Here is a 72,089-nt window from a genome sequence, read left to right as displayed (position 1 = left end):
GTGGAGAGATCCACTCAAGTAGAGAAGAAGCAGACTCAGAAATTTGTGGAGCAACCACAATTGGAGAAGAAGATAGGAGACCGAGTGGAAACATCCACTCAAGCAGAGACCTCTAGTAGGGGGGAATTTTGAGCCAAGTGGGTAGAGGCAGCACATGCAGCCATACCTCCAGGTGAGAGGTGGGCTGATGTGAAGTATTAGTCCCAAGAGTGTAGAAATTTGGGTAGGGTCCATTGAGAGGCTTTGTCTCATGGACCATTACCTTGCTAAGGGATACCACAGTACATAGTAGCAGGATGGATTGGTGGCAATTGATGCAGTCATATACTAGGGAGCATAGAGAAAAGTTGACAGTAGTGCACATGGCACAAAGGCAGAGTCAGCAGAATCACATAGTTTTCAGTCAACATAGGAAGAGCTAGTAGTAGTCAAAGACTCTGGTGAGAGATGCATCATATTGATTCAGTTTGGATGCTTTTTCAGTTTCCTAAGTTGCAGAAGCAACAACACTAGAGAGAAGTGTTGCATGTAGAACATTCCAAAGGTACTAGATCGAGATAGAGTTGAATTCCTTTGTTTTTGAGGGAGAGTGTTGAAAATAACAACAAGAAAAGTTAAAAATAGAATCTAGAAACTCCAATTTATTTTTTCCTTGAATTAAATTGTGAATTAAATCAAAATTTTATTCTCATAGCAACTTGTAATAGTTAATTAAATTAAATTGACTTAATTGACTTAGGAAATTTGAGTTACAAGTCTATCTAGATTCATGTAGGGTGATCCCTAAATTTTAGGGGCCAAGTATGAGTTCTTTTGAGTTGTAATTAAATAACTCAATCTAACTGAGTTATAGTCAGTTAAACTAGTTCTAACTGTTGGAGGAACTAGTAGAGGTCTAGTAGTGGAGTAGCGCACCAATGCATCACCATTACCACACCAGTTAACTAAAGATTCACTCATAAATAACTCATGCATGGAAATTCATAGGAATACCCATTTTAGATTAGAATTTAGGGATAGTGTACTATCAGTTGTATATTTTTCCAAGTTGTACATATGGTGCATGTAATCATTTGAGGACTTATGTTTGGATTGCACAGTTATGGAGAGGGAATTTCCACATTAAATAGAGGCTAATTCCCTTAGGGATTGCGCAAGGAAGTAGGGACTTGGAAGGCTAGTAAATTGGCTAAGTGTTGGCCAGAGTCAGCCTATGAAGTAGAGAGATAGATTGTACTAGTGCAGGAATTGTTCGGGTTGAACAAGAATTGTATTTTCTTCTCAGATCTTCTGGTTAATGCAACATAGATAGTCAGGATTTTGAGAAGTTTCTTTCCCCAAAAAATATTGTGTTATGTGCGATTGATATTTTTCCTTTTATGCTTATTTTTTTCATCGATCAATTTTGGTTTTTGTTGAAGAGTAGAGTATATTCTTGTCTTGTGTTTTAGCATATCACATAACTTGTTGAATCTATAGTAAAAATATACAAAACCACCAAAGCTTGATTTTTTTATTGATGTAAAATATTAGCACCTACTCTATTACATCAATCTATTTTATGAGCCACCACTCACAGGAAGCACCAACCCCCTTTGATTTTTTGCTAGCACCCACTAGCAAGAAGCACCAATTCCCTCCTTTTGTAGACACTAGTACAGCTTACCAGAAGCACTATGTGAAGCACCAACTTCATAGATTTTTTGCAAGCATTGACTTCCAGCTCCTTGGATTTATGCAAGCACCAACTTGCAGGAGGAACCAACCCCCAAGAATTCTCAATCACCCACTAGATATGGAAGCACCAACTTCCTGTATGCAAGCTCCAACCCACACTCAATAGTGAACTCAATTTTCTTTGTGATTGGTATCCACTCTACCTGATATCAACTTTTCTCTCTTCACAACCCTATTGTTATCGGGAAAACTAGTGCCTATTCAGAGCTGCTAGTCCCACTAAGACGGGTAGCTATCTTAGAAACAAACAAACTAAATTCACTTGTGTCTTCCTTTACGAGAGATAGATGAGAAAGAAGCAGAGAGTACCAACCTCAGTCTTTCGCTTGGCTCCTTGCTTGTTTCCTTTCCCCTTTGACAGAACCTTGCCACTCCTTCCTTACTTGTCCCGCTTCAAAGAGCACTTGTAGAGTCAAAGCAGCATAATACCATCAAATCATAGAGACCTATCACTGTAAAAAATATAGGATCAGATATATATTGACCATACAAATGCATATATCAACACAATATTCAGAGATACACAAGAATATGAAGGAAAACTCAAATAGCTTTATTGATAGAAGTAGTAGAAGAGAGAATTACAACCACTTGGTCTGACCCAGCACCATCCTCCTAGCATGAAAGCCCTCTTCACCTCATACAAAGCAAGATCACCCAAAAATGTCTTCAAAGAGAAACCAACAGCACTTCCTTGCAAATTACAAAATTCTAGCCTCTGGATCTCTGGGATGAGGGATCCATATATAGATGTTTGTAGGGGGGTGAGTCAACTTCTGGGATTTTTATTAGTGTCATATCTCTGATATTTCTTGGTTCCACTTGGAGATTTCATGATCTCTTACTCATCCTTGGGCGAATTCAGAGAGGCAAGTTTCAAATGAGCAGCTTCTAGAAGATTCTCAGGGTCTCCACCTAGCAAACTTCTTGTGCCATTTGTCTGCTCTCGCTCATCACACCCTACAGAAGGGATGTCTAGTATGCATCGCACCCTTAGCACTGGGCAGTCTGTATGGTCCTGCTTTGACCAGTTCTGAGTAGTTTTTCATGGAGAACTTCTGAGAGATAATGTAATCAGCTAACCTTGCTCCTTTAGGGTATGAAACAACACTTTTAGGGACTTAGAAGCCCTTAGTTTATGGACATATGTGATTGGGTTGCAGTGCCCAAATATGTCTATAACAGTTGCCCCCTAAAGCATGAGGTCGTAAATCTTTTTGATGTCGGGTGAAATGCTTTATAATGAGGATCCGAGGTTTTTCGAACTGGAAGGTGACCTGTAATAAGATACAATACAATACATTATCTTCATAATATTTTCATGATCTAGCTAAGGTGGGCATTCCCATGCTCAGCTTGATAAATTCATTTTCATGTACATAGGACAGACAACCGTCTGTGTGCAGACTGATGATTCTGGTAGAGCCATCATCCCTTAGTTTGGATGATTATCTATGCAGCAATGATGTACATTTGATGTCTTTATTTTCCTGAATATATCGTAGCCTGGATGGATGAAACTAGATCTGGGGTCTTCAAAACTCATTCAATCTTCACCTGAAAGTATAAGTCAGTCCATGTGAAAAGATGTTCTGATGTCGAACATGGAAAGGCATCGCCTGGTTACCAACCAATGACGTAAGTTGTTAACAGGCGTGATAGGAATCACCGATGATGATGATGACCCTTAAGTTACTGCAGTATAATTCACGTGGTGTGAATACATGAGTCGATGTCGAACACCACGCAAAATCTTTCAGTCGAAGGCCATTAATGTAAACATGTTGTCGGAAGTGAGAAACTTGCCATTGAGGCATGCAAGCTTCAAAGTACTGAAAGGGTTGTTCCTAGGTCGACTTCTTGGATAATGAGCTAATTTTGACAAGAAGTGACCCGTCATAGGAGGGCGTTAATGAATCCCACATCTACGACACGGAACGGATCAAATGATTTTGTGGAGGTGAAAACGATCTGATGATACAAGGTTCAGGGTGGAGGTCATGAAAGAATGAAGCGTGAAGGTATTGCAGTGGATGAGACACAAGCTGGGTAGGTGAATTCTCTGAGCGACTTCTCTTGAACATATCGGCGACACTGAAATGGATTGGTAGCATTAAGCCCAAAATTGGATGGTACGGTGGACCAATGGTGATATGACGGTGAACGGAATAACCCAACCCGACTCAATCATGGTGATGGAGTGAAAGTGTCATGTTCAAGAGCGACCTGCTACCAATAAAGTTTCTTCAAGTTTTCTTCCCAATTTTCCCCAGTCATTTCTGACCAGTACCTCTTTATTTTTTTCAAGCTTAAGGAGGATAACATATGCTTGTTCTATAATTTTCCCTTCGGGCAAACCCGTCACTATGTTTTAATGAGCCTAGCGATAGTGAGACTCGCTCTTGTCCGAATGGACAAGTTTGTCGCTATTTTTTTAACGAGTTTAACGACAAGGATAACTCAGTTCTTTTCAATTTTAGAGAGTCTGAAAAGAGACAGAAAGGAAACTCCAATATTCCTTTTTCGTAATATAATCCCTTAAGTCTGAAAAAGTATAAAACAATGCGAAAGGGATGACTTTTCGATAGTTTTAATGAGCCGAACAAGACAAACGCTCGGATTTTTGTGTAATAATCCTTCAGGTCGAAAAAGATTAAAATCTAGAGGGATGGGACTTCCAATCACTTTAACGAGCTGGAGGGGCCAATTGCTCGGCAATCTTTTCATATTTTATGAGTCAGATGAAAAGAGCTTAAAGGAGACTCGTTTTTTGAGGAACAAGTGATGTTTTCGGATAGCAGCTGATTCCAAGTAATTTTTGGAACTTTTCAATCACGGCAGTGTAAAGAAGATGGCTAATAGAATCACTCGTTGCATTTGTTCCTCAAAAGAGGTAAACAATCAAACGGAGGCATATGATCAGCTAAAAAAAAAGTGGAGGTGATGGTAAAAACACGACCAAGGCTCAAAAGCTAATGATAATGCATTCGCAATGGTTATTTACCAGAGGTGGGTTAATTTTTAATGAGCTTAAAGTTTGGTGGAACTTATGCTCATTGCTAGGTTTAATTTTTAACGAGCTTGAACTTTGTGTAAAACTGCTCGTGCCAGTCGTGTAATAAGGATGTCTCATCGATAGGTTCATTTTTTAGGGAGCTTGCACCATTCTAAATTTTTCTCCAACTCCTTTTATTATGTAAGCTAGGAACGACCAATCCTACAAGTTTAAAGGGTCAAGAATCTACAAACTGAGAAAATAAATGGTCACTTTTCACTTTCATGCAAAAATGTTTGCATGCCCCCAGGTATAGCGAAGTAGAGTTTCCAGGTTACCATTCAATTTGCAGACAAAACATTTGTTCTATCGGGAAAGGCATACCTTCTGATGGAGGTATCTTATTTTGTTCTAATCCCATTTTCCTAAATGGACGGGTGTGTCAGAATAGTCATATATCCTCCGCGGAAACCTACCCTATACCTGAAGTTTTCCTGCTGAAGCAGGCCAGGGTGCATGCCCCCTAGGTTTCAGTCACAACCACCGAATCACTCGCGCTCATCAAGTGGATGGACTGGAGATTGATGAGACATTCCTTGCACAAAAAGACCTGTTAGGGATGGCATTTGACTATTAGCTATGTGTGAACCAGGGAATGAAAGCTAGTCTACGAGCTGGACCACTCTGCCTTCATGCGGAAAACACATCACTCGAAAGAGTGAGAAAACAATAGCTCCCATGCTATAAATGTAGTCGCGCCCAAGGAGTAGATTGTAATATAAAGGTCCTTGGACTACCATTACGTTCAGATAAATGGTTTTCCTTCTCAAAGTTATAGGAAAATTTGGAAGGATCCCTAACGGTCAACTAGTTCCTTTGTTGAACCCTGTCAGATTTCGCATCTCAGGCAAAAGCGATGGTGAACCAAGCGCTTTCCAAGCAGTTGAGGAAAGGATAATCACAGAAGCCCCTTCATCTATGATGGTACCAACCATGACCATTCTATAAGTTTTCACTATGATTCGGAATGGTACATTAGATGGTAGACGGGGTTTACCGAGTAGATTCCAATCGAAGGAGATGACTAGGTTGCTTGGAGGTGGGACCGAAGAAACGGCCGGATACATCTCTGAAAAACTTCCTTCCTACGGTAAAGGAACGGGAAGATTTCCCCCATGTTCATCAGATTTTTTGTTTACGAAAAGAATTTGAATGGTTTCGTTCTCATTCTCTTTGGTGACTATATCATCTGAAGGTAAATCCTCTGAAGACAAGATGGGGTCGACTGTCGTCTCGACCTGTTGAATTTGGTCCGATGTGGACTCAGAGGGTTTATCTTCTGTTATATACCTAGGGGGGATAATATGGGGTACCAAGGGAGGTACCCAAGGTAATAATGTAATAATGGAATGGACCATAGTAATAAATAAGGTGGTTAACCCATATCATGTAAGGGACCACAAGTAGTTAGTAATAATGTAATGGGCACATGGTATTAGTTTGATGGTATGAGGGAACCATGGTAATGACCCATGGTATTGTATGTATGAGTCCTATATAGAGACTAGAGACTCCACATGGAGGGGAAGTGAAGGATTATTGTATGAACAGGCATATGGCTTGTGGAGTGTTCTCCTTCCTTAAGGAGTGAATGTATGGGGTTGCCCTACTTTAAGGGTTTGATCAATAAAGAAGAATTTTTATCTATTTCTATCTTGTTATTCTTGAGTTATTTCTATTATCATAATATCTTTGGGTTAGATCTACAACAAGTGGTATCAGAGCACTTTCTTGGGCACAAAAGTGGAGATTTTTTTTTTTGCAGGATTTCGGGGGCGGCGAGTTTGCAGATCAGATCTGTACATTTTGGTGCAATATCTGCTAAATCTAATTGTATATCTGGATTATTTATGAAAAAATAGCTGATTTCAAAAAAAATCGGTTGAATCGGAGTCCGGATGAAGGAGATATCGCTGATCTAAAAATAAGTGGGGTTGTAGACAATTTTTCAGGGCAGCAAGTTTGCAGCGCAAATCTGGACGTCCTGGTGCATGATCTGTAAAATCTAATTGTAGATCTGGAATCTTTGTGAAAAAATACCCAAATTCAAAAAAAAATCAGTCGAATCGGAGTCCGGATGAGGGAGATATCGCTGATTTAAAATCAGCTCTTTTTTGCAGAAATTTTGGTGACGGCGGGAGAGTTGCAGCACAGATCTGAAATTCTAGTGCCTGGATCAAGATTTCTACCACATGGGCAGATGCAGAATGATTGTTCCATTTCCAAAAACAGGTCATAATAGGGATTCTGAGCAATATTGACTAAACTGTGACAATTTCAAATTTTCGCCAAGTAAGTGATTTTTTTTCAAAACTCTCTTCATGGCTTCTAGCAAGGTTCTTTATTTTACAGGAAAAGATAGTGGTCCTACTATTGAAGAATACATAAAACAAAAGAAGTGGGTATGGAAAAACAAATGGAAATGGTGGGCAGTGGAGGATTTTAGAGATGAGGTGGCCACATGGTGGGGATTACTTAACCAAACAAAGTGTTACAACCTGCCTGATGAAGCATTTGAAAAATTCCTTTTAGACAGATGGTCTCATGCTAGAAAACAAGATAAGGAGAAACATATGGGGTTATTTCCTACTGGTATATCTTTATTGCAGGTTCATGGATTGATTCAGAAAGAGAAAATCGTTGTGTCTATAAATCCTAGTTGCAAGCAAAATCTTAAGTGTTAATTTGGCAAAAAGATTGCAAGTTCCAGCACAACACATTGAAACAGCACAGATTGATAATGAGGATGTTCAAGTGTATAAGGATTTGAAGATTTCTATGGATAAGTATGTGTTGCATGGTGATTTTTATGCTTAAGAGATAGATAATATGGATGTTGTTTTGGGATACCCGTGGATGGAATTAGTGGGTACTATAAATATTAATGTGCAGAAGAAATTCCTGAAGCTCTGGTATAAAAAGAAGAAAATTACATTACAGGATATTTCCATTAATAAACAGGTAGAGTCCAAAGAGGCTGAAGCAGAAGATGTTCCCGAGTCTGACATATCAGTAAGGGTCTTGATATCAATAAAGTGAATCATTTCTATCTATGTCTATCTTATTATTTCTTGGTTTATTTGCATTATCTTATATTTTCATATCAGATCTATAATATTTCCGGGTCAGATCTACAACAAGTGGTATCATAGCACTTTCTTGGGCAAACAAGTGGAGAAATTTTTTTTTTAATTTTTTGCAGGATTTCAGGGGCGGCGAGTTTGCAGATCAGATCTATATGTTTTGGTACAATATCTGTGAAATATAATTGCAGATCTGTATTCTTTGTGAAAAAATAGCCGATTTCAAAAAAAAATCGGTTGAATCGGAGTCCAGATGAAGGAGATATCGCTGATCTAAAAATCAGTGGTGTTGTAGACAATTTTTCGGGGCAGCGAATTTGTGGCACAGATCTAGACATCTTGGTGTAAGATCTGCAAAATCTAATTGTAGATATGAAATCTTTGCGAAAAAATACCTAATTTCAAAAAAAAAATCAGTCGAATCGGAATCCAGATGAGGGAGATATCGCTGATTTAAAATCAGCTCTTTTTGTAGAAATTTTGGTGACGGCGGGAGAGTTGCAACGCAGATCTGGAATTCTAGTGCCTAGATCAGGATTTCTATCACATGGGCAGATGCAGAATGATTGTTCCATTTCTGAAAACAGGTCATAATAAGGATTCTGAGCAATATTGACGAACCTGTGACAATTTCAAATTTTCGCCAAGTAAGTGAATTTTTCTCAAACCCTCTTCATAGTGATTCTATATTTTACAGGAAAAGATGATGGTCCTACTATTGAAGAATTCATACAAAGATACAAGTCCACACATGGGACATATTGGAAGATTCCAATGATGATTAATATGAGAGATGAGGCTCAAAAGTGGAATTTATCACTTGACTTAAAGCAGCTGCTCAAACTTTCAGATGCAGAATTTGAAAAAGTCTTTTTGGACAAATGGTCTCGGGCTAGAAAAAAGGAGAATGAGACACATAAGGGGTTAATTGCTACGGGTGTCTCCTTATTGCATGTTCATGGATTGATTCAGAAGGAGAAGATCGTTGTATCTATAAATCCTAGTTGCAAGCAAAATCTTATAAGTGTTAATTTGGCAAAAAGATTGCAAGTTCCAGCAAAACACATTGAAACTGCATAAGTTGATAATGAGGATGTTCAAGTGTACAAGGATTTGAATATTTCTATGGATAAATATGTGTTGCATGGTGATTTTTATGCTTCAGAGATGGATAATATGGATGTTGTTTTGGGATATCCTTGGATGGAATCTGTGGGTACTATCAATATTAATGTGCAGAAGAAATTGCTGAAGCTCTGGTATAAAAAGAAGAAAATTACATTTCAGGATATTTCCATTAATAAACAGGTAGAGTCCAAGGAGGCTGAGGCAGAAGATGTTCCTGAGTCTGACATATCAGATGATAAGCAGTTGATGGTCGACAATCAAACACAAACAGAGGCTGAAGCCGAAAAGGTAACAGGTGCTGACACATCTGATGAGGGTTCAGTGGTTGAAGTCATATTGGAAAAGAAGACACGACAACAGACACCACAGCAGGGTGAATTAAAGAAAAAGACACTGTGGGTTAAGAATTCAACATATCATCACCCACATCACCCTGCAAGAAAACAACCAACAAGATGGCAACCAACTAGCCACAATGACAACAACCCCGTATCATGGATAGCAAGGAGCCTAGATCCACCTACTACACATCAACACAGAAGAGCTACCACGGTCAACTTCCATCTCAAGCGAGCAAGGCACCAGCGAGATCGAGGGTTCACCTTTCTTTTGGATGGCTAGATGCACGTGCATGGTACCAGTGGACTACTCTTTTGAGTAGATCTTATTATTTGTGTTCTTCCCATGTTTCGGGGACGAAACATGCTTAGGGGGGTGGAATGTTATATACCTAGGGGGGATAATATGGGGTACCAAGGGAGGTACCCAAGGTAATAATGTAATAATGGGATGGGCCATAGTAATAAATAAGGTGGTTAACCCATATCATGTAAGGGACCACAAGTAGTTAGTAATAATGTAATGGGCCCATGGTATTAGTTTGATGGTATGAGGGAACCATGGTAATGAGCCATGGTATTGTATGTATGAGGCCTATATAGAGGCTAGAGACACCACATGGAGGGGGAGTGAAGGATTATTGTATGAACAGGCATATGGCTTGTAGAGTGTTCTCCTTCCTTAAGGAGTGAATGTATGGTGTTGCCCTACCTTAAGGGTTTGATCAATAAAGAAGAATTTCTATCTATTTCTATCTTGTTATTCTTGGGTTATTTCTATTATCATAATATCTTTGGGTTAGATCTACAACATCTTCCATGATAGGTGTTTCGACCGACAACAAAGGTGTGTCAGTCAGATTTTCAACTAGCAATGGACTCGAGAAGAGTTTCTTGTATCCAGGAGGAAGTCACTGCAGTGATGCAGGATGGTTATCCAAGACTCTTTTAGCTTCATCTAGGAAGGGACAACAGTGGAGGGCATGATCGCCTTCACACAGTCTACAAGGAAATTTAGATTTTCCTTTTTGTCCGGTGACTTCGTTTTCACTAGTTGACGGTGTACTCTCAACATGATCGTCAGAGGTTGACGACACCGGATTGTGCAAGCGGGGAGACCAGTCCCTTAAGATCCATGGGATGCAAGGACAATATCGATGATAATGGTCTCCTTTGCAGATGACACATGGAGATTTAGGTTTGGATGGTGCAGTGTGTGGATTTTCACTAGACGATGTACGGTTTCCCCTTTTTGCCGTTGGCTCCTTCTTCTTCTTCTCCTTCCCTTTCTTCTTCTTCTCAGTTACTTAGTTTTTAGTTTTACTATCTTCACCAAGCAAAGAGGAAGAAGGAGAGGGAGAAACAAACGAAGTAGAAAGTTGGTGGGAAACTCTAGTATCACCTAGTTGTTTATTTGATTACTCAGGAATCACAGTGCTTTGAACGACAGAGGTCGAGAAAAGCCATATACGCAGGCCAATTGTCAATCCTGGAAGGGACAATGTGGCCATATGAGGTGCACCAACATCTCCCCAAGAGGAGAAAGGGCTAGGATTTCCCCCGAGGGGAAATCCTTGATTGGTGGACTCCATTTTCTCAATCTAAGATCAACGATGGAACAGTGACGTTATTCTGTTTAAAATAAATTTTAGACGCTTTGACACAACTTGCTTTTTCAATTTTTAAGAGTCGAGAAAAAGTTAAAGATGATGTCAGGCCAGGGTAACTCCACATTGAACAAGAGACAAAACTGATTGATATTATTCATTAGGTAACTCATGTTTATATGCAAAAATAAAAACGGATCAGTTCATCTTCTAGATGACTGTCCAGTTCACCCATCCGTTTCAGATTAGGTGTCAACATTCCCCCCTTAATCTGAAGGGATGTTGGTGAGTCCAAGCATCGTTCTGAATCTTTCAAGCTTTTCTCTTCCAAGCGCTTTGGTGAAGATGTCTGCAATTTGCTCGTTTGTGGAACAATGACGGAGATGGATTGTTTTGGCCTCAACATGATGTCGGATCAGATGATATTTAGTATTGATGTGCTTAGTACGATCATGGAACTTTGGATTCTTGGCCAACTTTATTGCAGATGTGTTATCAATCATGAGTGGAGTTGATTGTATTTGTTTTACCTGCAAATCTTCAAGTATTTTCCTGAGCCACACAATTTCTTTCGTTGCTTCAGCTGCTGCCACATATTCTGCTTCTGTTGTGGAATCTGCTGGTACTGATTGTTTGCGTGATCTCCAGGAGATAGCTCCTGATCCAAGACTCATAGCATATCCTGAAGTAGATACCCCAGTTTCTTTGTCTCCATCGAAGTCTGAATCAGAGTATCCAATCAAGTTGAAGTCGTCCACCTGTGTATACTTGATTCCAAGGTCTTGAGTTCCCTTCAAGTACCTTAGAACTCTTTTTGCAGCAGACCAATGTCCCTCACAAGGCTTTTGCATAAACCTGGAGAGGATTCCAACAGCAAATGAAATGTCTGGTCTGGTAGTAGTGAGGTAGATGAGACTTCCTACAAGCTGTCTATACTTTGTTGCATCCTCAAATTCCTTTCCTTCAATAGATGTGAGCTTCAAGTTTTGTTCCATTGGAGTAGAAAGGGGATTGCACTCTGTCATGCCAAATCTGTTTAACAAATCTCCAATGTATTTCTTTTGAGAAAGAAATATGGACTTTGGATGTTGGGTTACTTCAATGCCAAGATAGTAATGAACATAACCCAAATCAGTCATTTCAAAAAAATTTCCTAATTCTTTCTTTATGGATGCAATATAGCTTTCATTGTTCCCTGTCATTAAAAGATCATCTACATATACCACAAGATATACAACTGTTTTGCCAACTTTCTTGACAAATAAAGTTGCATCATCAAGATCAAAATGTTTGAAGTTGAGTTTCAGAAGATGCTCAGTTAGTTTTTCATACCAGGCTCGTGGTGCTTGTTTGAGGCCATACAAGGACTTCACAAGTTTGCATACTTTGTGTTCATGTCCTTTCACAGCAAATCCTTCAGGCTGGGACATAAAAACATTCTCTTTTAGATCTCCATTCAAGAATGCAGTTTTTACATCCATTTGATGGACTTTCCAACTGTTCTGAGCAGCTAGTGCAAAGAGTGTCCGGATGGTGGCCCATTTTGCTGTGGGAGCAAAAGTTTCCTCATAATCGACCCCTTCCTTCTGTGCAAAACCTTTTGCCACAAGCCTAGCTTTGTGCTTGTCAAGTGAGCCATCAGCTTTGTACTTGTTCTTGTAGACCCACTTGCAGCCAATTGGTTTGGTTCCAAATGGAGGATCAACCAGCTTCCAAGTTCCATTCTTTATGAGGGCATCATACTACTTCTGCATCGCTTCTTTCCATTCATCATGAGAAGCAGCTTCTTTGAAGGAAGTTGGTTCAAAATCTGTAGACAAGTTCAATTCACAATCATAAGTAACATCCATATCAACAGGTGAATTAGAGTTATCCACATCACCTCCATCTTGTCGGTTTGTATTTCTGTTTCTTGTTTTTCCAATTTCATCAGGATGAACACTTTCAAGTGTCTTTGTTAGCCACTTTGGGGGACCTTTCTGAGATGGTCCAAGCTATTCTGTTGATTGAGTTGGGTCTGAATCAAGATTGAGTCTCCCAATTCTATCAATTACATCACTTAAAGCATCATCCGTTGTTGGAGTGTCATGCAGGGGATATTGTTCTTCAGAAGAAGATTCCACATGTTGATCTAGTATAGGAATCCCCCCTTCAAGATGTGGAATCTGATTATCAAACTCTTGGAATGATTTCAGTTTTGTGAATCTATCCAAGCGATCAAGTTGCCGCTCAACAACACTGTCAGATTTGGATGATTCAAGAAAAATGACATCTCTAGATAAAACAAAGTTTTTATTTACTTCATCATAAAGGCGGTATGCTTTAGATGTGTTTGAATACCCCAGGAAGATACACTTACGACTTCTAGCACCAAGTTTGTTTCTATGTACCTTTGGTATTAAAGCATAACAGGTGGAACCAAATATCCTGAGATGTTTTACCGAAGGAACATGTCCATACAACAATTCATAAGGAGTCTTGTTTCTTATAGCACTAGATGGACATCTATTCTTTATATATGCAGCACATAGAACAGCATCAGCCCAAAACATTGTCTTTACATTTTTGAAGAAAAGCATGGATCGTACCATATTCAAAATTGTTCTGTTCATTCTTTCAGCTACACCATTCTGTTGAGGATTATAAGGCACAGTTGTTTGATGTTTAATCCCATGTTGGCGAAGATAGTGTTCAAATTCATTTGATGTATATTCTTTTCCATTATCAGTGCGAATAGACCCAATATGAGATTGTGCATCATTTTCAATCCATTTATGAAAATTCTTGAATGTTTGAAAAGCATCAGATTTGTTCTTCAATAAGTAAACCCAACACATTCTGGTGTAATCATCAATAAATGTCATGATATACTTATTTCCATTTGCAGAAGGAACAGGCATTGGACCACATAAATCTAAATGAATAAGTTCAAGCTTCCTATGTGCTCTTGAATGTGAATCACGAAAAGACTGTTTGCTATGCTTTCCTAGAATGCAAGCATCACATTGTTTATGTTTTCTAGGAATTGTAGGCAAACCAGCAACACCATTTTTCTTCAACAAGCGGAGACTATCATAGTTTAAATGTCCAAATCTAGCATGCCATAATAAACTTGATGGAAGTGTACCTTCATCATGATGAGAAATATATGAAAAATGCTGTGCATGAGCAGAGGTTCCTTGCAGTTTAAGAAGTCTTTCTTCTTCTATACCCCTCATGACAAGTGAATGGTCAGATGCCTTTCTTACCTCAAGCTTTCCATCAAACATATGAATGGAGTGACCTTGCTGGCGGATGTGGACCAGGGACAACAAGTTTCTCTTGAGTTGTGGGAGATATAGAACATGATCCAGAAGAAAGTCTGGAATACCAGGCAGTTTAAGCCTGACTGTGCCAAGCCCTGATGGCTTGATTTTTGACTGATCTGCAAAGTATACTGCTCCATCAACATTATCAGTGAAATCTTCAAAAAATCTTTCCTATGAGTCATATGACAGGTTGCTCCTGAATCAAGCAACCAGTCATTTTTCGAAGAAGTAAGTGAAGCATTAAAGAGATCTTCATTTACTCCAATGTTACATTGTGCCTCAATATAGTGAGCGGATTCAGGTTCTTTACCTTTGTCTGTGTCATCAGTTTTACCTTTCTGCTGATTTCTTCTCTGCTCAATCTTTTCCCATGGTAGCTTGCATGTAGAAGCATCATGAGATCCATTTTGTTTGTAGCGAATGCAATGTAAGTCTGCCTTTTCTTCTTGAGGGTGTCTGCCCCCCTGCCTCTGAAATATCTTCTTCTTTCTCTTGAATGCATACTGTAACAAAATATCTCTGCTGATAAAAAAAACTTTCCTTACGTTACAGCCTTCAAATCCCTTTAATGTGTGACAGAAGGCATCAGAATTTCATTGAAATATTATAACACTTTGTGCTTCAATACAGCATAAAAACAAACTGTGCAAATGTTCTGACTGATATGACTTTGAATGCTTTTGAAACTGCTTATATAACCCCTTTGAAAAACTGCTTACAATACAAAAACTGCCATCATAAATACATATCAACGGCACACATTATACTGCCATTAAAATCATCTCTCTTGTCATTCTCAAACTTTTTGAGATGAATCAGGTTTAAAGTCATATACATAGACAAACTGCGCAAGTCATTTGGTTATATGCATAGTCAAACTGCGCAAATCATTTACCATAATCAAACAGAGGTGCAAAAGGCTCTCATTTCCAAACACAATTTCAATTAAAATTTGGAAGTGTGATCCCGATGGCTTCGGCAGCTTGTAAAGGAATTTTCTGAGTCCCAATAACTTCATAAAACAACATATCACAAGCATACCATGTCATTCAAGCACAAGCAGCAGTTCAAATGGAACGCATCAGAGGAACGCATCAACGCTTCAACACTTGAATATACTTTCTGTCGTAGGAACGCATCAGAGGAACGAGGTCTTCAAAACGATTGCAAGAGCTCGGCTTCGTATGAGCAACGTCCAACGACCAAATCAGGGGAGTCCACAAATATTTCCCATCGAATATTTCCCGTCGCCCAAAAAACCAGTTTGATTCAGCATATACCAATTAAAATTGGGAGCGGATACCACCAATGTATGAGGGGACCGGTGCTGGAGCAGCGTATAACAATTAAAATTGGGAGCGGATACCACCAATGTATGAGGGGACCGGTGCTGGAGTGTATATGGGAGAGCAGCGTATAACCAGAAGCAACTGAGAAAAGAAAATGGTAAACCACGTATCACAGATTTGGTTGGGCAGCTAAATAACAAGAGAAGTCGGATATGCCATCATAAACAGTGGTCCAAAAGAAGATGCTACTCAAATTGGTTCAGCTGGTGTTGTTCGACGTCAAGTAGTTTATATATCTCCTTTGAGACGTGTAAATCAAGCAATCTTTCTGCTCACCACTGGTGCGCAAGACAGTGCATTCCGAAATATAAAAAATGATAGCTGAGTGCCTTGCAGATGAGCTTATCAATGGTGCAAAGGGGTCTTCAAACAGTTATGCAATCAGAAAACAAAGAAGGAATAAGGGTCGTATCATTATCCACAGAGGCGTGAACCCAGTTCTCCAGGAAGGAACCCTCATTCAGAGTGGCGAGAGGAAAAAAAAATTATTTGTCACAATAGTGCAAGGAAACCGAAGGTCACATTCAACAGCGTATTCCACGCTCACTGCACAATGTCAGGCATAACCGATACATTCAGGTATGCGCAGAGAGGGGCAAACGTTTATAAAAAACAATGCGCAGTCTCTGGCAGTCAGAGAGCACAGGGCATTCAATAAAAATCAGAAACGTATTGCAGTCAGGGGATCGCTCAGGATGATGCAGCGCTCAGCAGGAGTTACACTATTTTGGGACCTGTGCTCTGATACCATGTCAGGCCAGGGTAACTCCACATTGAACAAGAGACAAAACTGATTGATATTATTCATTAGGTAACTCATGTTTATATACAAAAATAAAAACGGATCAGTTCATCTTCTAGATGACTGTCCAGTTCACCCATCCGTTTCGGATTAGGTGTCAACAGATGACTCTAGTCGCCTTCGATTTTTAATGAGCCTGAAGTGACAAGTGCTCAGATGGACCTTTTCCTTTAAGGAATCTGAAAAGGAATGAAAGAGACTACTCCAAAAATCTAGATAGAGGGATTACCAAACCAATCAAAAAGTGGCAGAATACTTTTTACGGTACGGCAATCAATCCTCCCAAATGTTGTGTTCAGTGCATTGCGATCGATAGGGTGGCAGACACAGCTTCCTAAGGATAAAGGATATAGCCTATTGTGGTCTCCCAATATATACTCGATGGTACGTGGGAGCACAAGTCCATACTGGCACTTGTCATCTCAAAGAGGAGGAATCACCCAACCTATGATGAAAGTGACAGTTACCAGGCTTTACGACACCGGAATATGTCTCTAGCCTAGACTTCTAGATGTTGTGCGTTAGGTTCCAAAGTGTTTTTATGTTCATTGAATTTATTTTACAATTGATCTTTCTTAAGAAGTTTTCCTTTAAAGTTCACCGTGTGATGTAGATATACAACTCCTAAATATGCAATCTAAGATGATAAACAGTCGTTTACTCTTCTTTTTGCAATGAAAATCCTAGCTACTAAGGAAAGAGAAGCGAAATCCTTTCAACGTAGAGCAGAGAGCACACACTAGATGAACTATCCTAAATCAAAATCAACAAGCAGTCTAAATCCAAATGCACATGCATGTATTTGTTTTCTGCTTTCTTAATGTGTGAATGACAAAAAGAATGCTAAATAAAAATCTGAATTATTTCTTCTTTCAAAGCGACAGTACTAATGATTTTCTTTTCAAAAAACGAAAGGAAGACAAGATGACACTTTGCGATTTTGAATTGAAAACTGCTTTCAACACTTGAAATACTATTAATTTAGATCAAATACAAGAGTAACAGTTTAATCAACTATCAAAAAGAGGAGGATTCTTTTCTTTGACTGAAAACAACACTTGCGACACTTTCAAATCAAAAGACGACAGTTCGATTAAGCTACCGTTTTGTAAAGAAGAATTGTAAATGGTGAAAAATACATAAAAACATTCACAATTCTTTGTACAATGGAGGCTGAATGACGCAAAGGAAGGGGGTTTCAACAGTGGTCTACTGATCATAGACAGAAAAACTCCTAAATAAAGCTAAAGACAGTGAAGAAAAAACCAAAATCTGGAGGCAGAAATAGTCTTCACTGATCATCGCACCTGTAACACAGGGAAACAGGGATGCATCCCACCTACTGCGCATGGGAGATGCGATGCATCTAGTCTTCCAAAAGGAGATAGTGCGATGATCCAGGAATGAGACTTTAACTTGGTTTTTGGTCACAATTTGCAACTTAGTTCAGGGATTTAGGCTGAGCTAATGATAGTCAGTAACTACAAAGTATAGGGACTGATCTAATGAGGTTACTTGAGCTACCTCTAGGGCACTTAGAATGTTTGCAAGTCAATTGTTCAGTTCATAAACAAACCTGGAGATTAACTGAAGCGGCATTGATCTACTTTGCACTTGCATAGCAAATGCAGTTCGAAGGCTAGTTGGCTTAACTTCAGGCTCCATTTGTGGTTTATGAATCAAACAAATAGAGACAAGCAATCAAACTATTCGATCCCCAACAGTATCGCCATTTTGTTATCGGGAAAACTAGTGTTTATTCAGAGCTGCTAGTCCCACTAAGATAGGTAGCTATCTTAGAAACAAACAAACTAAAGTTACTTGTGTTTTCCTTTACAAGGGATAGATGAGAAAGAAGCAAAGAGTACCAACCTCAGTCTTTCGCTTGGCTCCTTGCTTGTTTCCTTTCCCCTTTGACAGAATCTCACCACTCCTTCCTTACTTGTCTCACTTCAAAGAGCACCTGTAGAGTCAAAGCAACATAATAACATCAAAGCATAGAGACCTATCACTGTAAACAATATAGGATTAGATATATATTGACCATACAAATGCATATATAAACACAATATTCAGAGATACACAAGAATATGGAGGAAAACGCAAATAGCTTTATTGATAGAAGTAGTAGAAGAGAGAATTACAACCACTTGGTCTGACCCAGCGCCATCCCCCCAGCATGAAAGCCCTCTTCACCTCATACAAAGCAAGATCACCCAACAATGTCTTCAAAGAGAAACCAACAGCACTTCCTTGCAAATTACAAAATTCCAACCTCTGGATCTCTAGGATGAGGGATCCATATATAGATGTTTGCAGGGGGTGAGTCAGCTTCTGGGATTTTGATTAGTGTCATATCTCTTATAGTTCTTGGTTCCACTTGGAGATTTCATGATCTCTTACTCATCCTTGGGTGAATTCAGAAAGGCAAGTGTCAAATGAGCAGCTTCTAGAAGATTCTCAGGGTCTCCACCTAGCAAACTGCTTGTTCCATTTGTCTGCTCTCGCTCATCGCACCCTACAGAAGGGCTTTCCATTATGCATCGCACTTTTTGCATGTGGTAGGTGAGATGCATCGCACCCTTAGCACTGGGCAGTCTGTATGGTCATGCTTTGACTAGTTCTGAGTAGTTTTTCATGGAGAACTTTTGGGAGATGATGTAATCAGTTGACCTTGCTCCTTTAGGGTATGAAACAACACTTCTAGGTACTTAGAAGCCCTTGGTTTATGGACATACGTGATTGGGGTTGCAATGCCCAAATATGTCTATAACACCTACTCACTCTGTAGTAGCCTACTTCTCTCCTCACTAGCAGTCATTCATCATAGCCCATCACAACACTCTATTGTTATCTACCCTCTGTTCTTCAACATCATACTTAGTTCTCAGCCCTATGATATCAACAGCATGCCTTCAGCACTTGACACCCTTCTATTCCATACGATCTCTCAGCCTCTCACGCATCATAGGTTCACCCAGACTTCTTCCTCTACATAGGCTCCTTCGGTCTTTCGCACAGCAGCACTCTCTCTCTCTCTCTTGGGTTATCTTCCTTCAACTTAGGTACTCTCAAAATTTCAATGCAAAACAGGCTCACTTAGCCTCACACATAGCATATATCTCTTCACACACCTATCTCACTGCAGTGTTTCTTCCCCAAAATGTTGAACTTGGCTCATCTATTTTGTTCCTTTATTGTGCATTGGTTGATTCTACCACAATTATCATGTATCCACACTGCTCGAGTGTACCTCAGCATGGCTCTTCCATTTTTTTGTTATGTTTGACTTGGTCTCTGCCACTACATTAAACATTATAATTGAAAACTAAGTGTTTCTCCATACTAAGAATTAATTCTCAGTCCACCTGCACACTTCAACCAGGCATTGTCCTTTCTGTGAAAAAATATTCTATCCCTGAGGTTCTCCATGCTTATCCGTGGCTTCACACAGATTGACTATACTTTAGCATGGCTTCTCTCATCTTCATTTAATTTAGTGAGGCATGCATCGAAGCACGGAGATGGCTTGTCTCACCTCAAGGCAGGCCCAACACTCTTTTCTGCAAAATTTTGGTCCTTGTTTCCTGGACCCTGTGATCTTTGATAGTCATTATTACTCCTGAGACCAACTCCTCTATGTGATCATGGTCCTTGTTGGCAACTCATTCATCTGCCATACACCTTTGTGCTTCCATTTCATAGCCCTTTAATTTTGTAACTTTTATTAAATGGAATGTTACGAAAACACGAGATCATGAGTTTCCTAAGCCCTTTCTGCTTTGCCTCTCTTGTTCTTCCACCATGGGGCTGGGAGCTATGACTAGAAACTTCATATACCACTGTAGTGTTATATTGGACCCCTACCATATCGTAACTTATATTGAAAGGCCCTTACAAAATCTCAAAGTCTCGATTTTCATTTATCTCCTTCTACTTAGCCCTCATTGGTTTTCACACCATAGGATCGCTACCTGTGACGTCAGGATTAGCACTTACGTGCCAAGCCTTTAGGCTCCTATCGGGGGCCTATCTCCCTGTGTTATGGATATCTCCCTTGGTTATTTTGAGCTTCTGCTACCAATTTATAGTATCATCAGATCCCCTTTCATTGTAAATTTCCTCATATAGCATTTACACTAGAGTTACGAGATGTAAAACCGTCGAAATAATTCATAGCGTTTAGGTGTTATCACTGCTCTACGCCCTTGGTTCTTTGGGTCTCCACATGACCATGTGCCAATTAATATCGGAGCCCCTTTTATCATAAATTTTTCAAATTCCATTTGCATAGGAGTTATGAGGTCCTCAACCTCCGACATGGTGACCTCTGAGATGACGTCATGCTTTTTTCTTTTCTCCATGTGGCGCCTCCTGAGCGATGACACATGTCACCCTTATTTACCCCATTGGGCCACTGAAAATGCCAAAACAAGTTGCCACATGTCCACCATATTGTCATGTCATGCTGACATCGGTTGCCATTGTAGCTTCCTAGATCTAATCGCATACCGCCATGTGTCCATCAGAGGAGAGAGAATGGGTCCCAACACACCTTGGTTTTACAACGAAAACCTTTGTTAATCCTGCTATGCATCCCTCGGTGATTTTAAGAATATCGGCAACTCCATATATCGTTACTTCTTAAAATTAAAGTGTTAAGATGTTCCAAGGTTCCGATGACTTCAACCTTCTGATATTTTGATATCCACTTGCTCAGACATCAGATATTCTGATGGCCTCCAAATTCCGATATCCTGATATGCTCTGACCTCCGATGTCCCGATGACCTCGAGGCTTCGATATCCTAATATGCTTTGAACTCCGATGTTATAATCCTGATATCCTAATATGCTCTACTCTACTTCGAGGTTTTTATCTTCTCCGAGGTTATGATATTCCAATCTTCAATATTCCTCCTTCCGCTCTGGTGACCTTCGATATTTCGGCCTCCTTAGGACTTCCGGACCTTGACTTAGGCAGTCCATAACTTTTGATCCAGGAGGCCATTTCTAGACTTCTACACACTGTCGGAAATCTCTTTCAGATCACTTTCCAATGGAGAAGGTCTAATGTGGGCTTTGATCCCATATTCTACCTATAAAATGGCTTAAAACTCTTTGACTCTCTGTTGCTCTTTGCTCCTTCTTGTGCCTGGAATCTTGAACTCCCAACCACCATAGTCATCATTTTATGGCTTCTTCAGTAATGATGATTCTTTACAGAGCACTATAGAAACCATGGGATTCCTCCTAGAATCCCAATCACTGTAGTCCTCATTTTATGGCTTCTCCAGTAATCCTGCTACTATGATGATTCTCTATAGAGCACTACAACAAGCATGGGATTCCTCCTGGACTCCCAATCACCATAGACATCGTTTTATGGCTTTTCCAGTAAGCATGCTACTATGATGATTCTCTACATGGAACTGTAGCAACCATGGGATTCCCCCCCGAGCTTGAAACATCAAGAATAGCAATGGTAACCCAATTACCATCACATCTAGGCCCGAGAACATCAAAGCCAACATCTGTTGTTACAAGCATCCATGATAGTCTAGTTGAAATCAATGCCAACACTCCTGCCAATAGTTAGATAATTCAAACTGACCAACACATCTCCCAACATGATTGTTGACATCAATGCCAACACTCTTACATCCACTAGCCATCTAGACAATTCCAACTATCCAAAAATCTCCCCATTTGGCATTGATGAAAACACTTCAACCTCATCTTCACTTTTATGGACACTCCACATGTTGCTTCCAAAATTATCCTAGTATAAGCCACCAATGAATTTCTGTCTTCTGCATGGGCCATCACAGCTTCTCCACAAATTCTCTCCCCCATTGACATCACTAGAAAAGGGCTACAAGATTCCTTTTTCTCTCCCATGCAATCAATAGTTGTCAAGACCAAGGTCTAACTGTTTAAGATGTGCATTTTTCTTTGCAGACATCTCTTCAAGGATTGTTGTTGTTGCTGCTCCATAAATTGGGCATATGTGATATGCTTCCCTTGAACATATATTGCCTCTTCTTTGACTTTATCCAGTTTTGAATGCCTTAGGTTGTTGGTTAAGTACTTTCTCCACTAATGCATCTTTTGTATCAATTAGAAAGAAATTGATACCAATTAAAATTGTTCATTGTATTGTTGTTACTGCAAATACCAATCATTAGTGATGCATCTGTACTTGATCTTCACCGTTGTTGTTGCTTCATCTTCTATGCTCACTTCTCCTAAGAATTTTTAAAGTCAACACTGCTCCCCCTGAGATCAAGCCTCAAAATATGGTTCGTTTCTTAAATAATATCAATTGTACAAAAAAATACAAATGGAAAAATGTACTAGGAAAACTCTAATACTTCCTTTCATAAAGAAATGTCCATTTTCACACAAGGTTACTCCACATGAGCCCAAACTATCAACTCCCATAGTGATACCAATTGAAAGCTTACACCAATTGTGTTTCATAAACACAAGACTTCTAGGCATAATCAAACTCACAACTTGAATGAAATAAGGGTATTTCACCCAAGATGCAAATCTTTCATTTTCTTAGCAATTTTTCTTTCTGAGGCTGACAATTGTTGCATGTTACTGCTTATCAAAGTAGATCCCCCTAAGCCAATTCTCTCTGATCCCCTGCAACTTCTTTCTTACCTCTATGTGGGGACTGATCCTGTGGACCTAACTTGACTGTGGGCTTCCTGTCATTCCACACTTCCGCTATAGCCCATCTTCTTCTCACAACATAAAATGTTGTTGTGTACTCTCCCTAAACTCATGTTGGATGCACTCCTCCTCTACTTTTCAATGCTTATACATTCAAAATAAACCAATTTATTTTTTTAATTAACAAGAGATCATGACCATACCTTCAACAATCAAATGCACCTCTCTGTTGATTCTTCCTAGATTCAAGCATTTGACTTATTCAGCCTCCCTTGAGGCCATTCTCGTCTTCTCAATAAAGAGAAATAGAGGATCTACTCCCCCTAAGAATATCATCCTTCTTCTTCTTCCATACCTTCAATGGTCGAGTCCTAACTTAAGCATTACTCGCCAGCTTCTTCTTAGCCCATGTTTGTGATTTCTCTCAATTGCAAATGGGTAGATGAACTTCTCTTTCAACTCCTCTTTCTTCACCCAAATCCTCTTGTTGCCCCCTTTCCTTACCTGAAGCCTACACTCATTATATCTTGTGATTACATAGGGTTCTTTTCCTCCTTTATTTTTCAATTCCTTTTGATACTAAGCGCTAAAGACACACTTGTATTCATTTTCTCTTTTCTTCCTTTTTGTCTTCAAATCTTGAGTTTCTACATATGTATGCATATGTTGAGAAGCATGCTTTTTATCTCCATATGTGCAGTGAGTTGTCGCATGACCAAAATTGCCACAGTTGTAGCATTTTATTTAGCTTAAGAATGGGGCATAGGAGTTACTCTTCTTGATAGAATTCTTGTCAAAACTCCTATCATGAACAACATGCCTTCTCCTAGCCTCTTTGCATATTCTTGGGTTGCTTCTACCCAACACATCTTGTTTTCTTGCATGTCATCTATAGTTTATGGCTTTATATCCAAAGTTTTTACAAGAAAAACAATACCCATAAAAAGGATTTTGATGATAGAGGTTACCTTTTCTTTGAGGGATTTTTCCTTGAGGAGGAAAGGACCTTTGTTAGTCCTTCATGTGCCTTCCATGACATTTTTCATTACTTCCTTACACTCTTTCTTTCAGCTACCTACTCGTGTATCTTATACTTTTGCTGCTGCCTTTTCTTCTTTTGTTGTTTTTTCTTTCCTTGTTGTTGTTGTTTTCCAACAACCCCTTTTCCTTTGTTACTATTGGAACCTCGGACTCCCTTTACCTGGAAATTTGACCCTTCATCCATTGCTTTATTGGAGCTAGATTCTTATTTGAGACCCAAACCAACCTTGATGAGTGGGGTTCTTTTCTTAGTAAGCATCTCATCCAAGGCCTTTGTGCTCCCATCAATATTATAATATTGAAAAAACTCTATATTTGACTTTTCTAAGTCATGTATCAATGAGACTACTTCAACTTGTAGTTTCTCACAATAAGCTTCCTTCTTACTCAGTTGATTGGTAAACATGCAACTCAGCCTACTAGCCTTCTCTTGTTGAGCATTAAGACTTACTATTGTTTTTCTCAACTTCTCATTCTCAAGCTCATAAATTTTTAGTTGCTCCTCTCACTTGATATTTTCCTCTGATAAGTCCTTGATCTCCTTTAGAGAAGAGATCAACTTCTTTATAAAGTAGATCCTTTCATTTAGATCCTTTTGTTCACTATCAGAGGTGCTAGCTGAGTCACCACATAGATCTAAACCCATCTTTGTGTCCATGGAGTCCTCCACGGGTTTAAGGGGTATTCCATATTCATCACTTTCAGTGATACCCCTATTCTCTTCACGGGATATACTCTCATTTCCTCCTGTGGATGAGCACATCAGGAATCTCTCTTCTTCCTATGGGGATCCCTCATTTATTATTTCTACTAAAGTGGGTATATCTTCATTATAGCTACTAGATGCATGGCTATCTCTATATTCAAGTGATTCACGTGAACATCTAGATAATGAATGACCTATCTATTTGCATGTATTACATAGCAATAACTTACCTTCTGAGAAGCATGATATCCCTTCTAAGTCTTCTTCATCATCAACACGAGTGTGATGAGCAGCAATTTATGCATGTTCTGATTCATTGCTAGAGCAGCAGGGCTCCTCGGCCTCTCTTTGAGCCACATGGCTATCTCCTCCATATAGACATTGTAGTATATCCAACATTTCCCTTGTTTTCTCACAATTCCCACTTTATCGGCATCTGGTTTAGACAACCCTTTCATGATCACCTTTTTGGATTCCTCATTCTACTCACTCTTTTCTCCATTCAATATGGAGTGCCATATATCAACATCCAAGGCCTTAAAATAGGCTACCATTCTAACCTTCTATAATACATATTTTGATCCATTTAAGAATGGAACTCTTTCTGGTGTAAGCTAAGCTTGATTATCCATTGTTTTCCTTTGATCTACCTTCTAGTGGTTAAGCTATTTCTGAAGGAACCTCGCTCTGATACCAATTGTTGGAAACAATGTTAATACTGAAAGGGGGTGAATCATTATTAAGGCTAATTTTTAACTTTTTATACCAATTTTCTTTTCTTATGTAAACTTGGAAAACATGCATATAACCAACTTCAACATATCAAGTGGTAGCAATATGAAATCAACATGCAAGCACACACCATGAGCATCGTACACATAAGACACAAGGTTTTACATGGAAACCCTTTCGAGAAAAAGCCACCAAAGCTTGTTGTTGTTATTGATGTAAAATATGAGCACCTACTCTATTACATCAATATGTTTTATGAGCGACCACTTGCAGGAAGCACCAACTCCCTTTGATTGTTTGCTAGCACCCACTAGCAAGAAGAACCAACTCTCTCATTTTGTAGACACTTGTAATACTTACCAGAAGCACCATGTGAAGCACAAACTTCATGGATTTGTTGCAAGCACCGACTTCTAGTTCCTTGGATTTATGCAAGCACCAACTTGCAGGAGGCACAAACCCCTAAGCCTTCTCAAACACCCACTAGAGATGGAAGCTCCAACTTCTAGTATTCAAGCTCCAACCCACACTCAATAGAGAACATAATTTTCTCTGTGATTAGTAACCACTCTTCCTGATATCAACTTTGTTATGTTCACATCCCTACTCACTCTGTAGTAGCCTACTTCTCTACTCAATGGAAGACACTCATCACATCCCATTGCAGCACTCTATTGTTATATGCCCTCTTTTCTTCAACAACATACTTACTTCTTGACCTTATGCTCTAGCCATCATTCCTTCAGCACTCGGTACCCTTCTTGACCAGGTGCTTAAAATTATGCTCAAAAATCAAAGTGTCAAAATTTTTTTAAACTTAGTTTCAGATTGAAGATCTCGCCATTCTAATTGCAACAGTTCGAACGAAACTCAAATCGAAGCTCGTAGGCAGAAGTTAGAGCAAGTCAAAGTTAAGATTTGACTTGCTTACATGGCAGGATTGAATGATGTGGCAAGGTCCTTCAGGGAATGATGAGGCACCAAGTGGAAAGCCTCCATTGGCCCCCGCATGTTACAGATCACAATCACATATGGATCAATATGAAGAATCAGCCCCCGGTAAGACCAGGGTTGTGATGCGATAAATTGCATATCGCAACAGGGAGCGGGTCAGCGTTACAGAATCGGCCCCGACAGGTTTGGGTTGTGATGTGATATCACAATCACAAATCACAACAAGACAAGTCTCGCATTCATAGGACCACCAGTACTTCATGATTGCGATTAGTGAAAGGATCCTAGACACTATACATTTATAACTAGGTTTAATAGTCAATCAGGTCCACCACATCGCAATCGCACGTTGCCCGCTTTAGTCACAAACCATAAGCTCGCATAACTCCACCAATTGTGATTTTCAATAAGACAGTCAGTGCCGATGGATAATTGCCCATCTCTCATCAAAATTCTCTCTCAGTTAGCATATTTTTGGAGCAAAATTGTGGGTTTTTGTCGGATGTGGAGAAATTTGTGGAACGAATAGTGGGAGAACTAGGAGAAGTCATAACTCCTTCATGTTTCCACCAAATTGGTTGCAAAAATAGGCTAGATAGCCATTTTTTAGTATTCTGGAATAATTGGAGTAGGTTTCAAAAGCATTTGAGAATTGTAAACACAGATTTTTACACTTTTGAGCATAATAGAGAGGCCCAAGCCATTGGAAGCTAGACCAAGGAGATGTAGCCTAGGAGGGGTGAACTCCTTTATCATGTGCTTGTTGTAATGTGTTTTAGGTGATGTTCTGTACATGTAAATGTTATTGTTCAGTTTTTGGTTTATGTTAAATTTCTCATAAAATTAACATAAAAATTCTTCATTTTACTTGCAAAAATTGATGAATCCTTAAGCACAATGAAAGCATTTTATTTACAATCTGAGGAAGATCTTAGCACTGCAAACTAATATTCTAAATCAAATAAATTTGGTATCATAGCACTTGTTTTTCTTTGTGAAAGAATGATTTAATTTTTGCAAGTCTATGTCATGCTTACAAGGTTAAAACTCAAAAGAGGTGAAGGAAATCTAGTTGGAAGCCCTCAATTTGGGTCAAGGGGAAGAAGAGCAATGTTGGCACAATCTCCAACACCATTTCAGCCTCAAGTGTCATTTGAGACTCCAAAGATCATGTCTCATGAAAGATAACCTACAAACATGACAGAAGATGAGAAGACCTTCAAAAAGGCTTTCTTTGATATGACAGAGATGGTGAAGGTCCTCTATGAAGAGAGGAATAGCAGATTGCAAGGAGAAAGTTCCAAACCTCCCAAAGGAGAAGGCTCTTTAGGAGGAGGTAATGGAAAAGGAGGTAATGGGAATGGAGACAAACCTCCACCCTCTCCACCATCTTCTTCATCTTCTTCTTCACAAGCATCTTCACACTCTTCCATTAACATAATGTTGGGTTGTGTTATATTCTTTCCACGACTAGTCCACGTAGTTACCCGAGGGTTAGAGGGGGGGAGGTCATAGGGGGTTTGAGGGGTACCCATAACCCCACTCTATGGGATCTGAGGTAGCTCCCCGAAAAAATTTGGTTTTGGACCCTATGTTAGGTTGGGTGGACCCACCTATGGTTTTGTGCATTTTTTTTGCACATGATTTTGGACGCGATGGTTTTCGGTCCATGGTATTGGATGCTTCGGCATGTATAAATATGTATTGTAACATTGAAATGAATACAATGAAAAATCAAGCTGGTAGTCCCAGTTTTGGGATCCAAGGGAAAATCTTTGTGTATATGTGTTTTATGTGTTATGCTCTCGCATTGTTTATTTTCTATGTTTTAGAATTCGTATGCAGGTAATTTCTATATGGGGTTAAAACCTACATTTGGTATTAGAGCAGTTTTGGCTTCAAGGGGACGCCTTTGTTGATGAGGGGTTTCACCTGGGCCTATGGTAGACCCTATTCAGTGGAAGATCTACGAGATCGATTCTTTTGGTAAAAGAAGATGGCGAGCAGTGGAAAGATAGAGATCGAGAAATTTAATGGTCAGAGTTTTGAGTTGTGGAAACTCAAGATGGAGGATCTATTGGTGGATAAAGATCAGTGGATCGCAGTAGATCTGGGTACTAAACCAACGGGAGTGTCTAATGAAGAATGGAAGAAGTTGGATCAGAAGGAAAAGAGCACAATACGATTGTGTGTCTCGGATTCAGTATTGTTGAATGTATCAGGGGAAGCTACGGCAAAGGCTTTGTGGGACAAGTTAGGGACTTTGTACCAATCTAAGTCTCTAGTGAATAAATTGTTCCTGTGGAAAAATTTGTATAACCTGAGGATGAAAGATGGAGACTCGATGACAAAGCATCTGAATGTGTTTAATATTGTGGTAAGTCAGTTAGCATCTGTTGATATCAAAATTTCAGATGAAGATAAGTGCATTAGTTTGTTGTGTTCTCTACCAGATTCATGGGATAGTCTGGTTATTGCAATAGGTAGCAATGCAACTGCCTTGTAGTTTGATGAAATAGTCTCATCCTTGTTGATGAAGGAGATGAGACGGAAAAATATGGAGAGCCAGAATGGTGATGCCTTGTCTGTACGAGGATGGTCCCAGAACATAAACAAAAATAAGTCATCAAGTGGGAGATCTAAATCTAGAGGGAGATTTAAATTTCCAGGAAAACCTGTAAAGGTGGTGTGTTGGAAATGCGGAAAGGAAGGGCACTACAAAAGGGACTATAAATCTAAAGTTCCTAATAAAGGAAAGGGATCCGATGATGCTCCTTCTATAGAGGCAAAAACCACCTCAGATGAAGGTCGGGATGTGTACTTGGCTTCTTCAAGTACACATGTAGATCATGAGGCATGGTTGATTAACTCAAGTGCATCCTTTCACTTCACTCCCATAGAGAGTGGTTCTGTAACTATGAGAAATATGATGGTGGCGATGTCTTCTTGGGGGATGACAAGAAGAATTGTTGGTCACGGAAAAGTAAAGTTGAAGTTTCAAGGTGGAAGGGTTAGAACACTTCTGGTTGTTCTTCATATTCCTGCATTGGCCAAAAATTTGATTTCTGTAAGCAAGTTGTATGATGCAGGTGTAAAAACAGTGTTCGAGAAGGATACCTGCAAGATGGTTTGGGAGCACTGGTATTGATGTGGGGAGTTCGGATTGGAACTTTGTACAAGCTACAAGGTAGAACTGTTATTGATGGGTGCAACAGTTCTGTGGTTCCTAAAAGTGGAGCAGAAAATCTAGTGGTCTCTAGAGAGAAGACCATGTTGTGGCATCAAAGGCTTGGGCATATTGGAGAGAAGGGCCTTCGAATACTTCATGGTAAAGGTATGGTAGAAGGTATGAGTAATAGCTCTCTGGATTTTGATTTCTGTGAAAATTGTGTATATGGGAAGCAGAATCTGGTGAGTTTTCCCTTTGGTAGTAAGAGGGTGAAACAGATATTAGAGTTTGTGCACAATGATGTGTTTGGACTTTTGAAGGTTCCATCACTGGGTAAGTTTGTGTACAATGTATCATTAACAGATGACTTCTCAAGGAATACATGGATCTATTATTTAAACAAAAAATCTAAAGTCTTTGACAGGGTTAAAGAATTTAAGGCTCTCGTGGAAAATCATACAGAGAAGAGGATAAAGGTGTTGAGGACAGATAATGGTGGAGAGTTTTGTAGCAAGGAATTTGAAGAATTCTATAAGAAGTGTGGTATAGCAAAGCAGAAGACTACTCCATATACACCTCAGCAAAATGGAGTTTCAAAAAGAATGAACAACACATTGATGGAAAGGGCAAGAAGCATGCTCAGTGGGGTCGAGTTAGGATAGGAATTTTGGGCAGAGGTAGTGGAGACAGCGTGTTACCTAGTCAATAGATCACATTCATCAGCGTTGGAGGATAAGACTCCACAAGAGGTATGGACTGGTAAGAAACCCTCTCTTTCACATCTGAGGGTATTTGGGTGTGATGCATATGTACATGTTCCAAAGGAGAAAAGAACCAAGTTGGATAGTAAATCTGAAAAGTGCATCTTTATTGGGTATAAGGATGGTTTAAGGGATTATAAACTTTAGAACCCAGTAATAAGAAAGGTTGTGTACAGCTGAGATGTGGTGTTCAAAGAGGTGAAAGATGTTATTAAACATGAAGTCCAACCGAAGGAACCTGAGAAGATAGAGTTTGAGCTAAAGGAGGAAGAATCAGACTCTATAAAAGAGGAGGAATCAGAAGATGAAGAGCCAAAAACACCGAGTGTGAGAAGATCAGTTCGAGAAAGAAGGTAGCCAGAAAGGTATAGTCCATCTTCTTTCTATTCAAATTTTGCTTTGTCTGTTACTGATGATGATCCCAGAACTATGAAGGAAGCAGTGGATTCAGAGGATGGAAAACTCTGGAAAGAGGCCATGGTTGATGAAATGGAATCTTTGCATAAAAATGAGGCTTGGGATCTGGTGGAGTTGCCAGCTGGAAGGAAACCCATTGGAAGCAAATGGGTGTTCAAAAAGAAGAAATATGCAGAAGGAAAAGTGGAGAAATACAAAGCTCGGTTGGTAGCAAAAGGTTATTCCCAAGTGTCGGGAATTGATTTTGGTGATATTTTTTCTCCTGTTGCCAAGGTAACTTCTATTAGATTACTTTTATCTGTTGTTGTTGCTTTTGATTTTGAGGTAGAATAGATGGATGTGAAGACATCATTTCTTCATGGGGATCTAGAAGAGGAGATCTACATGAAGCAATCTAAAGGTTTTGCGGTGAAGGGTAAGAAAGAACTAGTCTACAAGTTAAAGAAGTCTCTATATGGGTTAAAACAGTCACCAAGGATGTGGTATCAGAAATTTGATACATTTATATAGGGACTTAGCTTCACCAAAATCAAAGCAGATCATTGTGTGTATTTTAAATTAATTGGTGACTGTGTTATTTATCTGGTCTTTTATGCGGATGATATGTTTCTGGTTGGAAATGACAAATAAATTATCCAGGATTTGAAGACACAATTGTCCTCCAAATTCGACATGAAAGATCTTGGTGCTGCAAACTATATTTTGGGCATGGAAATTAAAAGAGATCGTACAAAGAGGAAGCTTTGGTTAAACCAAAGGAAGTATGTTGAGACAATATTGCAGAGGTTTAATATGCAAGATAGTAAACCAGTGAAGGTTCCTGTTCCTGTGGGTGTGAGGTTATCTACTGAACAGTGTCCTAAGACACAAGAAAAGGAAGAGGACATGTCCCATGTTCCATTTGCAAGTGAATTCGGTAGCCTGATGTATGCAATGGTCTATACTAGACTAGAAATTGCACATGCAGTGGGAGTATTGAGCAAGTATATGTCAAATCCAGGGAGGGAGCATTGGACAGCAATGAAGCAGGTTTTCAGGTATTTGCATGGCACTAGTAATTATGGTTTGTGCTACCAAGGAAGACCAAGATTTGACAAAGTGTTGGATATTCATGGCTTTGTTGATGTAGACTGGGCTGGAGATCTAGATCAGAGAAGATCTACAAGTGGGTATGTGTTTAACCTATTTGGAGGTGCAATCAGTTGGATGAGTAAGAAACAATGTGTTGTGGCACTATCAACTACAGAGGAAAAATACATGGAAGCCACTCATGCAAGCAAGGAAGCAGTTTGGTTGCAGATATTGTGTTCAAGTATGGGGTTAGTACAGGAAGCTATAAGGATAGATTGTGACAGCCAAAGTTCAATTTTCTTGGCAAAGAACACTGCATATCATTCAAATACAAAGCACATTGATGTTCAGTATCACTTTGTGAGGGATATGATAGAAGACAAAAAGGTGTTGCTGGTAAAGGTGGACACTTTGAAGAATATTGCAGATGCATTGACAAAATCTATGAGCTCTAAGAAGTTCTCTTGGTGTAGAGAAACAATGGGCATTACAGGGCTAGATAAATGACTAATCTCTCTTGTGGCCCCCTGTGGAAAGAAAACAACAAGTGGGAGAATGTTGGGTTGTGTTATATTCTTTCCACAACTAGCCCATGTAGTCACCCAGGGGTTAGAGGGGGGGAGGTCACAAGGGGTTTGAGGGGTACTCGTAACCCCACTTTATGGGGTCCGGGGCAGCGCCCTAGAAAATTTTGGTTTTGGACCCTATGTTAGGTTGGGCAAACCCACCTATGGTTTTGTGCATGTTTTTCACACATGGTTTTCGACGCGATGGTTTTCGGTCCATGGTTTTGGACGCAATGCTTTTCAGTCCATTGTATTGGATGCTTCGACATGTATAAATATGTATTGTAACATTGAAAGGAATATAATGAAAAATCAAGATGGTAGTCCTGGTTTTTGGATCTAGGGGAAAATCTCTGTGTATATGTGTTTTATGTGTTATGCTCTTGCATTGTTTATTTTTTGTGTTTTAGAATTCGTATGCAGGTAATTTCTGTACACGGTTAAAACCTACACATAACCCTTACTCATACTCATCATCATTCTTCAAAAGGAACTGGTAAATCACCTTTTCTAAAACTTGGTGTTAAATTCGAGTTGCCTATGTATAATGGTGAAGCGAATGCAGAGAATCTTGATAATTGGATTCGTCAGTTGGAGATATATTGCAGGATTCAAAACCTTCAAGAGGATGACATAAAGATTCAGTTAGCTTCCTTGAGAATGGAGGGTGCAGCACTTGTATGGTGGGAATCAAAGACCCAAGAGGATATTAAAAAACATGGTAAGATCTCTATTTCTTGGAATGATTTCATTGTTGCAATCAAAAGACAATTCTACCCTCTAGCTTATATGTAGAAAGCCATTATGAATTGGCAAAACTTTAGACAGCTTAAAGGTCAAAATGTACAATATTACACCCAAGAATTCAGGAAAAGGTCTATTATGTTAGGTGTAGATTTACAGTCACATGACACATTGTTGAAGTACATAGGGGGTTTACACAATTATCTTAGGCATACTATCTTAATGTTTAATCCCAGTAATCTAGACGATGTGTGTGTGCAAGCCACTCATCTTGAGGCAAGAGGGAAAAACACCCCAGAAGTAGGTAGTAAAAATCCATTTGAAGGTAAAGAGAAAGGAAAGGGTTTCAAGGGAAAGAAAAATGCATCCATTAAAAAGGAAGGAGAGAAAACAATCTATAAACATTTTTCCAAAGAGGGTCATGATGAAGTTCACTATTGGAAGCTTCACCCTGAAATGAAACCAAAGAAATTCAACAACAAAGGAGAAGAAAAGATAACTCCAATCACTCAAGAAGAGGATTTTGGATCTGAATTGAGTGATGAAACAAAAATCACATCCATGGGGAGAATAGAAGTGTTTCACATAAGGGTGATATCAAAACATAACAAGATTAATGTGTTGTTTGATAGTGGCTCTCAAGCCAATCTAATCTCTAAAAACATTGTTAAGAGTTTAAATATGGAAAGTGTTTCACATGATAAACAATATCCACTTGGATGGGTATGTGACAATGCGCAATTGCAGGTTACTAGAAAGTGTAAACTAAGATTCGCTATTACTTCAAATTTCATAGATGAAGTGGAGCTTGACGTAGTGTCGTTAGATATTTGTGGCATCGTTTTGGAAGACCATACCTGTATGACAAAAAATCTATTTTCATCGACATGAAAACAAATATCATAATATCAAAAATGGAGTAGAATATATTGTGAGAGCTCACAGCAAGAAAGCAAATCTTTCGTTTGTTAATGCAGGGCAAATGAAAACAGTGGTGAATTCGAGCAATAATTTTGTGCTTCTCATGATCAAACCTAAAAATGATATTGATTATGAAGCGTTTGATGGTTTTAATTCGAATTTGAAATTTGAATTGGTTGACGTAGTTAACGAATATGATGAAATGTTTTAGGAACCAAATGGATTACCTCCCAAGAGAGGAATCCAACATGAGAAATAGTTGCAGAAAGATTGTCCTCTTCATAACATTGGCATGTACAGGATGTCAGTGATGGAAAGTGTAGAAATTAAGACGCAAATCTAGGGATTGTTGAATAAAAGGATCATTCAGCCTACTCCTTTAGCATGTGGTGCACCTCTTATTTTGGTGCCCAAGAAGAATGGTAAGTGTTTCCTTGAATGGGATTCAAGAAGTGGTTTTCATCAAATTAGAGTTGTTGAAGGAGATATAGGGAAGATGACATTCAAAACCGGGCAAGGTTTGTTTGAATGGCTTGTTATGCTTTTTGGTCTTTGCCATGCTCCTACTACTTTTACGGATATGAAAAAGATGTGTTAAAGCCATTTCTAGACAGGATAGTCTATTTGGATGACATTTCATTTTCAGAAAATTTCATTATGAACATGTCATGTGTGAGAAAAAAACACTTGATGTCATATGTCAAGAACATTTTTTTCTGAAGATGTCAAAGTATATGTTGGATAAAACTTCTTTGATGTACTTGAGTCATGAAATTGGTTCTTCCAAGCATGTTTAGGTTCCCAAGGGAGTTTTGGTAGTCTGCGTGGGACATGGAGAAGGTGAGATGAAGTTAGACCTCTCCAAGATTGATGTCGTAACAGTCTGTGGTGGTATTGACTCCATTCCTGCAGAAACAGGTGAAAGAATAATACATCCCCGTGAAGCCGCATATGCCTTTTCTCTACTCACAATTTATGCAGGAAGTGGTGGGCCCCAGTATTGTAGCAATAATGGTGCAACTCCTGGGACTCCCTTCTTTACTTTTATCAACCCGGTAGTTCGTAACAAACTTGGAAGCGATGGTGTTGTATGCACAAGTACTAGCTCTTGTCGCGGCTATCACTTGGTCAACTGGCACAAGTCCGCTAGGAGCTTAAGCCAACTTCTATGAGCTCTTAGAAGAATATTTTTAACTGATGGATGAAAGCTAACTCAAAGGCGACTAATCTACTTGCAAAAAGAAACTGGAAAGCTGAAAGGAAATGCAAACCCTAGCAAACCCTAATTTTACCATCTAGCCCGACTGATGCAAGAAAGAGGATGAAAGCTACTGAAAGAGATGCCATTGACTTCTAGGAAGGTAAAATGCATGTGTCTAAGCTACTTCTACAGTAACATCTAAAAAAAACATCTTTTAGTATTTTTGATTAAGTTGTCAGAATTGTTATGCATGTGCTTTAATTGTTTTTGACTGTGCAGAGGTAGATTGGCGAAAGGAAATGCTTGCAAGAGGTTGGGAAGGTTAGAAGAGGGCCTAAGGGGTCCCTAGCATCCTTCCAGATAGTTTCACAGTGATCAGATCTCAAGAAACTGCTTTCGTGAGCTTCTACAGGAAGTCTGCAAGGGTTCTACAGGATGTTCTGAAATTTCTACAAGATGTTCTGTAATTTCTACAGGATGTTCCGAAAAGACGATTTTGGAGGGTTGATGGAGGAAAAATGGTGGGAAAGTGGACATGGAGGTTGGATAAGGATTTTAAGGGGTCTAGGACCTGGTGCATGAGGCTAAGGAGCAATTGGATTTGGTTCAAGGATGGAGGGAGCAATGATGCACAAGAATGTAGAAATTAGGGCAAAGGGAGAAAACGTAGCAAATGAGAGGCAAGAATCTAAGTTGGAGGATGAAGCAGGTTGCATTGATGGAGTATGAGTAGATAGAGAGGTATTACAGGTGCTCTGCAAGTTATTTCTCAAAATGGACAAACAAAGACTCGGAAAATCAAGGACCTAGCTACTTTAATATGATCTGACCTAAATAACAGCAAAGAAAATAAACAGCAGTTTATTTGCAACGAAATCATGTGAAATAGCTATGCAAACTAAGCAATCATGAACCTGAGCATGTAACCAAAACTGGTATCAAATTCTGCAGATGAGAATCTAACACTAATAATTGCATGATGAAGCAAAGACAGTGTTTTTGGTGGCAGCAAGGACACCTTGGTCCCAGCCCATGGTCCCACTGAGGGAGAGGTGAGATCAGAGGTTCTTGATAGCCTTTTTCTGAGATCTTCTCTGTTATTAACCTATCAAATCAATCTGAACATGAAAATCCTTTTTAATCATCAAAAGCAATCTAAATAACAAAACAATATTTAAATCCAAATAGCAGATTTTATTCTAAGAATGCAGCAAAAACACATAAAGGTAAACAAAGGAGGTACTGGGCACTTGGGTTAGGCCCAACCCCAAGAGCTACAACCTCCTAAGAAATATTAGAGCTGGTGCAAAGCTGGATTCATCTTTATTGATCAAAAGAATAGTTACATCCCAAAAACTGTCTACAAGAAAAGGCTTGAAAATGTGTTGAAATGCAGAGCTAACCTACTGCCTAAAAAAATGACTAAAAAATGACTAAAATCGAACTGCCAAATAGCTAACTTCTGCCAACCCAAATGAGGCCCTAAGCCCTCTTATTTATACAAATTGAGGACCCCAACAGTCCTCCTAAACTTTAGGGACTCGACTGTCAAAACTTGCAGTTAACAGAAACTTTACTAGCCCTTGCTCGACTGCCCTTGTGATAATTGATGTGGTGGCCTTTGAACTCCGAGCTGATGGTGGAGAATTCGAGGTAAGGGCTCATAAATGAGGGGGACACCTTCCTACAAATCCTCTCCATGAATTTGGCTGCCAAGTGCTCATTTAAACCTTTGATTTTGTCTCCAAATTGACCAAAAAGACTGCATAAAGCACACATTAGACTTGTTGGCATAATGACTAACCCAATTCACTCTATTAGCATAAATATAATAAAAAACATGCAACTAATGAGAATGGTGGATTAAGTCGAATTAGGAGGCTGAATGAGCCCATATAATTGCTCATTTTTGGGGCTCATCATCACCCCCCTACTGAAAGTGTTGCTCATCCTCCGAGCAACTAATCTATCTCTTCATCTTCGATTGCTTTGACTGCCTCTCTCACATCCCAGGCTTCTGAGGTGATGTCCTCTTCCCAGTCATGAAACCATGCTTTTCTCTCTACTTCTTCCCACTGCCTGTGCTCCTTTTCTTGTAGCAGTTTTGTTAGTGCCTCAACCTCAGCCTACAGCTTGTCCTCTCTTTGTTGTTCATCAGATTTTTCCTTGTCTTTCCTTCTTTCTGTGATTGTTTGGTCACCTTTTCCTCCAATTTCTTGGTCTCTCTTAGCTTAGCCCGAGTTTCCTGTAGAGAATTCCCAGCTTCCTGTAGAACTGTCTCGGCTTCCTGTAGAACTATCTCAGCTTCCTATAGAGCTGTCTTTGAGTCCATCATCTGAATTCTCTCTCTCCAAGTGAAGGTTTTTGGCTTCCTCATTCATAGGTGATGGATATCTTTGAAGGAGACTCCTCCTTTTGTTTAGCTGTTGTGTCCTTAATGACAATTGGCTCCTTTGATTGTGGCTGGGGTCTGCCAGCTTTTATCCGTGTGCTCCTTCTTGCCTTAAAGTACATGGAAGGCTCCCTTTTTCGCTTCCCTTTTTGTTTTGGAGATGTGCTTAAGGCAGCTAGCACAGCTACTGCCTCCCTGGCCAAAATATTAGGTGATTTCTCCTTTTGCTGCTCTGTTTTCATGCTTCCTGTAGAAAGCCTGGTGTCAACTGTTTCAATCTATTTGGTTGGATGTGTCTTTCCTTTTAATTTCTGTGTGGTTGCCTTGGTTGTGACAACTTTCATTTGGGCTTTCTTGGCCTTTTTCTTCCCAACCTTTTTCCTTTTTCGCCCTCTCTATTTTTGTTGTTGTCTCCTTTTCTATCTCATGCTCAGCGGTCATGTCAAATTCCTCTTTTTCCTTCTGTTCTTCCTCTGTTTTTCTCTCTACTTGAATGTCTTATGCTCCCTCATCAATTTTCTTCTCAATTTCTTCAGTTGGCATGGTGTTGAGTTTGTGTTTTAACCAAAAAAAAAAAATGCTCAAGTGGGAAAAAAACACAGTCAATCACCGAAATAGAGGACAGTTGAATTCGGTCTTTTTTGAACCCAAGAAGGAATTTTTCATGTGCTCTTTACAACATCAAATGGTAGTAATTCCCTTGTGTTAAAACTACTGTCACCTCGAATTGGTTTGTCTGTTTATGATTTTTACAGATCAGAGCATAAGGACACTGGTTTTTTCAACACATTGATAGATATGTAAATTCGGGTTTTTCCACACACACAGGTTGGTCTCTACTGCTGCATGTCTTCCTTGCAAGGGAATTTTTTATTTTCTTTTTTAAAACTGATGAGGAGATTTCGGATGCAGAAGAAAAAAATGGGTAAACTCAGTGAATCATGCAGGCAGACTTCCACTGTTCTCAATGCATAGGCAGACTTTTTACTCTCATTTTTCAATTTAATGCCATGTTCAATTCACCATTTTGCACCAAAAAATCATGCACAAAGAAGTTTCCCCGATCCTACCTCGTTTTGAGCTTGAAATTCGCTGAAAATCCCAGGTTTTCTTTCTGCATGGCTGTTTTCTGCGTTTCCTGTAGAAGCCTTCCTGTAGAACGAAACTGCGCTTCCTGTAGAGCCCGATAAGCAGGAGGGTTTTAAAAAATGGCCGAGAAAGACTAGTTTGCTGCTATGGAGGTGGTATGGAGCTTGTTGTAGCTGCAGGGATGATGATAGAATGGAAACAACGGTGGTGAGAGTTCGATTGGCTGTTTATGGAGATTTCCATTGATGGAGGGTGAGCTGGCCAACTGCACGTTGGCCCCATGCAGACCGTTTAAACAGCCACCACTAATCACATCTATCACGTTCATTAGACTGCTTGCTCTCTACCTATAATCACGTCCATCAATCATGCTGGAGTTTTACTACCTATTTTCAGTTTTCTTCCTGAGATGGCTAAGCACACGTGTCGTATTCACCCACCGAGCGCTGTTTGAACTGGATGAGGGTGGCCAGTTAGCTGGCCACCGATTTTTTTAATCACAACCATCTCATTGTTCACACAGTTCTCAAATTACATTCATGCAATAGAGGAATGAGTTTAGTCACGTACCTGGAAGTTGAATGCATTTGTTGTGAGGTGTTGTGGCCTTTCCTTCTGTTGCATGCCTTTGTTTATGTGGTTGCATGTTGGCTTGGTTGCTGATTCATGGTGATTTTTCTTGTGCAAGTATCCTTTGGCTAGATCTAAGCTGCAGGAATTTGTTTCCACGTTCAGATTCGCACCCTCAAGCTGCTTATGCTGAATTTTTACAAGACAGCGACTTGTTTTCTCCATAGCTCCCAAACGATAGACCAGATCAATCTGAAACTTTTTGAGCATGCTTCTATTATCGTTATGCACCTCCCATAGCAAAATTGCGATCAATGGATGCACAGATTTCGAGAAAAATGGAAAATGGCTGAAGATTACAGAGGTCAATTTCTTGGAAACCATGCATTGGAATCGGCTGAAACTACTTGGGTAGGTTACTATCACCTATATGCATCTCCCCATGAAACAGGTTTTGAAACGGATGCACGGATATGGAGAAAATGCAAAAATGGCTGAAGGTGATGGAGGCTGATTTCTTAGAAACCATGCACCAGAATTGGCTAAAATTGCTCGAGCATGTTGCCATCATCCCTATACAACTCCCCGTAAAATGGTTTTGTAAATGGATGCACGGTTTTCAAGTGAGGGAAAAACAAATTTCTATTCTATGTATTTTTGCTTCAAAGCATTCTGCAGGCAGTTTGCACAGTAAGAAAAAATGAGCTTGGGCTGTGATGCAGGCATGGAAATGATGGAGGAGGAGTTTGAAGATTGTAGGAGGACTTATGAACCCTTTAGGAAGCTATCATGTTCGCCAAACTGCCTTTTTGAAATCCATTTCTAACTTCCTGTAAACACACAGTTTTTAGGAGAGAAGCACAATGAGATGGAAAAAATAATGGAGAAGGGTGAGGGATGGAAACATGGATGTGTGTAGGCCTCATGGACATATTCCTAGCCTTCTGGTCCTCTTTGGAGATCAATTTTGGCTTGCTTGTAGGCTTCCTGTAGAAGACATAGAACTTCCTGTAGAAGGCACAAAACTTCCTCTGTCTTTGTTTTGAGCGATCCTCCTAACCTGCAATGTCCTTGCTGCAACCTGCAATTATTCAATGGAAATTAGGTTTATTTTTTATTTTTCTCTTTTCTTCTTTCTTTTTCTCTTTTTTTTGAAAAACAACTAGGGCGCCTCATGGAGGTTTTCACCCTAATTGCCTGCCCTGGGCGCCTCCAAGGGAGGTTTTCACCCAAGGATCTTATTCCTTTTTCTTTTCTCTTTTTTCCAACCCATTGACCGCCTCATGGAGGTTTTCAATCAGTGAGCGAATCTGAGGCACCTCCGAGGACGTTTTCACCTTATATTTTTATTTTCCTCTTATTTTCATTTTTTCTTTTTTTTCATTTTTCTCTTTTTTTCTACCCTACCCTAATTGAAAAACAAAATCATTTTCAAGTATAAGAATACTTCCAATGGAGCCATGTGCACATCGAGATTAGAGACAAAATGATGTGGAGCCTTGAAATGCATGCTTTGACAGCTATCCGGATTTTAGAGACCAAATGATTTGACTTTGAAGGGATCAAACATTGCTGAGGAAGAGAGTATTGCTACAACTTAGTGATCGTCTGGAACCATATCTCAATATAGCTCTGATATCCTTGGTCCTTTTGCTGATCTGGATCATTCTTCATGTCACCTTCTATCATGACCTTCTTATCTTCTTCTTTTTGCTGATTTTTCTCTCGAGTACATAAAGGATTTGATGGTAACCATGAGGGAACTCTCTCGATCTCTGATTTTGATGTCTTCTCTTCATCAAGTGCAGCCCATGGTTCTTTGATCTCCTCCTTTAAATCTTCTTTTGTTGGATGTGGTCCTTCAATGTTGCCAATATAATCTATTTCTTGCAATAATCTTCCTGAGTTATGGTGAATATCATTGAGCTCAAGAGGATTTGTTCGGAAATGTTGTGCCTTAGCATTGCAATCAAGTTGAGCTACTCCAATGTGCGGGTTTGGAAATGGTGGTATGGGTAGTTGAGTGGGGGTGTATATTTGAGACGGATGCAGATGGGGTTGTGGCTGGGCAGGTGGTTTCCCACTATATACTTGCTGAGCCTGCTTGTTATTTGGGTTCGAGTTTGGTTGAGCAAGAATTTAGGGCTGCCTTGGTGGAGTAGGAGGCGATGGTTGTGGGTGAGCAGGTGGTGGAGGAAAAGGAGCGAAAGGAGTGTTGTACTGGGGCCACCACCCCTGATGAGGTGCATTCCTCTGAGGCTGTGGCTGAGCATAAGAGTGAAATGAATGAGCAGCTGGTTGGGCATAATATTGAGATGTGAAGGGCCAAGGAGGAGGTGTGGACAGGAAGGATGAGCAGGGGGACCCCAAGAAGGCATGAAAGTGGCTTGATAGGGGTCGTAATAGGTCTGGGATGTCCCTTGCATTCCCTGCTAGTAAGGTATGGGTTCATGTGGCCTCCTTTGGTTCATATAATAGAGTGGTTCAGTGGCTCCTTTAGCACTTTGATATGCAGCTTTGATTCTGGGTAAGGAAGGGCACTGATCTGTAGGATGGTCTTCTTCATAGGCAAAACACACTTCTATGGAGTACAATGGACATTCTTTCTTAGGACGCTTTCTAGTGCACCTGGGAAAAAAGATGGCCAAATCCCTCTTGGCTTCCTCTTGCTTCCTTTGGATCCACAAGATATCCATTTTCATGGCAAGAAACTGCCTCACCTCACTCTTGAAATCTTCCATCTGATTTGCAAATTCATTTTCGGATAAGGTACTGCTCCCAACATTTCTGCTTTCAGCCATTTGCTCCAGAGGAATGTTTTCTTCTTCTTCTCCCCTAGAGGTTCTTCAAATATGTCTTGATGTCCACCTAGGGGTTCTTCTTACTCACAGCCATCGAAGAAGAGAGAAGGTTGGCTGTGTGAAGCAATGGGGGATGTTGTGCAACTTTTTTCTGACTTATCTCTATTCCTACAAGGCATGAAATGAAATATTTTTTGTTGATTTTTTTTATTTTTTTTTGCTTGTACCTGCAAAAAATAAAATAGATTGAACTGCAACTAACTATCTTGCTGAAATGAAAATGCGGAATTGAAATGAAAGCAGGAAAGGACTAATCTATTTTGCTGAAATGAAATTGCAGGAATGAAATGCTAGGCTACGCTTGCAGAATTGAAATTGTGGAATTGAAATGCTAATTTATGAAAGCAGGAAATGTCTAATCTACTTTTGCGGAAATGAAATTGCAGAATGGAAATGAAACAATCTACTCTACGCTTGCTGAAATAAACTACTTAGCATAAGGTTGTAGTAGAAAATAGAAGAAAAGCAGCAATCACCAATACTATGACACTTCCCCGGCAACGGCGCCAAAAATATGGTGGGCCCCAGTATTGCAGAAATAATGCTGCAACTCCTGGGACTCCCTTCTTTACTTTTATCAACCTGGTAGTTTGTAACAAACTTGGAAGCGACGGTGTTGTATGCACAAGTACTAGCTCTTGTTACAACTGTCACTTGGTCAGCTAGCACAAGTCCGCTAGGAGCTTAAGAAAACTTCTATGAGCAATTAGAAGAATATTTTTAACTGATGGATGAAAGCTAACTCAAAGGCGACTAATCTACTTGCAGAAAGAAACTGAAAAGATGAAAGGAAATGCAAACCCTAATTTTACCATCTAGCCCTACTGATGCAAGAAAGAGGATGAAAGCTACTGAAAGAGATGCCATTGACTTCTAAGAAGGTAAAATGCATGTGTCTAAGCTACTTCTACAGTAACATCTAAAAAAAACATCTTTTAGTATTTTTTATTAAGTTGTCAGAATTGTTATGCATGTGCTTTAAATGTTTTTTACTGTGCAGAGGTGGATTGGCGAAAGGAAATGCTTGCAGGAGGTTGGGAAGGTTAGAAGAGGGCCTAAGGGGTCCCTAGCACCCTTCCAGAGAGTTTCACAGTGATCAGATCTCAAGAAACCACTTTCGTGAGCTTCTACAGGAAGTCTGCAGGGGTTCTACAGGATGTTCTGAAATTTCTACAGGATGTTCTATAATTTCTACAAGATGTTCCGAAAAGAGGATTTTGGAGGGTTGATGGAGGAAAAACGGTGGGAAAGTGGACATGGAGGTTGGATAAGGATGTTAAGGGGTCTAGGACCTGGTGCATGAGGCTAAGGAGCGATTGGATTTGGTTCAAGGATGGAGGGAGCAATGATGCACAAGAATGTAGAAATTAGGGCAAAGGGAGAAAACGTAGCAAATGAGAGGCAAGAATCTAAGTTGGAGGACGAAGCAGGTTGCATTGATGGAGTACGGGTAGATATAGAGGTATTACAGGTGCTCTGCAAGTTATTTCTCAAACTGGACAAACAAAGACTCAGAAAATCAAGGACCTAGCTACTTTAACCTAATCTGACCTAAATAACAGCAAAGAAAATGAACAGCAGTTTATTTGCAACGAAATCATGTGAAATAGCTATGCAAACTAAGCAATCATGAACCTGAGCATGTAACCACAACTGGTATCAACTTCTGCAAATGAGAATCTAACACTAATAATTGCATGATGAAGCAAAGACAGTGTTTTTGGTGGCAGCAAGGACACCTTGGTCCCAGCAAATGGTCCCACTGAGGGAGAGGTGAGATCAAAGGTGCTTGATAGCCTTTTTCTAAATATCTTCTCTGTTATCAACCTATCAAATCAATCTGAATATGAAAAGCCTTTTTAATCATCAAAAGCAATCTAAATAACAAAACAAGATTTAAATCCAAATAGCAGATTTTATTCTAAGAATGCAGCAAAAACACATAAAGGTAAACAAAGGAGGTACTGGGCACATGGGTTGGGCCCAACCCCAAGAGCTACAACCTCCTAAGAAATATTAGAGCTAGTGCAAAGCTGGATTCATATTTATTGATCAAAAGAATAGTTACATCCCAAAAACTGTCTACAAGAAAAAGCTTGAAAATGTGTTGAAATGTAGAGATAAACTACTGCCTAAAAAAATGACTAAAAAATGACTATAATCGAACTGCCAACTAGCTAACTTCTGCCAACCCAAATGAGGCCCTAAGCCCTCTTATTTATACAAATTGAGGACCCCAACAGTCCTCCTAAACTTTAGGGACGCGGCTGTCCAAACTTGCAGTTAACAGCAACTTTACTAGCCTTTGCTCGACTGCCCTTGTGATAATCGATGTGGTGGCCTTTGAACTCCGAGCTGCTGGTGGAGAATTCGAGGTAAGGGCTCATAAATTAAGGGGACACCTTTCTACAAATCCTCTCCACGAACTTGGCTGCCAAGTGCTCATTTAAACCTTTGATTTTGTCTCCAAATTGACCAAAAAGACTGCATAAAGCACACATTAGACTTGTTGGCATAATGGCTAACCCAATTCACTCTATTAGCATAAATATAACCAAAAACATGCAATAAACTAATGAGAATGGTGGATTAAGTCGAATTAGGAGGCTGAATGAGCCCATATAATTGTTCATTTCTGGGGATCATCAGGAAGGCTCAAGATAGTCATTTGGATAAGAGGTTTTTTAGGAGCAGCCCAATGTTGGAGGAGAAATTTTGTTAATTTTTCTTCTATTATAGCTCATTTTCATTCGTTGGCAGTTGTGCAAAAGGTCTTCCAGTGGGGAGGCAAACAACGAGAGGCATTTGATGCTTTAAAACAAAAAATCAATATAGCTCCAGTACTTTCTTTTCTAGACTTGAGACAGTCATTTAAGTTTCAGGTTGTTGTATGTGACTATGCCATGGGAAAAGTCTTTATGCAATGTGGTAACCCCATTTCTTTTCATTTAGAAATTTTCAATGATAAAGTGTTTAAGTTGTAGCAACAAAGGCATTTCCATTAGATTGGTTTTCTTCTATTCCACTTGGTCAAAAGATATAAGAAAGGTATAAGCGATAAGTATTTTGATGTACTTTCTAGGCCTATAGTTTGTATAAATAATTTCATCAAGCATAATTTTGTTTTACATGAAATTTATGTTTAGAAGAATACATACTTTCAAGATGAATATTCAAGCTTGAGTCAAAGGAATCAAGTGGAGGAATTTGTTTACCATTTGCATCATAATTTATTGTATCATCTTAGTAAGAAGGATGTTTCTATTGATAGTAACATGGACAAGGCCAAGATTTCATTGAACAACTCCAAATGGTACATCAAACAGTGCAAGAATAGCTTAAAAAGGGAAAAGGCAAGTACACAGCAAGGCACAACAAGAATCGTGGAGATCATAAGTTCCAATTCAGTGATTAATGGATCGAGATTGGAAATGTGAGGGAACTGTACCCTCACTTGCTGGTCAATTGAAAGTGATCCTTTTAGGGTCCAAAAGGCTTCCAGTGGGGAGGAGTGATCACGTGCTCAAAAATCAAAGTGTATGGATTTTTTTAAACTTAGTTTCAGATCGAAGAGCTTGTCATTCTGATTCTAATGGTGTGAATGGAACTCAAATTCGAGCTCGTATGCAGAAGTTAGAGCAAGTCAAAGTTTAGATTTGACTTGCTTACATGGCAAGATTGGATGATGTGGAAAGGTCCTTCAATGAATGAGGTGCCAAGTGGCAAGTCAGCATTGGCCCATGCATGTCGCAAATAGCAATCTCAAACGGGTGATTGTTAAGAATCAGTTGCTGGCAAGACCAGGGTTGCAATGTGATAAATCGCATATTGTATATCGCAACAGGGAGCGGATCAGCATTACATAATCGGCCCCGACAGGTTTGGGTTGCGATTCGATATCGCAATCACAAATCGCAACAAGATAGGTCCCACATTCATAGGACATTCGGTACTCCATGATTATGATTAGCGAAAGGATCTTGAATGTGATACATTTATAACTAGGTTTAATAGTTCGTCGGGTCCACCACATCACAATTGCACATTGTCTGCTTTATTCATAGACCATAAGCCCACATAACTTTGTTGGTTGTGATTTGCGATAAGACAATCAGTGTCAATGGATTATGGCCCGCCACTCAGCAAAATTCTCGCTCGATTAGCATATTTTTGGAGCAGAATTGTGGGTTTCTGTCGGATGTGGAGCAATTTGTGGAACGAATAGTGGGAGAACTAGGAGAAGTCATAACTTCTTCAGTTTTCCACCAAATTGGTTGCAAAAAGAGGCTATATAGCCATTTTTTAGTATTCTGGACTGATTGGAGTAGGTTTCAGAAGCATTTGAGCATTGTAAACACATATTTTTACACTTTTGAGCATAATAGAGAGGCCCAATCCATTAGAAGCTGGACCAAGGAGACATAGCCCAAGAGGGGTGAACTCCTTTATCATGTGCTTGTTTTAATTTATTTTTTAAGATGTTTTGTACATGTTTATGCTACTATTTAGTTTATGTTTTATGTTAAATTTCTCATAAAATTAACATAAAAATCTTCATTTTACTTGCAAAAATTGATGAATCCTTAAGCACAATGAAAGCATTTTATTTATAATCTGAGGAAGATCTTAGCACTGCAAACTAATATTCTAAATCAGATCACTTCTATTCCATAGGATCTCTCAACCTCTCACACAGCATAGACTCACCCAACCTTCTTCCTCTGCATAGGCTCCTTCGGCCTTTCGTCATTTCTCCACGTGGCACCTCCTGAGTGGTGACACATGTCACCCTGATTTGCCCCATTGGGCCACTAGAAATGCTAAAACAAGTTACCACCTATCCACCGTACTGTTGCATCATGTTGACATTGGTTTCCACTATATCTTCTCAAATCAAATCACATATCATCATGTTTCCACCGGAGGAGAGAGAATGAGTCCCAACATTCCTTGGTTTTGAAGCAAAAACCTTTATTAATCCTGCTACACATCCCTCGGCACTTTTAACAATATCAGCATATCCATTTATCGTAACTTTTAAAAATTCAAGTGTTAAGAAGTTCTGAGGTTCTAATGGCTTCAACCTTCCGATATTTCAATATCTACCTGCTTTGACCTCCAATATTACGACAGCCTCTAGCTTCTAATATCTCAATATGCTCTGACCTTCGATGTTCTAATGACCTCTAGGTTCTGATATCTTGATATGATATGACCTCTGATGTTCCAATGACCTCTAGGTTCTGATATCTTGATATGCTTTGACCTACTCTAAGGTTTTGATCTTCTCCGAGGTTCTGATATTCCTCCTTCTGCTTTAATGACCTATAATATTTCAACCTCCTTAGGACTTCAAGACCCTGACTTCGGTATTCCATAAATTTTGATCCAGGAGGTCATTTTCAGACTTCCACACACCATTGGAAATCTCTTTCAGATCACTTTCGAATGGATAAGGTATGATTATTCTTTGATTCCATATTATACCTATAAAATTTCTTCAAACTATCTGTCACTATTTGCTCTTTCTTGTGCCTGGAATCCTGAACTCCCAACCACAATAGTCATCATTTTATGGCTTCTCCAGTAAACCTGCTACTATTATGACTCTTTACAAAGCACTACAGCAACCATGGGATTCCTCCTGGACTCCCAATCATCATATTCATCATTTTATGGATTCTCCATTAATCCTGCTACTATGATTATTCTCTATATAGAACTATAGCAACCAAGGGATTCCTCCTGGACTACCAATCACCATAGTCATCATTTTATGGCTTTTCTAATAAGAATGCTACTGTGATGATTCTCTACAGGGAACTGTAGCAACCATGGGATTTCCCCTGAGCTTTACACATCAAGCATATCAATGTTATCCCAATTACCATCGCAGCTGGGATAGGGAACATCAAAGCCAACATCTGTTGCGACAAGCATCCATGATAGTCTAGTTGATATTAATGCCAACACACCTACAGCCACTAGCCATCCAGAAAATGCCAGCTTTCCAACAGATGTATCAATATCCCTAGATTCATGGGAGTATCATGTTGATTTCATGGTATTAACTCCCAAAACTAATCTAGGTGGACATCCATTGGTTCTTAGTATAGTATGGTTAGCTAGAACAAATGCATTTATAAGTTGTAGGTTTGGTGATATGTTTATTTCTTATGGAAATACCACTACAAAGTTAAATTTATATCCACCAACAAGAGAAATAATTTAAATAGAAAATGAAGAATTAATTGAAGAATATGATGAAGAGTATGAACATGTTCAACCAAATTTAACTATCACACAAAATGATGAGGAAAATCAATTAATGAATTTAATGAATAACCATGATTTTTCTTTTTATTGTGAACAAAATTATTGTGTGCATGTGTTAGAACAAAACTTTCAAGAAGAATGCAATATTGAATACTTTTCATCTCGAAAATCTAAAATATCATTAAACTCAATGGAAAATTTTGGCAACACTCTGGTAGAAATTTATCTAGGTAACACACTAAATATCAACAATAACTTGGAGGAATTTCAAAAGAAACAATTAATAAAGATGCTACAAAAAAATTCCTCTGCATTTGCGTGAGAGTATAATGATATAAAAGGAATCAATCCAAATACATTTATGCATCATATTTATATACAAGAGAATGCCAAACCTGTAAGACAACCCTAGATAAGGATGAATCCTAATATGAGGGAGATTGTTAAAGAAGAATTACAAACATTGTTCAATATGAATTTTATTTACCCAAATTTAGATAGCCAATGGGTTTTACTCTTGGTTATTGTGCCTAGGAAAAATGGAAAGTGGAAAATAGGCATAGATTATCGAGAATTAAACAAGGAAACTATAAAATATAGCCTCCCACTACTTTTTATTGAGCAAGTATTAAATACACTAGAAGAAAAAAATATTTCTCTTTTCTTGATGGTTTTAGTGGATACAATGAAATCCAACTTGCACCTAAAGATCAAGATAAGTCAACATTTACCTATCCATGGGGTATGTATGCTTACAAGGTAATTCCTTTTGGTTTATGTAATGCACCTGCTACATTTCAAAGAGCAGTATTATATATCTTTTCTAACTTGATCCTTGATTGTGTAGAAGTTTATATGGATAATTTTATTGTCTATGGGAATAGTTTTGAAGAAGCTATAGAAAAATTGGTAAAATTCCTTTTTAGATGTAAAGAAGTTAATCTTCCATTGAGTAATGAAAAATATTTTATGATGTTTAATGAAGGAATTGTTTTGGGTCATCATATTTTAGGTGTTAGAATCAAAGTAGATTCATTAAAGGTTGAATTCATTTCTAAAATTTCAATACCTACATGTCAAATAGATGTTTGAGGTTTTATTGGATTCATAGGCTATTATAGAAGGTTTACAGAAAACTTCACAAATATTTCTTCACCACTTTTCAAATTACTCACTAAATATTGTGAATTTCATTGGAATTATGATTGTCAAAAATCTTTTTAATTATTAAAACAAAAAATTTATGAAGCACGAATTTTAAGAGGACTAAATTGGTCTCTTCCATTTCATATTTCTACTGATGCTTTGGATGGCCTTAGGGTTTACGTTGGGACAAAAAGACTTAACTCCTTATGATATATATTATATAGGTAAAAATTTGATTCCTGCAAAGTTAAATTATATAGTCACATAAAAGCAGTTTTTAGTAGTTATTCATACCATTAATAATTTTAGACATTATATCATTGAGTATGAGACTTTTATTCACATAGATCATTATGTTATTAGATATCTTATGAACAAACCAATCACTAGTGGTATGATTATTAAATGGATTTTATTATTGCATAAGTTTAATGTTATCGTTTTGGATAGGTCATTTGACATAATGGTTGATTTCCTTTCCAGGATGAAAAATAATAATATTAATACTCGTGTAATAGATCATTTTCCTGATGAATATATTTTTGCAATGTCTACTAAAAATCCTTGGTTTGCAGATATTGCTAATTATTTGGCTACAGGAAAATTTCCTCCTCCGTTATCAATAAAAGAAAGACAAAGAGTCATCAAAACCAATCCACCTTATTCTTGGATAGAGTGAGAATTGTAATGAACAGGACCTGATCTAATCATTAGAATATGTGTTCAAGAAGATGAATTTCCTAAGATACTTAAACCATGTCATGACGAACTGTATGGAGGACAATTTGACGATAGACATACTACATACAAAGTACTTCTTTTGGGATATTATTGGCCTTCCCTTTTAAGGATTCTAAGGAATATGTCAAAAAGATGTGATAGTTTTCAAAGGATGGGGAGACTTATTCAATCACATGAAATGCCTCTACAACCATGGGTACTAATAGAACCTTTTGAAAAATGGGCTCTAGATTTTGTTGAACCCATTAATCCTTCATCCAAGAAAAAGAAGTGTATACTTGTTTATATTGATTATGTTACTAAAGGGGTAGAGGCTAATCTATTGAATTTTGCTACTGAAATTGATGTTGCTACATTTCTCTTTGAGGATATTTTTACTCACTTTGGTGTACCAAGATAAATTGTAACAAATTAGGGTGCGCAATTTCCATCCAATCTAGTGTAGAAAATCATGGAGCAATATAAGATTAGACATTGAAAATCCACTCCATATCATCCATAAGCTAATGGACAAGTGGAATCCACAAAAAGATCTGGAAGCTATACTAACCAAGACTGTGCATTGACATAAAAGAGACTGGGAAGACAGACTTCCAGAAGCATTATGGGCATACCAAAACACATGGAGGAATATCGTTGGAAATACTTCTTATGAGCTTGTGTATAGGAATTAATTTTTACTTCCTATTGAATTCCAAGTGGAGACCTACAATTCAGTAGCAAAATTGGGGCTAGATCTCTATGAATTCCAAAAGAAAAGATTGGCACAATTGAATGAAATGGACGAGATTAGACAAGATGCCATTAAAAGTACAAGTATAATCCAGCAGCAGAGGAAAATATGACATGACAAATTCATCAAAGTCAAAAATCTCAAGACAGGTGATTGTGCCCTTCTCTTTGATCCCAAGTTTAGAGATTTTCAAAGAAAAATTCAAACACATTAGTTGGGTCCCCATGAAATAGAAATTGTTTTCGACAATCGAACAACTAGGATTAAAACTATTTATGAAGAATGGATTACTTTTCTTACTAATGGGCATAGATTAGAACTATATCATAATCCCTTAACAAGAGAAAAAATTGTTCAAATTTTGCAAGAAAGTTCTGATTAGAAGTTGGTAGGAAAAGGGGATCCTTCTCATATACTACCAAAAGAATTTTAATTTCTTATATATATAGTTATGAAAACCAACATTGTTGGCATACACTATGCAGAAAATCCTAGTTGAAAACCAAAAAAAATTGGCAACTTGGATTTTCCTTTTCCTTTCCCTTGTTTTCTTTTCTTTTTTCCCCTTTCTTCTTTGAAAATAAATTTTTCTAATTCAAATTAATTGGTTTGAATAATTTTTTTGTCTTTTAAGAGAACTCATCGCCATTTATCAGCATCATCGGTGATTATTAGCATCATCATACTTGAGTAGGAGTAAGTACTCTGAATAATTTGAAATGAATTTTGAAGATTGGTACATTCCATATCTAGTTGAACATTTTGTGGTTGATTCATCAGAAAAATATTTTGGACCTACAAGAAAAGAAAAATAAAAGCAAAAAAGTGAGGTAATGTAACACCCTCCTCCCACATCTACCCAAGTAACCATCCATCCAGGGTAAACATGCGACGAGAGGCCATTATGATATGATTCGACCTCGTAAGTCACATTAAGGAAGTGGAACCAATGGAAAAACACCATATAGACATCCAACATCATCAACAGAACCTTCAGAAGACAAATCATCCACTCAAACAACCTATCCTTGGTCCCACTATTGTTTTAGGTCTCTTGGACCATAGTCACTCTCATGTTATGGGAAAAGGAGCAACCAGCAACCCAAAGTTACTCTCACAAGCCTGTCTGCTAGCAACTATGGACCGAAATTGTCAGTGTTGTGCCAACGAGCCCGGGATTTAAGCCACTTTTTTAGGCTCAGAGCCAAAGACACTACCTAGAACTAATCCATCTCTTCAATTCAATAAAGTAATAGGGAAATGAAATTACTAAATCAAATACTTGTTCAATACCTTGATTGGATCCCTACTAGCCATGATAGGCATTTTGTCAAACATATCATTGACATGTAACCTATAGGTGTAAACAACATAATTAACTGTGGGGATCTCATACTTATCTGAGAATTGCCATGAACCATTGTTTCCTCATGCCATTTGTTGCATTATCATCCATTAGGTCATAGACACATTATCCGTTCACATATAAGTAAAAACATGTTGAGAGACATACATAACTGTTGTCGTAAAATGTGCATATAACCAGCATAATAGTAACAAAAATACAATAAACATGACAGCCATGAAATCCATAAATACATCAGTACCTTTACACATGGAAATCAAGGAAATTATTTCTCATTAATGAATGTAATGAACCAACTGGAGATGGGACTACCATGTTCCACCTGACCATAGAATGGATGAGCCAAATCTCTCTTCAGCCATTCACACCTGTGCCATATTCCAAGCATGAATGTGGGATCTCATAGAACACATAAATCAAAACTCATCTAGGGCTTCCAGAGGCCATCCACCTCAACCCATCAAACAATGATTCCACCTCATGGTCAAACATCACCAAAACCATCATCAGACTGGTCTCCATCCAAGCCTTCCAGGGCTTCCAGAGAGTTTTTCCAACCAAGGCTTCCAGAGCATTTTTCCAACCAAGGCTTCTAGGACTAGTAACTCAACCCACCAAGGGCTTCCAAAGAATTTGTCCAACTAAGGCTTCCAAGACTAGTAACGCAACCCAATTTTTTACAGGGTTTCCAAATATTTTATTCAACCAGGGCTTCCAGGACTAATAAGTCAACCCAAGCTAAGGAAACATGAGAACCAACCAAAACAAAACAAATAAACCCACAACACCATGGATATCCATAAAATGGAAAGGCTAGGCAAACCATTGTCGATCCAGGCAATCCTCCATGTCAATGATAGATCACAACCAAGAAACCACATGCATATGCCATGCATGCCAAAACTAATGAAGAAATCATACATGCAACTCGGTACCTGCAAGAAAATTCGTTGTAGTTGTTGATCCCGATGCCCTCTTGTGCTTTCCTTCTCTTCCTTTTCCTTCTTTCTCTAAGAATCCAAATATGCCACACCCTCCAAGAGTGCTCCAAGAAAACTCTAAGTATCCAAGAGTATGAGAGAGAGAAAGAATAATGAGAGAGCTCCAGCACTGAACTAACCAAGCCTTCACTGACCAAACTTCTCAACTAATCCTCATAATCCTTTTTATTAATGAGGCCTCTATTTTCTACATTTTCCATTATTTTAGTTGAATTTCCTCCTCACATGCAATCTATGACCTTTCACCTTCCTTTTCTCCTAATTTCCATTATTTTCATAAATAAATGTGCTAAAATACCTTTTTTTCTCTTTGATTCATTAGCCATTGCATTTTCCAATTTCCTTAGCCATAAATAGCCAAATGAACACCCACTAAGATGTCAGGCCCACCATTCAACTTGGAATATGTGTCCCATCATTTGTGGCCTTATATATCTTTACATTTATTACATGGAATTTTCACTAGAGTTGTTACAGAAACCTCCCCCTTGGGGGAACACCATCCTCGATGTTCAATGACACCTATAACCAACAAGACTGCTAAAAAAAAAAACATACTACCCATGGAGCTTTATAACATATCTCGTTGCAGTATTTACAATGACTACTGCTAAAACATAACAAACATATCATTTACCGTAGCTTTTTTTTTATAAGTAAGAGACGAACCTTCTAGTAATTAGAATAAATTACATAATTTACATAGAACCCTAGACAGTAGGGGCGACACAACCAATAAACACGGCTAACAGCTGCCTGACAATTCAAGACCATAAACTGACCCTCCTACAACAACAGTAGATCCTAAAAAAAACAGGGACAAAGCCCTTAGATAACTGGCAAGAACCACTTATCGTCGATCAGAACAAGCCCCAAACTATTCGGTAATAAGCAATAAGATTGATCAATCTAAGCTGTTGAAATCAGAGTCTCGATCCGACGACCATCCTAGATATCGTGCGGACAAGAAGCAAGGGGGTTAACCGTGTGATAAGAGCGGTTTTCCACCACCTCTCCTTGCCATGTGTTGCCTTCTGTATGGAATCGCGTGCAATTGCTCCAAAACCTAATACCACCCGTGTCCCACGCAATAAACCACTTATGGTTTTTGGGTTTTGTGGAACCCACCTTGGTGCCACTCAAAAACCCATTAGGCCTATACGATCTATGAACCTGGTCATGTGGGGTGCCAGGCCCCCAAATGGTCCCACCAATGGCCATGTGGCTCTTGGTGGACCTGCCCATAATCTTATCAAGATGGGGTCCACCTGAATAAGTTAGGTCCTGAACCTTTAAGTGAATACCATGATTGATCTCAACCATTGAAAGAAACGCCCCTATCCAATGCCCCACAGAGATATCGCGCAACCGATATGCATGGAGGTTAACCATGCGATGAGAGTGGTTTTCTCTCTCATCACTACGCCACGTGTCATCTCTTGAATGGAATTGTGCGATTCTTACATTAAACCGAAAACCAGCCGAAGCCTGCACGATATACCACTTGTGGTTTTACATTCATGGTATCGCTGGGTGGAGACCATCCATCTGATCCTGTGAATCCATCCGCCTCCTTCCTTTCTTAGCCATCCAATCTGTGTTATCGCTCACCTTGAAACCTTCCTCTTTCATTCTAATGCCCAGGGAAAAGAGACAAGAGTTTAAGAACAGAGACCGACGACAAATTAAGCATTGTCCTGCCCATCTCTGTTTCCAGTATCAGCACTGTTCAACCATGAATCCCAATCTGCATTTGCTAGAGTGGAACAATCCTCCTATAGCTACCCAGCAGGAAGAATCTCCCATGGTTGCTAAGAATCCCTGTCCTTGTTGACCACCCCTCCATTGGCCAGCCTGTCTGCAAGCATGTTTTCCTTTCTTCTAACATGCACAAATCTTATTGTTTTAAGGATTTGTAAGTGTAATTGGACACGATGAAAAACCTACAACAGTCTCTAGTGCTTTGACACTTTGTCTGGTGAGGTTCCATTTTGAATCTTCTTGGCAGCTTTGATGACCAATTCTGAGTCAGCTTCGATTATGACATTCTGTGAGTTCGCCTCCACTAGGATCTCCATACATTTATCTAATGCCATAAGTTCTACCATGTTGTTGGTGCCCTTTTCCAGGTGTCCATGGAAGATGTATTTTCTATGTCCCTCAAGATCCCTAATGGCTCCACCAAAGCCAGCTTCCCTGGGGTTGCCCTTGGAGGCTCCATCAATATTGACTTTGAAAAATCCCTAAGGAGGGGGCTACCAACCCCTCTCCCCTGTGTTTAAGGTTCTCAGATCCTTCTTCACACCTTGAGGGTTGATGGCTTGAAGATCCAGATTAATAAGAATTTGTATCTCCTGAGGCAGAGGAGGATTCGTCGGTTTCATTCTCAGAATGCTTCTGACTATTTCCTTGAGCTGTTTCAAAATCTGATTGATGATAAGTTGGGGTTCTCTAGCTTTGTTTTTGAAGATTCTTCTGTTTCTTTCTTTCCAAATATTCCAGATGACAAAGCCTGGAGTTAGCATCCAGGCTTTGTTGATGATTTCATTTTCTGAGAAGTTTTTCCTCCATTTTGATAAAGTATTGGATATGCTGAGCCTGTCCTTGTCAGTCTGTCTGAAGCTTGAGGCCACCCAATCCCAAATTTTGGCAGAAAAGGAACACAGATTAAGCAGGTGTTCAATCGTTTCCTCCTGCAAGCCGCAAAGCTAACATTTAGAGGGGCCAATGAAACCTTTCTTCATAAGGTTTTCCCAAGTTAGGATTTTCCTTTGATGAACAAGCCAGATAAATAATTTTATTTTCATCCATTGAGAGGTCTGCCATAGCTCCTGCCAGACTTTCTCAACTTTTACCAAGTTAAATCCAGTGATTGCCTATTTAGCCTCTTTGAGATTGTAGTTACCTTCATTGTTCTTGCCCCATCTTAATTGGTCAGGAGAAGAGGAGACCAGAATCCTTCTTTTCTCTACGTCCTTAGCAAGAGCCTCTACCATGCCCTTCAAAGGGCTTTCTTCGTTGTAACTTAGATTCTTCCATTTCCTCCATTTATCCTTGTTCCTCCCTTGATCCTAGAAGTCTTTTACTAATAAGAGAACTTTGTTGTCTGTGTCCCTTTTGAGGTCTTCCAGTTCATTCCTATTCAGGATGGGTTCCTATTGCTATTTTTCCTCCCAAAAGTGAGCCCAGTCCCCAGCTCTAATTTCCCAAAAATAGTGCTTCTGGACAATGCTTTTGTTCTCCCATGCAAGGTTCCAGATGTGTGAGCCCCTGATTTGTCCTGTCATTCTAATGTGATCCTATTCCTACCAATGCTTGGTGTACTTTTGAGTCCAAAGCTTGGCCCATGGTGCTCTTGACTCCTTGATCCATCGCCACTATAGCTTGGCTCCCGAAGCCTGACTCAAAGTCTTTAGATCATCCAGACCCAAACCACCATGGCTTTTGGGTTTGTAGAGCTTGTCCCAGGCAACTAGAGCCCACTTATTTTTCTTTTCCCCTCTACCCCATAGAAAATTCCTTTGAATGTTTCTTATTTGTTGCTTTATGCCCTAAGGAGCCAGGATAGCTGCAAACATAAAAATGGGAATGGCCTACAATACCGCCTTGGTGAGCACCAGACGCCCTGCAAAGTTTAAAGCTCTATATGTCCAATTGTTGATTTTGTCCTGAAGCTTGTTTAAAATTGGTTCCCATATATGCTTACACAGGGGTTTGTCAGTAAGAGGAATGCCTAGATATTTGGAAGGTAACTATTCCCTTTGAAAACCTAGAATTCTAGTGATATTTATCTGTATTGCAATATTAGTGTTAAAGAAAAAAACCTTGGACTTACTTTGGCTTACCTCTGTGCCTGCTGCCATAGTGAAGTCGTTTAAGATATCTTTGATTGCTTTTGCCTCCCTAACTGTGGGTACACCGTGTAGCATCGTGTCATCCACAAATTGTTGATGAGTGTTGGCCTCTCCATCCAGGGTGAACTTGATTCCCTGAATTCTACCTTCAACATTTGCCATTTTGAGTGCTCTACCAAGCCCTTTCATCATGAGTACAAAAAGGAAGGGAGAGAGCAGATCACCTTGTCTGAGACCCCTAGAAGGTGTAAAAGTATTGGATGGAGCACCATTAAGCAGAATGGAGAAATTGGTCGAGGTGACTAAAGCCATAACCCATCTCATCCAGTCTTGGTTAAAGCCATAGGCTTTAAGAATGGCTCTAATGTAAGACCAACTTAGTTTGTCATAGGCCTTCGCAAGGTCTAATTGTATGATCATACCTGCTTGCTTGTTGTGTTTGAGAGAGTGTACCACCTCATGGGCTTGGATAATGTTGTTAAGAATCTGCCTTCCCTCCACATACCCTGTTTGCTCCTCAAATATGAGCAAAGGTAGCAGTGGCTTGAGTCTATTGGCTATCACGTTAGAGATGATTTTGTAAACCACATTACATAAGGCTATGGGTCTAAACCCATCTGAGGTGACAACGTTTTCCTTTTTGGGGATTAAAGCTATACAGGTTGTGTTTAGTGCTTTTAGAACCTTTTGTGTTGCCTTGAGTCTTCAACTACCTCGAATATGTCCTTTTTTACTGTATCCCAGCAGGCTTTGAAGAAATTGACATTGAAGCCATCTGGTCCTAGTGCTTTTCCATTTTGTATTTCCTTGATCACCTCACTAACCTCTTCTTTTAAGATTTTCCTGTTGAGATTGTGGTTGTCCTCATGGGTGATCAACCTGGGAACGTACTGAATGATCTTCGCAATGAACCTGGATTTATCTTCCATTGGCTCCTTTGCAATGTCTGAGAAGTGTCGTACTAGAGTCGACTCCATGTCCTTGTGAGTGAAAAGTTCAGAACCTTGAGAGTCCTTTAGCTTGTTGATTATGTTAAGTGCCCTGTGAGCCATAGTAGATTTGTGAAAGCACTTAGTGTTCCTTTCTCCCTCTTTGTTCCACTGGATCCGAGATTTCTATCTCCAAAAAGTTTCTTCTTGTAGACAGCATTTCTCCCATTATTCCTGTAGAGAATCAGTCAGTTTTTGTCTTTCCTCATTGAAGCCTTCAGTGATATTGATCATATTGACCTCCTGGAGCTTCGGTTCTGTACTCATTCTGGTCTTGATGATATCACCAAATTCATTTTTGTTCCAATCCTTGTGTTTTTATTTGATGTATTTTAATCTCTACTGGAGCATGTACATCTTAGTACCCTGGATGTTCAAATCCTCTTTCCACCAAATGGCAATGTTTCTGGTAAAGTTGGGGTTACTGATATGGCTACTCCTGTGAGGATGAGATCCTCAGAGACAATAAACCTATCCAGTTTTGATGCCACTTGGGAAACTCCACCTCTTTTGTTATTCCAAGTGAATGTCCCATTTGTAGTTTTGGTGTCCACTAGTCCCATGTTCATGAGGAAATCTTGGAAGGCTTCAGAGTCTCTGCCCAGCTGTCTGGTGCCTCCTTTTTTCTCCGAGAGAGATCTTATCATGTTGAAATCACCTGCTAGAATCCAAGGTATGTTGGGATAACGTGCTCTGAGACCTTCCAAGGAGTTAAGAAGTTTAAGTTTCTCTGCATGTTGTTGAGGGCCATACACATTAGTTATCATGTAGGTCTCCTTGTCCCCTATAGGCTGGCACACCAGAGAAAGATAGTTCCTGGACGCTTCAGCATCCAGAATTCCCAGCTTCCCTGGATCCCATAGCATGAGAATCCATCCTGCAGAGTTAATGGCTTTCACCTCTAAATAATCATACTTAATTAACCATTTATTATGGATTTCTCTTATTTTTTCCATTGAGCAATTTATTTCTAGAATAAATACCATGTATGGTTTTTCCTCTTTTAATCTATTGTTGAGATTTCTCTATTTTCTTCTACTCCCTAACCCTCTAATATTCCAGGTTGTGAGCTTCATTAAGAAAGATTAGTAAAAGAGTAGTTGGTAAGATCTTTCATCTTACCTGAGTTAATCATCAGTTTCCCACACTCCGTTAGCATCTCATTCTGTCTTTTCCTTCCTTTTTTCCTTCCTGAGATTTTTGGAGATGATGTCTGCAGGTTCTCCATCACTTTGATCCCACTCTGTTCTTGGCTTTCGTGGTTTCTTTTGACTCCAGTTCCCTTTGATTGTGCCCTCCATAGATAGAGTTGTTGGACTCAATCATAATCTTCTTTAGGCAGTGAGTCCACCCCTTTGTTCTTCCCCTGTTCCAAAAATTGCTCTAGATCTAGATTTTCTCTATCTAGTATCTCCTGCAGTTCATGATCCTCCGTGCCTGCCTCACTTGGGGTCATTTCCTGGTCCTTGTTGATCTCCATGCAGCTTTGTAGTCCCTCTATTTGTCGATCATTTACTGGGATATCCTCCATTTCAGCTTACATATCGTGCTCCTTAGGGATGTTATCCTTGACTGGGTCTGCTTCCATGTTCTTCTCCACTTCCTCGAGGATTTTAAAGCTATTGTGTCTTGTCTATTTGTCTTCGCTTGTCTTCTTATTTGATATTTTTCCCCCTTTCCCTTTTCCTCCAACCTTGGTAAAACCCTCATGATCTTTGTCCATAGGGGTCTTTCCATTATTTTCCATATAATTTGTGGGGAAATCTCTGAATAGATGGTCATTTTCATGACATTTCCAGCATCTGAAAGGTATGTGCTCATAGTCTACCATTTGCATCCATTCCTCATCATATACCTCTAAGATTATTGCATCCAGGAGGGCTCTAGATAGATCCATTTCCACACATATTCTAGCGAAGGAGGTATATTTACCTTTGAGAGTTTCTTCTAATATTTTCACAAAATGCCCCAGCTTGTTTCCTATGATTTTCAGTGACTCTGGTTGCCAGTAGTCCAGAGGTAGTGAGTACAGTTTGATCCAAACCGGTACAGATGTGAATGTTTCCCGTTCTGGGACAAAGTTCATTGTCCATGGCTGTATGTAAATTCCTACTGCAGCATAGAAGTACGGTCCCCCTTCAAACACTCTATCCTTGTCCTCTAGGCTCACAAACACAACCGTGAAGAAGCCCTTTGAACCCAGATGTAGATGTATCTCTCCTTTGGGCTTCCAATGGCTCCTGGTCCAGATGTGTAAAGCTCTCTCCATTGGCCATATTCCCATAAACTTGCAGATGATCGCATGTTCTCTCATATGGTCTCTATGTGCTTGAATCGTTGGATCACTTAATATGACCCTGGGGATGATGCTCAATTTGGGCTTGCATGCTCCTGTAGTTTTCACTTGAGGCCTTTTCTTGCTACTGCCTCCCTTCTCCCTTTCTAGACTTGATTCTTTTTGTTCTTCTTCTTGATTTGGAAACTCATTGTGTCCCACTGTTTCCTCTCCTCTTATTTTTGCAGTCTTTTCCATCAGTATTTTGAACTGTTTCCCTCCTACCTCCTTGCCTCCCTCTGTGACGGCTTTCCTGTAGGAGGGAGCAACACTCCCTCCTGCGCGACCTGCCATGAAACCCTAAAACCAAAATTGGCGCCAACTTCAAGTTTTTCTCAAGTTGCAGAGTGTTTTTCATAAGTCTGATTATTCCCATCGTTTATCGTAGTGTTGAAGCCCCGAAAATAGGGTCTACAACAAGGGGGATACCCACCCGGTCTGGACCTTGGTTACTAGCTCCTTTTCCATTTGGTATAGTGGGTCCAACTAGGGATATGGGACCAGTTTCCCAATATATGTTTGTGTGTGTTGAGAATTGATATTTCTTTCCTAATGATTCCTAAGTAAAATTCTTTTTATTCTAAATCTAATCTAACAACATGCAATTGTATTCTAATAAACAGAAATATCTAATTCTAAACTAACCCGGCATGTAGTCCTTCTGTTATGCGATCTAAAATGATTTCAAACAACAATTGGTAATAAAGATCATTCAACTGCTATGAGAAAAGAATTCAATAAAGATAAACAAACCATTTCATATAAAAGGTTAGACGAAACAGTTGTGAAAAACATATCGCATAATAAGCTACACATATATTTAGCGTAAATAAATAGCTATCACCGTACAAAAGTGCCAAATGATAACTCAAGCATTTAAGCATTCATATATAAATAACTGAACATGAATATCACCATAACACATAAGCAGAAACAGTTAAGAGATAAAAGTACCATTTATAACTAGTTCTACTCATGAGCTCCAGCAATAATGATCTATCTCTTCTTAATCCAACATCCACTAAGAGTACAAAAGTGCAACATCAGTAGTATATATTAAATGCAAATATCGATAAATCCTATTCCATTCATTCATCAAAACCTCCTCGGAGGGTGAAAAGTGCATGTTCTGAGGACAAGTTTTTGATAAATTTCTGGACCCTTCTCTAAATGCATGAGAAGGGTTTAAATACTACTAACTAATTTTAAAAATAATTTATTACAAAAATGTAGGATGCGGTTTAAATGACCATCCTCATTTTAGGAAAAAATAAAGCAAAATTAAAACTAACACTGAATCTAAAACTAATAACTAACTATCTATGTATCTGTTCCTTTAAATCGCAAGCATTCAGCATTTGCTTAAGGAGAGTTGGTTGGCTGACTTCCGACTTTAGCTGTCCTGCGAAAACGAAATCAGTAAGAGCTGGCGCCATCTTCTCGGAAGAATTGATGATACATTTGAGAGTCATGCACTGGCTATGTGGTTTTACCAAGTACGTCCAGTAAGAATCTCAATTCAACTTGGTTAACCTTTGGATTGACTCTGCCCTTTCTTGAGCCTTCTGTCTCTAGCTTGTTTGTAGATGCTGTACATTTGGTAGATATTTACATACTATTTGAAGATAAATACCACTGGTTTTGAGTTCTAGTTTTACCTTCCGTCTTTAGCGCTTTTTTCCTACAAATTTCCGAGCTTACAGGCGACTGAGCAATTTGAGGCTTTCCATCTCGAGGGGTTTTTCCTGGCGATGCATGATTAGGCGCTAATCGCGCATCAGAAACTGCCTCCGTTTCACGATCTGGGCTTCCCTGGTGCAATTTTCACCTCTTGCGCGCTTTTTGTTAGAGGATATAAAGCTTAAATTTTGTAGAAAGAACGACTTATACGTTCTTGGTTCTGAGCTTTGAATTCTCTATACGTGATATTAGCATTATCTAGTACCCATTTAACCATGTCTATGTGTGGAAGAATTTTGGGCCTCGCCGCTATCCTGTGCAAGAATGGACATGCTAGATCTATAATAGATGCCTCAGAAGACCCGTGTGAGCCTGTAGTAGCCATAACCTCCATTACCTTAGGATCTTCTTCCTCAAGTAAACTATACATGCCTTCCCAAGTAGTAATACTGACGTCTTTGTTACAGGTGGTGTCTGTGTACAAGGGAGTCATCTCTTTATCTTCAGAACTGGGAGCTTTACCCTTCTTTCCCATAATATCTTGAACTCTGCTCTGTATACTTCTCTACTCTTTGCTCCTGCAGTTTAAAAATGAGGTGAAAACGATGATAAGAAAAAGGTGACGGGAAAGCTTTAAATGCGGAAAACATATAAAATATACCACCTTACTTGAACTGGCCCCTTGATAAGATCAAAACCATATTTTATTAATGATTTCCAACTAACTCATTAATTAACATAAATGCGCATAATTGGGCCTCAGTTTTATGAAAAAAACTCTCGAACAACGGGCCCTATAGATCTGCGATAAGGTGATTTTGCGATTTGCTTCGCAATATCGCAAATCGCAGTATCACAGATCACAATATCACAGATTGCAATATCGCAATTCCTTTGCGTGTGGTAATCATCCGTTAATGTGTTTTCTGCGAAATGCAATTCGTGAGATGCGCCATCACATATCGATGGTTTAAGGCATTTTAGCGTAAGTGATGTTTGAGGCATGCAATGCGATGAGGATCTTTTGATGTGTGATTTCGCATCGCAATTTCGCATTTTTAGAATTCCGCTTGTAGGAAGGCATCCATTACCCTTTTTGCAATGCGACGCATTTTAAGGAGTGATTTTATTCTAACTTATCATAAAACTTAAGTCTTTTTTAGATTTTTTTAGGGTATTCTCCTAAGTTTATGATAGTAAGTTTTAATGAAAAAAAGGAAATACAAGCATTAATCGATTTTTAAATTTTTGAATAAGGGTCCCCACTTATTTAGTATTAGTGATAAAACTAATAAGAAGGGGGTTGTTTCTGGCCACAACAATTGGCGATTCACTTGGAAGAACCAGTTATCTCTACTTTTCTTTTGAATTTCCTAACTTCCAAAACATAAATTTTTCTAGAAAATCAAACTTTATTATAGAAAGATAAAATACATTATGTTATTCAGCCGTTAATAACAGTTTGTTTATTCTATCTCAACTTTGTTTATTTACTTCCAAGAGCTAGTCATTGTATCTATATCAGTCACTAATTAGTTTATAGAGATAAAAACAAAGGCTTCTCTGTAAATCAGTTTTAAATATGCTCATTTGTCATAGGTAGAGCCTCTGCTGCTAGCAGGCGTTTATAGCCTCGACAGGGTTACCTATTAACCAGCAATGATCCTGTATCGCACTTGGGGAAGTGAACAATTTTCAAAGAGAAATCCATATCTACACTTATTTCTTTCATTTTCTTTTAATCCTTAAAGAACAATGCCTTGGTTTGATAGCCAAATTATGACAGTGCCACTCACTTGATTTATAGCTTTGCTGAACAAGTTGGCTCGTGATGAGATCCCTTGTCTTTTGATTACAACAATCTTGAGTCATTGCCTTGTTGTGGTATGCATTTTTGGCAAAGTCAGCAAGCTATAATATCTATGATCATGATAAGTCGGCTCGTGATGAGACCTCTTATTCTTTAAGTTTAAAGTGTATCATTGGATTATTCCCTGAAGCTTGTGATTCCTTAGGTGGGGAGGAAGTCATTTTTTCCTTAAGAATAGCTCTGGACGACAATAGTAGAGTTTTTGGAAAGAGCTTTTCTACAGAGAATCTTTGTTTTGTTATTGATACCTTTCATTTGATTGATATAAAACAAATTCCCACTAAAAATCGCCTTTTATCAAAATTTACAAGGTTGAAACTAGTATCATATTCAGGCTTATAGCTCTTTGACTGTATCTTTCAATAATAATGACTAGCTTTCTAAATTATTTCTATTTATGCAAGAGAAAAAACAAAATCTAAGAGAAATACTTGTCCTTTTCGTGAATTCCAAATGTAACCATTTACAACTGGTTTTATTATGAAAATAAAGGAAAAACTAATCTACAAAAATAGAAGAATGATCTCCTATGGAAAGTATTTTTTGAGGATCTACCCGTTAACAGGTAAAGATTCTCTTTTTCCTGTTAAATCCTGTAACATAAAGGTAGATGGGCCTATGATTTCTGCGATTTGGAAAGGGCCAAGCCACATTCGTTGAAACTTCGTATGTTTGCCCTTTTCCTCATGAGCCTTGTCCCATTTTAAAACTAGATCCCCTATCTGAAAGTCTTTTCTGGACATCATGTTTGAGTCAAAAGAAGCTTTTACTAATGCTTGGCGATGAGCATGAGTTATTTTAGCCTGTTCTCTTTGCTCTTCTAGCTTAAGGATTTGTAGCTGCCTTAGTTGTAAGGAAGAAGTTGGTGTTTCATCAATATATTGAACTAAGGCCAAAGAGGGAATTGCTAGATGAGTTGGAAGAACCACTTCTTTCCCATAAACTAAATTAAAGGGAGAAGTGCCAATAGAGGCTTTTTGTGTTATTCGGTCTGCCCATAAAGCAAATATTAAAGACTTGTGCCAATTCTTATGATTCTGGTCAATCTTTCACTTAATGATCCTGATCAAGTTTTTATTCGTAGATTCAACTAACCCATTCCCCTGTGGGTAATAATTGGCAGAGTATTTAAGCTTAAAACCTCTTTTGAGTGAAAATTCAGTCATAGCATTGCCAGAAAAATATGATGCATTATCAAACATTAAAGCAGAGGGTAAACCAAACCTGGTGATTATGAACTGATCTATGAAATCAATGATGTGTTCGGCATTAGCTGTCTTGAGAGGAACTGCTTCTACCCATTTAGTAAAATAATCTGTAGCTGTAAGGATATACCTATGTTGTTTAGAAGAGTGAGGAACGATCTCACCTATTATATCCAATCCCCATTGATCAAAAGGTTGTTCAATGTTGACTGGCTGCAAAGGTAATGATGGCTTCTTTTGTCTCCCAGCAACAGTTTGACAAACTTGACATTTCCTTACGTAGCTATGCGCGTCTTTGAATAGTGTGGGCCAGTAATAGCCTGCGCGGAGGATTTTATGTGCAGTAGCATCTCCAACATAATGTCCACCTGTTGGTCCATCGTGGAGTTCCTGCAACACCTTTTTAGCTTAAGATTTCTCAAGACATCTAAGGAGAACAGAATCATAATTCATCCTAAAAAGTACATCGTTCACGAGCTGATATTGCTTAGCCTTCAACCTTAAAGCTCTTTTCTTTGTATAAGCGAGGTTTGAAGGGGCATTGATCAGGTGCTCATGTCCTAAGTGTCGTAAAATGCTCAAAATTTAAAATGCTTAAAACTAGTTCAAAGTTGAATGACTGGAAAGTGCTTGTCCTCCTAATTCTGGCGCCGTGAACGGTTCAAAAAACGGTCGCCATATGAGAAAGTTATGGCAAAAAGAAGAATTTCTCAGTAACATTGAAATTTTGAATTTTTCAAAAAAAAATTAAAAATAGAATATTCCACAGAATATTCTTTAGAATATTCTAGGGAATATTCCTTTTGAGCAGCGAATCAGAAGCTGCCACATGGCAGGCCCAGAGGGCGCCACGTGGCCCAGGGATGACGTCAGCAAATATATGTGCATATGTTAAAACATTTTGGAGGTCCGGCGGTTTGAACCCGCGACCTGCTCCGAGTTAACCCAACGCCTTACCAACGCGCCACAGGGATTGGACATGTTATGTTTGCGGAATATATTATATTTAAGCTCACAGCAACCTTAGGGCTGGGCCCGTAGTGGGGACAGCCCCCCACCCATATGACGTGACCATGCCCAGAACCTAGGGCTTAAACCCCGACCGCCAGCACATTTAAAACAGTCACGTTTTATGTTAATGCGGGTTCACATGCAAACAAACAAGGCGTTAAACATTCAGTTAACAACCAGTCGTGGCACGCAATCCGAGGTAAACCCAAAACCGCCGGGAACGTTCACATGCGCATTGAAAGCCACTAACAGTTAGCTGGCAGTCACGATCATTATGGCGGAGTGTTTGGCGGAGCGCTCCAAAAATGGCGGAATTGCCATATTTTTCGGGGTTATCTGGCAGTCAGCCAGTTTTAACTGGAGCTTTTCAAGGGCAACTGGCAGTTGGGAGTAAATTGGCCATAACTTTGGCTAGGAAAGTCCGTTTTGGAAGAATTGTTTTTTGATTTTGGGTATTTCGACCTTCTGAAGCCATTGGCACAGGTCTTACAGCCATCTAAGGTCATTTGCAGAGATTTTGGAGCCGTGGAAGTTCTAGGAGCCACCAGGGCTCGGTATTGGGAGAACTGTATAGGGTTGCAGGTATCCATTTGAGGTGAACCAGTAGTCAATCCTGAAGGATTCAAGTGTTCTGAATCCGTTTTTACCATCTATTCCACCTGTAGATGCTTCTATTCAGATGTATATTCAATTTGAGCATTTAACTAAAACAAGGACAGGCCCATTTGGGAGCCTTGGACCCAGCAGACGTAGCCTAGGAGGGGTGAACTGCTTTATCAACTTCTTTTGCATCTGTGGTTGATTTATTTTGTAGAACAAATTCATTTTAGTGTGTTAAACAGTAAAAGAAAATAAATCTGATATACTTAAATGGGTCATGAACAGTTGAAAATTTCATTTGTTTTCTTTCTACAAGACATGGACATCTTTTAAACATGTATATATATGAATTGAATACCTTGCAAACCATTTACAAGTAGTTTCAAATTTAGATCAAGCATATCCATTCTTTAGATAAAATATGATATCAACATATAATGAATCAACATCATTTAGGCTTACCTCATACATTTGTATCTTTGTAAATGGTATTTCGGAAATAAGCGATGCTCCAGCCAGCATTTTGCAAAAGCCTTGACCTTTAACAATATTTGTTGGTTTAATTTCAACATCATATTCTTGTAATGTGGTAACCCAATTGGCTCTTTTCTCACCCACATCTTTCTATACTAAAAGATTTCTTACCGGTGGAAACAGTACTATGATCTTTGTATGGGTTTTAAGCAGAAAGGGTCTGAAATATTTTATCACTTTGAAAATAGCATATGCTTGTTTCTCTACGTCTGAATAATTTAAGTCATCCCCTTGTAGATTTGAACTGAAAAAAGCAATTGGGGCTTCTGCCTTGTCTTGATTTGCTTGAGTGAGTATCGCAGCATATGATCTATCAGAGGAAAATATATATAAAATAAAAGGATCGAAAAAATTTGGAGTTGCTAAAGATGGAGCGTTAACAATCGCTTGTTTGATCAAATTGAATGCTTCATATTCATCTTGGCCCCATTTGAAGATTGAGTTCTTTTTAATCATTGCTTGTAAAGGAGATACGATTCTTGAAAAATCTGGAACAAATCTCTTTACAAAGTTAATCTGGCCAAGGAAAGATTGCATAGCTTTCTTGTTGTGAGGCAAAGGTATTTCGGAAATCTCCTTGATTCTGTCAGGATCAATATGGATTCCAGATTTTGACACTATGAATCCAAGAAGTTTTCCTTCACTTAATGCAAAAAAGGACTTTTTTGGGTTAAGTGAAATTCCATACCTTTGACACCATTGGAAGATCTGTTTTAAATCTCTGAGATGATTGCCTCGCTTCTTGGAATATACAGTTATATCATCCAGGTAGATTACTACCGATTTGTTTACTAATCCCTTAAATGTGATGTCCATGGCCCTTTGGAATGTGGCACCAGCATTGATCAGACCAAAAGGCATCTTTTGATAGGCATAAGTACCCCATTTGGTTCTGAATGTGGTTTTTAATTGATCATCGGGATGGACCAAAACTTGGTTATAGCCAGAGAAACCATCCAAGAAGGACATTAATTCTGATCCTGCAACTGCCTGCAATATTTGCTCCATAGGAGGCAAAGGAAAATTATCTTTTTGGCAGGCTTTGTTAAGATTTCGAAAGTCAATGCAAATTCTAATGTCTCCGTTCTTCTTTCTAACGGGAACCATATTGGAAACCCATTGAGAATGTCGTACGGGAAAAATGATTTTGGCTTTCAATAACTTATTAAGCTCAGATTTGATCTAATTTTCTAGATTAGGATGGATCTTTCTTAGCTTCTGCTGGACAGGTTTTTCATCGTTTATCATTGGGATGGTATGTTGGATGATAGAAGTGTCATAAGTCTTAAGTTCATTGTAGTTCCAAGCAAAGACACTTTTGTATTGTTTCAAGAGACGAACATACGCTAATTTTTCTTCAGGAGCTAGGCCAAGGCCTAGGTTGATATTCTGTGGCTTGGTATCAATTCCTAGATTTACTAATTCATAGTTCAGAGTTGAACTTTGAAGCTTTGAATTGGTAGATCTTTTGAATCGATCTTTCAAATCATATAGATCTTCTAATTTGACTACTGATTTTGGCATAACATTATTAGTGCTATCTTGTTGCAATTGTCTATCATGTTGGTCCTCATCAATTATCTGATTAGTATAAGATCCCTCAAAGGTGAGGAAGCTTACAATATTAGGATCATCATTGAAAATTCTCCAATTTGTAATGTTATCAGTAATCGAGGGTCTAAAGATTAATTCTATTGAAAATCTATCGAGGCTAAAGTATTCTAAGGGAATAAGCTTCGAAGCTACATTTGCCAAGAGATCAACACTAGCATTTTGGAGTCTAGGAATTGACGAAATATTAAATGCTATAAAATGTTCCGTCAGATCTTGTACTAAAGATTGGTAATGCTTTAAATGACCTGATAGACAATGTATAGTATTCCATACCTGTCTGATAACAATTTCAGAATCTCCGAAGACTTGTAGATATTTGATGTCTAATCCGATTGCTTTGTATAATCCTTGGACTAAAGACTTGTATTCTGCAGTATTATTGGTGCAATCGAACTCGAGTCTACAAGTTAGCATAGTTTTGTTTTCCTCTAGACTAACTAATACACATCCTGCTCCCACTCCTTCATTAGACTTAGAACTGTCAAAAAATAACTTCCAAAATAAAGATTTATTTACAGGATTATCTATAAAATTAATATATTTAGAACTATATGTCTAAGAAAAATTTTCTACTTGAGATAAAATAGAATGTTCTAAGTAAGGTGAAGTGTGAGCATTAAAATTTCCTAGGAAAGAATCAACAGAATAGTTGCCAATTATATTATTGTTGTATGCTACCGGTTCATTTTCTCCTTCCAATTCTGTTACTATGTATTTCTGATGTCTTTCTCGCTCAACCTTTATCTGATTTGGTTTACCATTGTAAGGGAGCCACATGTGCGACCAATCGGTTGCAAAGTATCCATGAAGTTTTTCTGACCAATCCCTGCTAAGAATTAAGCCATAGAATTCTAGAATGTCTACAACTAAAATATCGATAACTTGACATACCTTTGGATTAGATGACAGCCTTATGGTAACCTGATTTAATTCGCCGATCACTTCAACTTGCGACTGATCCAGTTGCACTATGCGCACAACATATTTTTGAGGTTGAACGTTCAACTTTGCACAAATCGATTTAGGTAAGATATTGGATGAAGCTCCTGAATCAACTAAACAATTATGCAAATTTTTATTGAAAATTTCATAAGTAAGAAGAAATGGCAAAGTATGAGATCTTGACCTTCCTCCAATTAGAGCAATGTCATTTGGATCAACTTTATTAATTACAGTGTTTGGAGGTCTTCCCATCTCATGGGAAGCTTGCAAGATTACAGCGGTAGGCAGAGGTGCAACTGGTACTACATGTAATTCTTTCAAAAGGAGCTTTTGTTGATGTTTTAAATTGCTCAATTCATAAAAAGTGATGTTAGCCCTAGTCTTCTTCATGTCTTCTATGATATTATACTCCATTTCATCCGAAACAATCAATGTTTTAGATGGAGTTGGTGAATCTGTTTGGACTAGGCTTGTTTGAGTCGCTTTGGATGTCGTTTTCTTGGTTGCGACTTTATCCTTAGGCATTAAGCTTGTTCTCTTTGGCTTAGGAATAGGGTGAGGAGGATCGAGTTGATTTCTACTTCTAGTACTAACTGGTGATGCCTCTTGATCCTCTTCATCAGGGAGGATGAAATCCCACATACCTTTTACCTCTACAACTTCTTCTTCATCGGTAGGTTCGTCGGTAGCAATTTCCTCTGATTCAGCATTTGTAATAGCATTAGGAGGCTTTGAATCAGTCGAAGGATTTCTTCTATAAGGCTTGTAAGGCTTTTTAGAAGAAGTCTCTACTACTTGTTTCTTTATGTCAACCATTTCGTTAGACATGGTTTTCAAAACTTTCTGCAATCCCTCTAAATCAAATGGGTCTTTGGGCTATTTTTTCTTTGGATCTTCTTTGAAAGAAACCTTTTTAGATTTACGTTCTTCAACAGCGTTTTTCTTTTCTAGAGCTATGATGCGTTTCTCTACCGCTATTGCTTCCTTCATATTGTCAGCTAAAGTTGTTTTGTTAGCTCTATCAACGAAGATTGCTATGTTTGATGGTAAAGCAGAGATGTACCATTCACTTCGCACTTCTTCGCTAGGTTTAGAAGCAGTAGGAATTTTGTTCAATAGTTTATTAAAACACGAGTTAAAATCTTTGATAGGTTCCTTTGACTCAGCCCTAAGGTTAGACAAGTCATTGATTAATGTCGCAGTGGACCTGTCATCACCAAACTTAGTCAAGAATTGTTCTTGGAAGATATCCCAACTAGTAATAGACCTGGATGGTAATGAGAAATACCATGATCCAGCTGCTCCTTGCAAAGTGTAAGGGAAAAGCTGAACGACAGTGTCTTCATTAGTGACCCCATTGAGATTTATGGATAACATAAAGTTATTTATGTGTTCTTCTGCTAGCATGTCTGCTTCAGGATTAAACTTAGGCAGCCATTTTTCAGGATGGGCTGGTAATTGACTCAAGGGCACAGGCATTAAGACTTCCCCTAGGTCATTCCATGGCATTTGGGCCATCATTGAACTGCTAATAGAGGAAAGTGCAGAAGATGATCTTTGCGGTTGGGAAGATGAGGATATTATAGTTCTACATGTTTGAGAAGGAGATGTTGAAGTTTCAGTGGTCTGGTGGATGATGATTTGAAGTGGAGGAGTGGATGGTTGACTTCGTGGTGGAGAGGTTGAGATGGATGATGACGACGAAAGAGTCTCACTATCAGACCCTCTAGGTGATTTCCTTGCTCTCTTCCTTGTAGGTAGAGGTAACTCGGTTGGCTCAATACCAGACTTTTCGCTCTTTAATCTGGTGAGAGGATGAGCATGGTTATATTGCGAAGTCACACTGCCTTGAGATTTATAAGATCTTTGAGGAGATATTGAAAATCGTTGAAGTTTATGAATCAAAG

Source organism: Pinus tabuliformis, chromosome 3_2 (assembly GCF_031772625.1).
Source record: "Pinus tabuliformis cultivar Carrire ecotype Pingquan chromosome 3_2, CPIR1, whole genome shotgun sequence".
Taxonomy (NCBI): Eukaryota; Viridiplantae; Streptophyta; class Pinopsida; order Pinales; family Pinaceae; genus Pinus; species Pinus tabuliformis.
The sequence above is the reverse complement of the archived record's forward strand: the minus strand, read 5'-3'. Positions refer to the sequence as shown.